This window comes from Haemorhous mexicanus, chromosome 27 (genome assembly GCF_027477595.1).
Source record: "Haemorhous mexicanus isolate bHaeMex1 chromosome 27, bHaeMex1.pri, whole genome shotgun sequence".
In the NCBI taxonomy this organism is placed as follows: Eukaryota; Metazoa; Chordata; class Aves; order Passeriformes; family Fringillidae; genus Haemorhous; species Haemorhous mexicanus.
The window spans coordinates 5,913,472-5,970,207 of record NC_082367.1 but is presented as its reverse complement, the minus strand read 5'-3'; the positions used below and the strand labels follow the sequence as shown (position 1 = coordinate 5,970,207).

Sequence of the window (56,736 nt, the reverse complement as noted above, 5' to 3'; positions counted from 1 at the left end):
AGATGATGGATGGAGGGAGCGCTCCCGTGGCCGATCCCAGCTCCGGGCTCCGCGGGCAGGGGGTCACAACGCCGGCTTTGTGCCCGGCCCCGGCGTTCCCAGAGCGGGCTGGCGCCGGCCGGGAGCGCTGGCAGGGCTGGGACAGAGCCCGGAGCTGTTGCTGGGTGGTGACCGCGGGCAGGGCGATCACAGGGATCTCAGGATCACATGCCTGCTTTCCCAAGGCTCGGGCAGCCAGGCCCGGCGCTGCGCCTGGATGTGGCTTTGTGGCCTCGTGCCTCGGGCACAGGGTCCTGCCCTGGCCAGCCCTGGGCTCAGCCCTGGCTTCTGCGTCCTTCTGAGATGGGTTTGGTGCCATGACAGCACCTTTGGGCTCCCTTTTGAGCAGGAGGTGATGGGGAGGCAGCAGAAGGAGCCGGGGATGTGATGAGAGCACAGAATCCTGGAATGGTTTGGGCTGGAAGGGATTTAAAGCCCACCCAGTGCCACCCCTCCCGTGGCAAGGACACATCCCACCACCCCAGGTAGCTCCAAGCCCTGTCCTGGGACATTCCAGGGGTGGGGAATGGAGTTGTGGGTGAGATGGGGATGGGATAAGATGGGGGTGAGGGTGAATCCAGCCTGGCCTTCCCAAACCATCCCGGAGCACCACGTCCACGTCCCTGCCCTGTGCTCGGAGCTGGTGGCACCACAGTCGTGTCCTTTGTACTCCCTGCAGTTAATTAAAGGCAGTCCCATGGCAAGGAAAGAAGAGGGGTTTATAAAAACCATTTGCAGGCTTCTTTTGAATCTCTCCTTCTCCCTCCCCGAGCCAGATGAAGAAACGTCGGGGTTGGAGCTGCTCGTTTAAAAATAAAGAGGCGGCGAGCAGCAGAGATCTCACGTCTTGTCTGCAATTTCCACACAAATAGGAACTCATAAAAGCAATAAACATCTTTGTCTCAGACATCGTTTTTTATTAAATGGGGGGGAATTAAATGATTGCACCAAGGCTGGAGCGTGGCCAAATGGTGAAACATTTGTTTGGGATTAGGACAAGAAATCCTTGTTTTCTTCAGGGAGCTCAGTGTCTTCTCCTGCCCGGCTGGGCTGGGATCAGCTGCAAAACATCCTGGGATGCTCAGCCCAGCTCCTCGTGGCTTTGGGGGACACAGCCACAGCCAGAGTTTGGCTTTTCTGGGCACACCCAGGGGCATGGAGAGGTTCTCCATGGCAGCATCCCGGGGATGCAGCTCCGTCCTGCACAGCCCTGGCAGGGGACTGTGCCTGGAAGGGGGATGGAGGGGATCCTCCTCCCGTGCAGGACATCAGCAGCCAGGGGTGCTTCCAAAACGTCAGGATGCTGGTCTCCAGGCACAGCCTTTATCCTCCTCTTCCTCAGCTCTGAAAAGGCTTTAAATTATTATTATTATCATTTTTATTATTATTATTACTACTACTGCTACTACTACTACTACTACTACTACTATTACTACTCTTACTATTACTATTATTACTGTTATTATTACTATTATTATTATTATTTTTAAGACAGTGGGACAGCCAACACCTCTGTGATCCAGGGTTATTTTCCACAATGTAAACGTATGGAAAGGAAAAGAAATTAGAAACAAAAAAAAAAGAAAAAGAGAAGAAAAAAAAAGAAAAGGGAGAATAAACCAGGAACAATGATTTTCCATTCCCACTGGAAGCAGCGAGTGCCTTTGGAACATGAGGAATGTATTACTCGGGCTATTGTAAAGTAAAATATAAAAACAACCAAAATAGGAGGAGAAGGGAGAGATTTACAAAAAAAAAAACCCAAAACACCAGGCCTCAATTGGGAAGGGAGACACAGAAAATTGGGCTTTTATCCAGCAAACTCTGCAGTGCAGGAGAGTCTGGGATTGGTGAATCCTGGCTGGAGAGAGAGGAGGCTCCAGGGTTTGAATTCCCACGTGAGGAGGTGCAGGGATCCCTGTGATGCTGGAAGGGACCTCCTGCCACCCTGGATGGTCCCAATATCCCAGCAAGGAGCATCCCAGGGGGATTCACATCCCTGGGGATTCACATCCCTGGGGATTCACATCCCAGGGGGTTCATACCCCAGGGGGATTCACACCCCAGGGGGATTCACATCCCTGGGGATTCACATCCCAGGGGATTCACACCCCAGGGGGATTCACATCCCAGGGGTGTTCACATCCCAGGGGGATTCACATCCCAGGGGATTCACATCCCTGGGGATTCACATCCCAGGGGTGTTCACATCCCTGGGGATTCACATCCCTGGGGATTCACATCCCAGTGGTGTTCACATCCCAGGGGGATTCACATCCCAGGGGGATTCACACCCCAGGGGGATTCACATCCCTGGGGATTCACATCCCTGGGGATTCACATCCCGGGGGGGGGTCACATCCCAGGGGGATTCACATCCCAGGGGGATTCACACCCCAGGGGGATTCACACCCCAGGGGGATTCACATCCCAGGGGATTCACATCCCAGGGGATTCACATCCCAGGGGGATTCATACCCCACGAAGGATTCTCGCCCCACGAGGGGTGGGTGCCCCAGGCAGGAGGAAACTCCTCCCCAGGCTCTTTTCTCTGGCATTTGGGGCTCCGGGGCTGCTTTCCCGGCTCTGTGCGCTCACGGCGGCCCCACGGGGATGCGATTAGAGGGGCTGCGTGTTTTTTGTTCAAATATCGCCTAAAAGCCCCCAGAGAGAAGGGCAGGGGTGATGCGAGCGGCTCAGCCCGGCCCGGAGCCCCACGGCCTGGCGCGGGGACAGACAGACGGACAGAGGCCGGGCAAACCCCCGAGCGCGCCATCGCGGCCGGGCTGAGCTGCTCATTAAAGGATAATTAACACGTTAATGAGCCTCGCTCAGGGCTTGGCGGGAGGATCCCTGCGTGGCTCCGGGCGCAGCATCCCCGGGCTCTGTCCGTGTGTCCGTCCGGCGCTGTCCCGCGGGAGGAGCTCGGCGACCTCCGGGGCCAGCCCGCGGCTCCTGCCGGGAGCAGCAGCGCTCCCGAGGGCACACGGCTCTGTCCCGCCTGGAGCTGGCCAAAAAGCCGCGGGGAAGCTCCAGAATATTCCCCGGTGCCATTCCTTCTGCACGCTGGGGAGTGGGGAAGGGAGCGGCGCTCCCCAGCCCGGCCTGGGCCGGGGGGCCGGAGCCGGGGTTGGGCTCTGGATCCCTGGAAAAGCCGGGAAGCAGGGGTGGAATGCCAGGCGGGGGCCGGGCTGCTTCCCTTGAAACTGGGAGTGAATGCGGGGAGGTAATTCAGCGATTTCAGGTAATTCAGGGATTTGGGTCAGGAATAAACTCCTTAGGGGGATCTGGGAGAGGTTGAGCTGTTTTCCCTCCTTAGGGCAGAGAAAGTGGCAGCCAGGGAGCCCAAGGGTTAAATCAGATGTGCTGCTCCAAACCCCAGCCCTGGTTCTGCAGCTCCCTCTCGCCACACCGCGTCTTGCTGGGCACTTTTGTGCCCAATTACCCCGAACCCTCTAATTGAGCAGCTTTATTTTATTAGCCCAGGGTCAGTTTGGAAAATGAGGGAGCCTTCCATAGTTTTTTCCATGGAATTTGGAGAGCGTGCCAGGCTGGGAGGGGCAGCCCCAGCCCTGAGCCCTGGTCCCCGGGGGAGGAGAGGGGACAGAGGGCTCAGAGCACCCCGGGGTGGTGGGAGGTGTCCCTGCCCCCGGCAGGGGTGGCACTGCCTGGGTTTGAGGTCACTCCAACCCAAACCATCCCAGGCTTCTGTGACCTCCCCAGCCCTGCCAAGGCTTCTCCAGAGCCAGAAAACCACAAGGCCACTTCCCACCCCCCAGTTCTGGAGGGTGGGCAGGTGCAGGGTGAGTCAGGGCACTCCGAATTTGTGTTTCCCAGCCCAGATCCCCTCTCTGCCCGTGGGAGCCGCTCCCGTTCTGTCTGGGCAAGTTCTCCATTTCCCATCCCCAGCCCCAAAGTGCTCCAGAGCCTCTGTGACTTCCCAGGCTGTGTCTGGGCTGGCTGAGGAGGCTCCCGTGGTGGCAGCCAGCTGACCCAGGCACCTCCTGCTTGCGTAGGAACTTTTATAAGAAACTTCTGCAAAAGCCCAGATGAGCTCACGCTGCTGAAGGCTGGGGATGAGTTCCCTTTCCAAGCTGGGGGACGAGGAGCAAACGGTGACTGCAGAGCAGCCCTAAATAACAGCGAGCTGGAGCTGTCTCAGTTCATAGCCAGGAACCAGAAAAGCACCTCCTGCCTCGTTTTTAGCCTGTGACGAATTCCCCCAAATTGGGGATTTGTCTGGGCCTAAGGGGAGGTGTAAATGTTGGGTGGATTGGCAGTCTGAGCCCTCTCAGGGGATTTTTTTGGAGCTACTCTACAACCTCCAGGCTTACTGATGGGCCCTGTTGGGCAAAGCCACATCCGTGAGAGTCTTCATGGAAAGGTGGATCTGAAAGAAATGTTTATGCAGGAAAAAACGATCTGAGGAAGGAGCAAAAGCAGCAGAACCCAGAGCCCATCCAGTCAGAGCAGAAATCATATCCCCAGGTTTTTGTAGGGGTGAAAGTGGTGAATCATAGCAAAAAGCAGATTAACCTGGCAAAAACGGTGTGACAGGCACAGGCTGAGGTGTGGGACAGGGGGAGCTCTCCACCTGCAGCAGGAAATGTCTCAGGAGAGGCTTTGGAAGCTGAGCCCAGAGGTTTCTCCACTGGCCTGTGCTCAGTCAGGGGGGACAGCACAGCCCCGTGGTCCCTCACAGCACGGGGCAGCTGGGGCTGGGGCTGGCCAGGGGCTGTCTGGGACCAGGGGGTGCCCTCAGGGGGACCAGTCTGGGTTCCTGTGGCCGTTCTGGTGTCCCACAGAGGAGTTCAGCAGAACTGGGGAGCCTGTGAAGCTGCTTCTGCTAAGACATGACCTCTGTGAGACCCGAGCCAAAAGGGAAACTGGAGTTCCCTGTCTGAGAGCAGCAGCCAGGCCCCGTCTCAGGCAGCTGCCAGACCCTCCTGGGGGGGATCACGCTGTCCTGTCCCCACAGACAGGGACAGAGAGGGACAGACAGGGACAGAGACGCAGCCCTGGAGCAGGGAGGCCTCGGGTGAGGTTTGCCCGGGGCAGGGATGGGGCTGAGCTGTGGGATTGTGTTCCCCAAGGGTCACTTTCTCTCCTCACCTTCGACTTCCCCAAAGGGAACTTTCCACAGCAGAGGCCAGCTCAGCTCCCTCAGCCCGTGGGGCTCAGCACATCCCTGGCCACTGCTGGTGTGTGGCTGCTGGCCCTGCCCAGGGGTGCTGCAGCAGCTCCACTCACAGGAGAGCTGCCACCCGCTTTGTACCTGGAATCACCCCAGCATTTGGGGCCAGGCTGTGGGAACAGCACTGGAAATGCTCCTCGGGCAGCACCACTGCCCCTCCAGCCAGTGCCGGGGTTGGAATTTGGATTTCCCACCCCACCAGGACTGCAGAGAGTGCTGGGTCCGGCTTTCCCGAAGCACCACAACTTCCCAAGGCACGAACCAGCTCGGAGCAGCGTTTTCCTGCGGCAGCAGGGCTTTGCTCAGCACGTGCAGGAGGATTTCCCTGCGCCTTGGAGCTCTGCCCGGGAGCCTTTCCGTGACAGAGCTGCTCCGAGCTCCCCTCCCTGCAGCCAGGACTCAAACCCTGCTGTGCTGTGCCCCTTGTGCTTTTCTTGCTGTCATGTGCCTTTCGGTTCCTCTTTTCACCTTCCAGACGTTTCCCCTTTTTCTTTCCTTTGGAATTTTTTTTAATTTCTCCCCCTGTCGCGTTTTGGGTTCGGAGGGTCTGGCAGCACCCGGGGCTCTGTCCCTGCCGTGGGACAGGAGCCCGGGGCTCTGTCCCTTCCCGGGTGGGTCTGCCAGTGCTGGGCTCCACGGAAAGTCTCTCCAGGAGTTCCAGGAGTCCCAGAAACGCCTTCCACGGGGAATGGACAGGCTGGAGGTGTCTCCAGCAGGGAGAGCCCTCATTCCCTGCAGGACCCGGCAGAGGAGGAGTCACCCCTCCCTAAAACTCCTCCGAAACCCCCTGAGAGGGAGAAACTCCGGTGAACTCGAGCAGCTCTGAACAAAGCCCAGTGTTTCCAGTTGTGCTCTGCACCTTTGGGCATTTTTGGAGGAGATGGGCTGTCCTTAGGTGCTCCATAACCTTTGCATGAATGGCTCCTTTTCTCTGCATAAGCACATTCTTGCAGCAGCGTTGGGCTTTCATTCTGCTCTGCCCCAACCCTCGGACTCCTCTGTTCACTTGTTTAAATCAAGCATAAAGCTCTAACTGTTCTTTGAATATTTATGACCAGTTTTTATCTCATGCCATGCATACAAAACATACTTGATTCCTTTCCTAAAAGTTTTTTCAAGTGCAAAGTTTTAAAAACATGTGGCTTTTATTGCAGGCAGGAATGAATAACAGCATTCCACCCATAACCACATTAAATGGAACAGTAATATTCATATGCGTAAGGGCAAAAGCTGCCTTGTTTCCTATTTGCAGCCGAACTCTGAAATTAATTAAGAACTAAGAGGATCTGACAGTCATTAGGATCTTTTTAGAAGGAGTGGAAGTGGCAGATGTGACCCACGCTGCAGCAGCGCGGCCGTGCTATCAATAGCACAGAGGATGTGAGCCCCGAGCGCGCTCCTGGGCCGGGGCTGGGGCCGGAGCAGAGCCCGGCCCCGAACAATGAAGAATGGCACTTTCGTGACTTCACAGCCGCAGCGCTCACGTCAATCGCACTCGTGCTCCGGAGTCACTTCGCAGCTTTGGAGAGCCCCGGCTGCTCCGCGGGCGCTGCGCACGCCCGGCCGCTCCGTGCCACGCCCGCGGCACCGCCCGCCGGCTGCCGGGGCACCGGTCCCGCTGTCCCCGGGAGGTGACACATCCCCCAAGGGCAGCGGCATCGCTCCCGGATCCCCTGGGCCAGCCCGGGCTGTGCGTGTGGCTCCCGCAGCTCCCGCCCGAGCGGCAGCGGGCGCGGGGTGCGCGGAGTGTCCCCCTGGGGTGCTGGTGGAGATGAGGGCTGGCACAAACCCTGCGGCACTCCGATGGGGACAAGTGGGAGCGCAGGCGAGCCCAGAGCTGTCAGAGTGTCACTGATGGCGACTTCTCCAGCGCAGCCTTTTGCAGTCAGATGCTGCCTTTCATCCAGGTGCTGCCGAATGACACCTGGTCCCCGGCAGCCAGGTGGGAATCTCAGGTTGATTTTCCCTGCTGACAGCAGCTGAAACCTCGCTCCTGCTGCTGCCCCAAGCGAGGGTCTCAGCGCCCGGGCTGTGCCCGCACAGCGAGGTGGAACCGGGCATCCCGGGGATGTCCTGGCTCAGGATCACTTAAGCAGCATCACTGCGACTGGGGCTGAGCAGGGCCCCCTCTGCGAGACCCCCGAGCCCGGGGCAGCCCCCGGAGCCGTCCTGGGGCCGCTCTGGCAGCTGTTCCCCGCCTAGGAGGAGATTTCCCTGATTAATGTCAGCGGCAGCCGCTGCCCTTTCCTCCGCCAGTTTCCCCTCATTCCTCCCCCTGAGCCCCGCAGTTTCCTCCCGCAGGAGCCTCTGCCCCCAGCCCGGAGCTGCCCCGTGGGAGCCCGTTCGAGCAGTGACACTCAGGGGTTAAAAACTGCCACCACCGTGCACCCCATCGGCCCCGGCATCTGCTGTTTGATTTATGAATGAATTGCACGCTCCCTCCCTGCGTGCTGCTCTCAGATCCCCTTCCCTGAGCTACAAAATAGATCCAGACACCCGCCTGGCCCTACTGAGTGCCGAGCTCCTGAGAGTTTGCGATGAATTTTTAATAGAAAGCTTCCTCTGAGCCTCTGCTCTCGCTGCTCTGCTGTGGAAACGAGCGGCTCTGCTGTTAAAGAGCAGCTCAAATGAATTAAAAACTACAGAGGAGCCTGTAAGGGAAGTAATCCCAGCGAGGAATGATTTAAAGAGCTGCTGACCTCCCCGCGATGCGAACAGTAGCTTTTGAGTGTTTGTAAAGAGGCCCATGCAAATCCTGGGTCTGATACTCTATTAACCTCCTCGGGAGCGCGGGGAGGGCGGTGTTGGGATAATCCCCACGTGTCGACATCTCCTGGTTTGCGGAGGACCAGAGCAGCTGGATCCTGCTGTGTTGGAAAAGCAGAATTCAAATGAAAACTCCTTCCTGCTCGGGCACAGCTCCGCGGGTCCCGGAGCTCTGGGGTGGCTTTGCTTGGCTGGACACCTCTCGCAGAAGCAGCCACGGGAGCTCTGCGCCTCGGGAGGTCCCCAGACAGTTTTGGGGTTGTGGGCAGCCTGGTTTGTCGCAGCTCTGCGGTTTGGGTCTCATCTTTGCACTGCTGCGAGTCAGCAGCTACGTGCAGGGCCCTGCTGTGGGTTTGGGGTGAGGCTGCGCCCCGTCACCCCGAGGGGAGAACGGGGCGGGGGAGGAGGGCACAGAGCGGGGAGAGAGGATTTTGGGAGGGCAGCAGGATGTGGTACCCAGCACACCTGGGGCTGCAGCTGGCAGTGACGCGGGAGGCGCTGGGATGGTGCTTGGAGGAATCCAGGTGATGCCTTCAGCGCCCGCGCCAACAGGTGGCTCCCGGTGCAAACAGGGATCCGAGAAAGGTGCGCGTGGCGGGGCTGTGATAGTCACGGACAAAGCGGTGCAGGCAGGGAAGCACCGGTCCTGCTGCAGGGAGCACCTCGCTCCTGCAGGGACCCAGCCCCAAACCACCCCAAAGAGCCCCAGCGGGGCTCCCCCTGCCCTCCGCGGCCCCGGGGGTGACAGGTGACACCGTCAGGGCTTGGTGGGGCGGGGGCAGAGAGGGGGTAGCCCAGGGGGTCGGGAAGGGGCAAGAGAAGCAGCGGGGTGGGCAGGGCGGGAGATGTCGGGATGGCGCGGGGGTGTCAGCATCCCGGGGGTGTCAGCAGCCCGTCCATCCCCTCCCATCCCATCCCGTCCATCCCTTCCCATCCCCTCCCGTCCCGTCCCGTCCCGTCCGGTCCAGCCCCGGCGGAGCCCCGGTGCCAACCAGCGGCCGCACGGCGGAACTGCAGCCTGGCCCCGCATGCGCCCCCGGTCACCGCTCCGGGCCCCCCCGGGGGTACCGGGGGGCACCGGGACGGGCCGTGCCCGACCCCCGGCAAACCCCGGCCCCGCCCGAATCTCTGCCCCCCCCCCCCCCCCCGGGGGTTGTGCGGGTTCCCCCCGCTGGCGAACGGGGGGCGAAAAGTAGAACTGAGCCGGCGGCCGCTTTCACCTAAAAAGGGCAGAATTTGAGCGCCGGTAGCGGCGGGGGCCGGCCCGACCCGCGGGGCTGCTCCCGGCGAGCTCGACGGTCCCGGAGCGGATCCCGGTGGCTGCCGCGGTGTAACGGGAGCCGGGACCGGGAGCCGCCGCTCCTCGGTTAAAAATAATATGTATTTATTGTTGTTGTTGCTTATTTCTGGAGGAGCACCGTGGGTTTCTGGGGCTTGCAGAGCCCGGCCCGGGCTTGCCCCTCGAGGCACGGCGGCTCGCGGAGGAAAATGGTTCCGTACTGAGTGAAAGGAGGATTTTCTGGTGTTGGGCGATATTTTGGCTTGTTTTAAGGAAATTGGCATTCCACATCGGGCAGCGCGGAGCCGGGAACGCCGCGGCCCGGCCGGCTCCTCTCGGACGGACAGTGCCGGTCTGCAAACACCGTAGGACCGAGCCGGGCACCGGGAAACAGCCGGGGAGCAGCGCGGGCACAGCAATCTCCTCCTCCTCTCCCCCGGTTCTGCCCCGCCCGCCCCGCGGTTCGGGGCACCCGCGGGGCGCGGGGAGCCGCCGCCTTCGTTGTGTTTGTTGCCGCAGAACCGGTGGCTTCGCCACGAATTTTCTTGCCAACGGATTCCGGCCGGAGCCGCCGGCCCTGCCCGCAGCCGCAGCCCCGGGGGAGCTGCCGGGAGCGCCGGGGGCTGCGGGAGCCCCAAGACCGCCGGTGATGGGGCGGATCACGATTTTGGGGGGGGAAAAAGAAGGAGGTTTGGGAGCCGCGGTTTTCAGCGCAGCCCGAGAGGCGAATCCCCCCACACCGGGGGACGCGAGTGCCAGTGGTCCCCGCGGCCGCCGCCGCCCCGCCACGGTCGCGCCACCGCCGGGAGGGCGCGGGCGGCGGCGGCCGCGGGAGCGCTGGGTGGCGGAGGCCGGGCTGTGTCCTCAGCCGCTCCGGACGGCCGCGGCTCCGGCCCCAAACCGGCCCCACCGCACCCCAAAACCTCCCCGGCGGCGGCGGCCAGAAACCACCGGAGCCCCGACGTGCGCTCGCCGGGGCGTGTCCTGAGGACCACGCCCTTTACGCCATAACCACGCCCACTCATCTACTAACCACGCCTCTTTGCTCATTATCACGCCCCCCACCCCATGGAGCGCGCTGATGGGCGGGGCCAGAGCCCACCGCGGGGCTTCTATTGGCGGAGCGGTCCGTCCGTCACAGCCGCCCCGCCCCGCCGGGGCCGGCAGTAAATACGGTACCGGGCGGCGCGGCGGGGCCGGCAGCGGGGCTCGGGCTCGGTACGGGGAGCCGGCACAGGCAGCCGTGCTCAGCACCGGGAGCGGCACCGGCACTCGGCACGGAGCGCAGCGCACCCACCGGCGGCGAGCCCCGGAGCCGCGCGGGACCCGATCCCCCGCGCCGCCGCCCCCCCCGCGCCGCCCCGCCGAGGACGGCGCTCCGCCGGCACGGAGCGAGGCAGCGCGGGGCTCGGCCGCCGCCTTCCCCGCCGCCCGCCGAGCCCCGCCGGGTGCCCGCCCGTCCCGCCCGGCTCCCTGCCGCCCGCCGTTGTGATGCGTATTCCCGTAGACCCGAGCACCAGCAGGCGCTTCACTCCCCCGTCCACGGCCTTCCCCTGCGGTAAGATGGGCGAGAACAGCGGGGCGCTGGGGGCCCCCGCGCCGGGCGCCCGCGCTCGGCCCGAGGTGCGCTCCGTCGTGGATGTCCTGGCCGACCACGCCGGCGAGCTGGTGCGCACCGACAGCCCCAACTTCTTGTGCTCCGTGCTGCCGTCGCACTGGAGGTGCAACAAGACGCTGCCCGTCGCCTTCAAGGTGAGTCCCGAGCCCCGACGGGACCGAGCTGCGACCCGCTCGCCCTTTCCCCTCCGCCCCTTTCGCTTTGAATCGCTCCTGACATCACCGCCGAGGGAGCCCGGGTTATTATTTTTAATCAAATAGCCCAGTTTATTATTTTTAATCAAGTCTCCGCATTGCCCCGCGGTCACGGCATCTTAGATATTCCGTACAGTTAGGAGCTCTCAGGCAACTTTGAAGTTTAATGAGATGGAGGTTAATTACCTTCCTGGGAGAGGGAGAGCCAGGCAGGGAAGGGAGATCTAATCTGCGAAAAGTCGAGCGAAGAGCTGCATCCCCGGTGCCGGGCTGCGCTGCCCGGGCTCCCCGGGGCACCCCCGGGCTGGGCATCCCCGCTGCCCCCGGACCGGCCGGGGAAAGCCGAAACCGAGCCGGGGAGAAGCGAGGGGAGCGGGGCAGGGCGGCAGCGCTGTCCCGGGAGCCCGGGGGGATGAGGGGGGCTCTAAACCGGGTTCCCCCGGCTCCGGGCTCTGCTCCCCGGGAGGGGTGGGGGCCCTTCCCCGGTCCCGGCGCTTCCCCGGGCCGGACGCGGAGCTCCGGGGCCTCCCTCGCGGCCGCCCCGCTCTCGGCACCGCTTTATTTTGAACCCGAATCCAACAAAATAAACCCACAGCCTCCTCCGACGGGGCCGAGGATGGCCTGACCCTCCTTCACCCCCTCCCCGCCGACCCCCCGTCTGCTTTTAACCCTTTCCGAGCTCATTTTCCCCTTTCCCCTCCGATGTTCTCAGCCTCCCTCGGGGGCTCGGGCTGCTTTTGGTTTTGCTTTGGGTTTTTTTGCGCGGGTTTGGGGGGAACCGTGGCGCAGGTTGGCTCGGGTGAAGGTCGATTCGAGCCTGAAATGCTCTGGCCCTGCCCTAGGTCGTAGCGCTCGGAGATGTCCCCGATGGGACCGTGGTCACGGTGATGGCGGGGAACGACGAGAATTACTCGGCGGAGCTGCGCAACGCCTCTGCCGTGATGAAAAACCAAGTAGCGAGATTTAACGACCTCAGATTTGTTGGGAGAAGCGGCAGGGGTAGGTACCGGCCCGGAAATGGTTGGCTTTTTAATTTGTTTTTTTAGGGAAAAAAAAAAAATAAGAGAAAGGAAAGAAAAATGTTTTCTTACTATTTTATTACTATGTTTTATATACTTTATTTTATTTTTAAAATTATTATTATTATTATTATTATTGTTACCATTATCATTATATATTATATATTATATATTATATATTATATATTATATATTATATATTATATATTATATATTATATATTATATATTATATATTATATATTATATATTATATTTTATTCCAACCGTGGTTTCGTTGCCGGGAGAAGCCCCCCAGCCCCAGAGAGGTTCCCGAGGATGAAAGGGATGCAGGAAGGATGCGGGAGGGATGCGGGATCAGCCCCGGCGCCGCCGGCTGCTCTGCCTCGCTCCTCCCAAGGCTTCTTCCCTGCCGGGAACGGGCGGTGCGGATGAAAAACAATTTAAAATACAGGCACAAATATATCTAAATATCGATAAATCTATCTAAACCCAAATGAGGCGGCCCCAGCCCGAACCTTCCCCAATTTCTCCCATCACGCAGGAGGCAGCGGCGGGCGCTCGGTGAGCAAACCGCACCTGGCAGCTCGGCTTTGAATAGCGAAAATCGAGAGTTTAAAGGGAAATAATAACGCAGAGCTCGGTCTGCAGGGCTGGCACGGGCAGGGAGCTGCTGCTTCTCGGGGGGGATTTTGCTCATTTTCCCCCCGCTCGTGGCAGGGAAAAGCAGGACCGCAATTTGGCTTCCCGGCTTTTCCAAACAAATCCGTCCGTGCCACCCGAGCAGGGGGAAATAAATCCCCTGGAAATGTTAAACACGGAGCTCTGCCTGCCCTGCCGGTACCTGCGTTTCCGAGGGTATAAATAGAATTTCAGCATTTCATCACCAATGAGTGTTGCAGATCGGAGCCCTCAGTTCTGCGTCTGAGCCCGAATGAGAACTCGATATTTTAATGGCCATATGGCAGCACTTTCTCAAAGGCTTCGAATGTATACACACAGTGTCAGATATATTTTGACTTCTCTGCATTAATTAAAAGCAGTGATGTTAGGAATTATTTGCATGTAATAACTGTTTACTTGTTCCTCTTTATGAAACTTGAATAGTTTACATTCTTTCATACATTTCCTTTTTCCTGTTGGCTCCTTCTCCATGTTGCAGTTTCTTTAAAACTCTCCACTTAACTGGTTGCAGGTTGATGGATGGAAAATGTTTTTCTTTTATGAATTAAGCTTTCATTTCTGTAATCAATTATTCTCTTAGGCTCTTTTCTTTCTGGTTGGGCTTTTTTCCTTTTTTATTTTTTTTTTCTTCATCCTCGCACAAATTTCCAAACTGAACGCAACCCAATCTCAGCATGACTCTTGAATTCATTATTAACTCGCTTCCTCTGCACTCTCAAGCTCGGAATTAGCAGGAGTTGGGTCTCATAAAGCCCTCGGAGAATAAACTCCTTCCCCAAGCAGAGCGGTGGCGGCACCTCCGCTGCCTCTAACGGGCGCGACTGGGGCGCTAATTATTTTAATTTTTTTTTTTTTTTACATATTCGTGTGGGGTGAGGCTTTGTCATATTCAGAGAGGAACAACCCCACCGGGGCTCCCTGGGGCCGGCCGAGGGCGGCTCCGTGGGGTTTTCTCGCCGTGTCAAGGGCGGATTTCACTCCCGGTCGGGCACGGGGCTCTTTCAGAGCAATTTGCTGTGAAAAATCGCCCCTATTGAATTTTTATTCCGGCTGTCACATTCGCTCTGCCTTGTTTGGCTCCATCCCCGACAGCCCGGTGCTGCTTTCATTTATTCTGGCAGAAATTTGGAGTCGCTGTGGAATTTCCCCGTGTGTGTACAAATGTTTGTGTAAATCCGAAGCGAGGACGTGTGGATCCGTAAACACGGATCCTGCTCCAGCCCTGCCGTGTGCCCGAGCTGCAGGAGCCTGGAAAAGCCCGGCAGCCAGGCTCTCCTTGGGAAAACACCACTTGAACCGGGCCAGATTTGGGTATTTTTAATAGTAAGGTGTCAGGGATTATTCCCCGGCGCTGTGAGCTGGAAAGAGCCGCTCCTAAATCCCCCCCAAAAAATAAATTCTCATCTCCATGTGCAAAATAAAGATGGAAAAAAAAATCAGACTTTTTTTACTCAGATTGAGCTGTACAAAATGAGAGTTATCCCTGCTGCATCCCCGCCTGTTCTCCCAGCTGGAATCTCCCCCGGAGCATCCCCTGGAGCCGGCAGGGCTCCCAAAGCCGCCCGGGAGCCGCGATCCAGCCCCGGCAGCGGAGCCGGGGCACGGTGGGGATGAGAAACCCCAGCCCGGCTTCCTGAGAAGGCGGGAAATGACTAAAAGTGATGCTGGGGCAGAATCATCATTTTCGGTTCAGGGCAGGGTTTCTGAGAGAGGCAGAACCGGCCCGGGCTGGGTTTGTGTCTGCAGCGAGGGCAGGGGGGTAGTTTCACGTGAAGAATAAAAAATTCAGTATAATAATAATAAATAAATCAGAATTAATGCAGTTTAAACAGGGGCACGGAGGTGTCGGGCTCAGCTCTGGTGTTCTGTGCCTCACAGCTGGGTTTTGCCACACACTGCCTGCAAACCCTTCAAATTCCCTAAATAATTGCTCCTCATCCTCCTCACCCCGTGCTCTGGCTCTGTGAAGGTTTTACCCCCAAAGCCTCGGAGCTGGTTGTTTTTTTCTGTGATCATCCGGGATCCTCCGTGGGCTCATCCCGTCCCTGGCAGCAGGAGATGTATCCTCGGGGATTCAGAATTAAATAATTCTATTTCTTTTGCCCCCCAAATGCTCCTCTCTGTGCAGAAAATGAGCTGAAGGTTTGTGCGTTGCTCAGTCCTGGTTAGAAAGCCGAGGTGAGGCGGGGATTGGTGCTTGCTGTCGGCTTTAGAACCAGCATTCCCTCCTTTCCGTGCTCCCTGGAGCAACTCTCCCACCTGGGATAATTCCAGGATGTTCTCCAGGAGAGAAAATTTCATTTTTTCCGTTTATTCCTTTTCTCCTCCGAGCTGGATAAATCCTGTTTAGTTTTGCTGTGGATATTCTCAGGTCCGACCCTGCTGAGATTCGATGGTCGGGATCTGAAATCCCCTGATTGCTTTTGGGGAAAAGGGAAAGGAGGTGGTTCCTTACTGCTTTTATCGGTGGAACAGAGGCTGGGGGAGCAGAAATCCATCCCAGCGAGGTTTATACCCGATACCCTGCCGGGGTTCAGCCCTCTGATACCTTTGGAATCCTGCAGGGATTGCTGCTGGGGCTTGGTCGGTGTGGTTTGTGCAGCCTCCTTCCTCCAGCCGAGGGTTTCCTGAATTCGGGGAGTCTGAGGCAGAGCTGAGGCCCTTCCTGAGGGGTTTCTGTTCTGCCCCAGCCTCCCCTGGGACACTGAGCCCCAGCCAGGCCAGGCCAGAGCAAGGGGCTGGGGTGAGGCTGTGGGGTCAGGGTGGGCCCAGGGCTGTTGACACCCTCTGTGATGATAAAGGCAATTTCAGGCTGCCGATGGAAACTTGTTCTGCTGGGGCAAGGGGGGCTCTCCTTGCAAAATTTGGCTCCCAAGAGCTTTTCAATGCTTCATTCTTTTTCATTTTTGGGCGGGTTTTTTTTTTTTTGCATAAAACGTGACAGGTTGGTGTTTCAAAAGCACCCCTGAAACCCTCCCCGAGGGTACCCAAACCCTTTCCCAGCAGCAGATTCCTGCTCTCTGGGCAGGGCTGGGAGAGGGGACAGTCCCTGCAGAGCTCTCTGTCTGGGAGCCAGAGCGGGCCGGGTTCAGTTCCCATTTTGCAGTTGCCACTTTTTGGCTCTCCCGTGGGTGCCCTCGTGGCCGAGGCCGAGCACGGCTCCCTCCAAGTGGGAACGAGCCCAGGGACCAGGCCCTGGATCCCTGATCCCAGCTCCGTCCCAAGGGCACCGGGCCCCGCTCCGCCGAGGGGATCCCGCACCCAGCGCCGCTCCAGGCCTGGGTTACCGCGGGAAAGGGGAAGCGTCCGAGAGGGAAACCCCCGGAGGCTGCCCTGGATGGAGGGGCCGAGCCGGGGGCAGGGCAGGGGGACGAGTGACTTCCCTGCGGGAAGGTCCCGGCTCCGCTCTGGGGCGGCTCCAGGGCCGTGTGTGCCGCAGCCCCAGCCGGGCTCTGTGGCCGGGCAATCGCGGCTCGTTAAATGCAAAGATGTGTGCGGGATTCCTGTCCCTGCCCGCTCCCGCAGCAGCTTCTCTCTCCCACAAGAGCTGAACCCATGTGGGATCCTCACTTCTGTTTGGTTTTTTTTTTTCCCCTCCCTCCCCACCCTCCTTAGGGAAAAGCTTCACCCTGACCATCACCGTGTTCACCAACCCCACCCAAGTGGCCACCTACCACCGAGCCATCAAAGTGACCGTGGACGGACCCCGGGAGCCCCGCAGTAAGTGAAGGGCTGGTGAAGAGCTGCCCTTGGGGTCTGGCAGCGCTGATCCTTGTGGGGAGGGGGTGCAGGGTCCGAGCTCTCCGTGCCTGGGGGGTGCAGAGTGCAGAGCTGGCACACGGAGCTCAGGGATGGCGCTGGGGTGGCCCCCCTGGCTGCTCGGATTTTCCCCTGTGTCCCTCCCTGCTGGCCTCCTGCTCCATATCCCATCGCGGAGGGATGGTTTGTAGCTCCCTAACCCATCTTGGAGGGATAACTTCACAGCTCCAGGTTGGGATGTTGGGAAAACTCCTTGGGCTTCGATGGCAAAAGCACAAAGGGCCCAGCCTGGCTCTGCGCAGGGGGACTGGGGGGGGTTAAGAAACCAGAGATCTGAGCTCGGTTTTGGGGATGATTGCCAGCTGATTAAACTAGAAATGGTGCAGGTTCCCTGGGTGCTGAGGCGGTGTCTGCTCTGGCACAGAGCTCCTTCCCCTCGGCTTCGCGGTGGTTTCGCTTTCGGGCTGTCAAAGGCTGGGACTGGCAGCGCCCGCGGCCGGGGGCTGAGCCTGGAGAAACCAGAGAGACTCTGCGACCGCAGAAGCGTCTCTGTTGTGCTGGGGAGGCTCTCCCGGGGGCAGGATGGTGCCTCGCGGTTGAGGGAGGCTCCGGGAGCTGCCCTGCCTGGGCTGCCTTTCGGCGGCGGGCTGCTCGGAGCTGCCCTGGGCGTCCCAGCCTGCCGGGGACCTGCTCGGGAGCTGCTGCCCGCAGGGTTTCCTCTGCCACGAGGGCGATTTGCCCTGTGGGACCCCCCTGTGCGGTGGGATGCTGTCCCTGGGGGCTCCATCTCCAGCTTTGCCTTCCTGCTCGCCCAGCAGCACCCCGGCACTATAAAGCCGAGTTTGTTCCCTTTGCGTGTCAGGCTGCGGTGCCCGCAGTGAGGGAAGCGGTTTGATCCTTCGAAAAACGCCTCCAAAAACATTTTCTGTTGATGCTGTCGCTGGGCCATCGGTGCCCCTTGATGTCAGGCCAGGTGGAGGCCGCTACCTCGGCCAGGGGGTTTTATTTGCTTCGGGCTTTGGTGGATTTTCCCCCCTCCTTGATTTTAGTTTGGGGCCTGTCGAGGATGGATTTAGAAGCTGGAATGCGGGAAATCCAATGCTGCTGTTGTGGGGTTTTTTTAAAGCCAGAAACATCAGGCAGGTCCCTGGTGTGGGGCACCTGTGGGTCGTGGTGGGTGCTGGGGCTCAGCCCCAGGGCTGGGCTGGGAATTTCACAACTCTGCCAGGAGTGTCAGGAATAGAAACCAGCCCTCCTGACTGCTGGCTCAGCCCCTTATCAGCTGCATCAGATCGCCTTTCTAATAATAATAATAATCATCATCATCATCCTCACCATCAGGAATACATAAATAATAATACAAGGTGAGATAGTTGCTACTCTTGGAGCTCGGTTTGGCCTCCCTGACAGCCAAACCCTGGTGAATCACACCTGCTCCTCCTGAATTTCTGCATTTCACCCCAGAGCTCCCCATCCCTCATTTCAGTTTTCTGATACAGAGGCCGTGGCAATCAGGGGATGGAGCAGCTTGTCCTGGCTCTGGTGTGGGCTGCCCTCCCTGGGACACTGCCCAGCTGCAGCGTTTTTCTGGGTTTTTCTTTTTATTTTTGTGACGATTTCTGGATCTCAAATTGTGCTGGAAGTGTTGGCTCCTTGAGGAGATCTGTGTGGGGTTTATTTGCTGCTTGTGCCCTTGCCTGGTGTGGGCCCCAGAGGTTGATCTCTCTCCCATCCCTGCACCCCCCAACCCATAAATCACTGATTGAAAAGATTGAGACTCAGATTGTGGCTATTTTGGAATTTTTTTTCAGGGAATCATAGATTTATTGGTCATGTTTTTGGCTCCCAGTCTGACCCTGGGGCTTGAACTCATGGCTCATGAATTTCCAATGGGAAAAAAACATTTTTAAAAGAATTCCTTTCTTGCCACACTTCTGAATGAAGACGACAATTTCAAAACATAATAAAATAACACCTTTCTCCCCTTCCTGCTCTGCAGAAACCCTGGGTGTGGAAACAGCAGCTGTAAAGTGATCCTGGAAAGCCGAGGTGCTTTTCCTGGTTCACCTGCCACTGGGTGGCTCCCGGCACAGCACCCTGGCAGTGCCAGCACTGGCACCTGGGGTGGCATCTGGGGCTGGCACAGCCCTGGTGATCCCCACCTTGGGCCAAACACCGAGGGAAGGGCTGCTCTGCCTTGTTTGGCTGTGGGAGGTGAGAGCTGCCAGCAGGAATTGCAATTTTTATTTATATATATGCATATTAGGTACACTTTTTAACATATATATGTTAATGTGTGTGTGTATGTGTGGGCATAAAAATATATGGAATTTTTTTCCCTTTTTTGGCTTCAAAAGATGGGCCATGGTGTGTGCTGGCTGTTGGTGTGAGGATCAGCACGGGGCAGGGCTGGGGGCTGGTGTGGGGCTGGTGGGGAGGACAAAACCCATCCTTAATGTGGAAAGAATTGGCCATTTGTCTTGGTACCCTGGGAAAGGCCTGGTCAGCATCTTCTCAGCTGCAGCAGAATCCCTCCAGCCAACGTCCTTGTGGGCTTTGGGGCCAGGGCTGTGGCTGGGCTCCACCTCTGGGCATCCCATTCATCTTCCACCCCTGGCCCATCGCTTCATCTGAGCCCTTGGGCGAGGCTTTCAACTCAGGCTGTGCCCAGATCCAGCTCCCGAGGAGTCTGAGAGCCACTGGGGATGGCTGGGAAGTGCAGGGAGAGGGGCAGAGCCCTGCCAGGGCAGGGGGAGCAGGAGGAGGCTCCTTGGGGATCCCCCAGGGCTGACACCAGCCGTGCCTTCCCTGGAGCATCTCCTCCTCAGGCTCCTCCAGCGCCCCGCTGGCTCTGAGCTCTCCTTCCTCCTGCTCCAGCTCTTTCTGGGTTAGATCTGGACAGCAAAAAAAGGACATTCTGTCAAGTTGGCACCTTAGCTCTAAACAAATAGCACAGGGGGTGCCAAGTGTTGACATACTTTGTACAAACAGGAAGTAATAAAATATTTGAACTTCCTGTGGAATTTCCTTCTTAGCCCCCCTTTCTGCAGGCCTGTGTTCAGCAGGAGCCCTGCTCAGAGCCCTCTCACATCCACAGCTGCTGCAAAATGACCCCCAGCAGGCAGAAGGTGGGGAGCTGAAAGGCTGGGGGCTGCACAGGGGTGTTCAGCCTGTTCCTGGGGAAAGGGAGCATCCCCAGGGCCTCCCCTCACCTCACCTGCTGCCTGCCTCCCCTTCCCCTTCCCCTCCCTTTTCCTTCCTTTCCTTCCCAAGTTCTCACCTTCTCTGCTCTCACTTTTCCTTTCTCCCTCCCATGTCCCTCTCCCAGCTCCAGCCCCTTTCTGCCCAGAACTCTTGTGCAAAGTCTTTTTTCCCCTTTTAAATTCCTTTTCTCCCCTCTTGGACTATTTTTTTTCCCCTACCATTCACTTTTTAAGCTCTCTCCCCACTTTCTAAATCCCTTTTGGATTTAATCCTTTCTTTCTGACTCTGACCCTGTTGCTGCTGTCCTTGTTGGGAGGAAAGGGAGACCAGGAGGATTTGTGTCCCCCCTGTTCCCTGCTCAGCCCTGTGGACGTGTTGGTTGTTGGGGCCTCCTGCCCTGCTCATTTTTGGGGTGTACATCAGAGATTTGGTGCTCTTGGTCGTGTCCCTGCTTGGTGTGACCACAACAAGTGACAGAAACGTGTCCCCAGCGTGGCTTGGACGGGGAGGAGGGGGTTTGTGGCCACAGCACTTCACATCCCCTCTCCCACCTTGTCCCTGCAGTATTTTCAAGCTGGACCCATCCTGCCCAGCCCCAAATTCCCTCCGTGGCTTTTCCCTCCCCAAAAGAGGCTCCTTGCCCCCCAGGGCTGTGGCTGTCCCCGCTATCCCTGTCACGTAGCCAGCGGGTGGGAAGGTTTCTCACCTCCCCCGAGCGAGGCGTTTCCAGGAACTGCTGCTGCTCTTTGGCTCTCAGACTTCTGAGAGCTCAGCTGAGAGAGGGTTTCCCTCCCACGAGGGCTCTGCGCTCTGGGCTGGGAAATGGGGAGGCTGGGGTGTGCAGGAATGGGGGATTTGGGGCATGCAGAAATTAAATGGAGGGTTTGGGATGTGCTGAAATTAAATGGAGAGTTTGGGGTGTGCAGAAATTAAATGGAGAGTTTGGGGTGTGCAGAAATTAAATGGAGAGTTTGGGGTGTGCAGAAATGGGGGATTTGGGGCATGCAGAAATTAAATGGAGGGTTTGGGATGTGCAGAAATTAAATGGAGAGTTTGGGATATGCAGAAAGGAGCATTTTGGGGTGTGCAGAAATTAAATGGAGAGTTTGGGGTGTGCAGAAATTAAATTGAGAGTTTGGGGTGTGCAGAAATGGGGAGTTTGGGGTGTGCTGAAATGGGGGATTTGGGGCATGCAGGAATTAAATGGAGGGTTTGGGATATGCAGACAGGAGCAGTTTGGGGTGTGCAGAAATTAAATTGAGAGTTTGGGGTGTGCTGAAATTAAATTGAGAGTTTGGGGTGTGCAGAAATGGGGGATTTGGGGTGTGCAGAAATTAAACTGAGAGTTTGGGGTGTGCAGAAATGGGGGATTTGGGGCATGCAGGAATTAAATGGAGGGTTTGGGATGTGCAGACAGGAGCAGTTTGGAGTGTGCAGAAATTAAACTGAGAGTTTGGGGTGTGCAGACGTGAGGAATTTGGGGTGTGCAGGGGGTGGTACCCCCTTGTCCCTCCTGTGGAGGTGTTTGTGGCATCGCTGTCCCCACGGTGCTGGTTGCCCTCACCCCCTGCATTGTGAACTCTTGGCTTGAGTATGAGGTAAAAAAAGCAAAAAACTGTGAGAAAGATGGACTGGAAAGGGGAAATCTTGTTTTGGGAGCACTGTGGGAAGGCTGGGATGATGTTCTCTGGGATGGCAGCTCCAGGAACCTGGAGATGGTGAAATAAAATATTCCCAGTCCAGGGACACAGGGAAATTGGGATTTACTGAGTGGCAGACGAGTGTGGGTCAGCCTAAAATAGCTGAGGATGAGGAAGATGGAGTGGGGTTATGGGATGGGAGCCAAAGAGGAGCAGGAGCAAAATGATCCCCTGTTCCCATAGTCCTGTGGGCAAATTTTGGACCTTGAGGCAGAGATCCAGAGATCCTGTGCTTTCTGCACTTTTACCCTTGGGGATTTGGGAAGTGCTTGGAGAATAAATTATTGGAGAGTCTTGTGCCTCTCAGAAGCTTGAGTGGAGACCCAGGACAGGGGAGGGCTGTGCCAGTATTGTCCAATTCCAGATCTTTATCTTGGCCAAAAGGCTCCCTCGTGGGGCTGCGTAAAACTTGAGCTGGAGATGTTTTCTGTAATTAAAAGCAGACTCGGTGCTGAAGTGCTCCCGTGGGGTGATAGTTTTGGGTATTATTGAGGTCTTTGTTTTATTCCCCTGCTTGTCCTTAGCTAGAAATAAATACACAGACAGTTCCCAGATTGTCTGGGAATAAGGAAAAAAAAAAAAAAAAGGGAAATGGCAAAAAGAAGGAATAAATAGGAGAAAAAAACCCCAACAAAATCAATCCAAGATAATTTCAATAAATAAATGACCTCAGCTCTTCCTGGACAGTGATTTGTCCATGTCATATTGCTGTAACATGTTCTAATTTAATACTCAGTACTTAAAACAAGCTGATTTCCCACTTCTGGAGCCCTGTCCTCTTCCCTGGTGAGGAAGAGGAGGAAATCCTGAGTGGCCTTTATGGCTTCCTATTGCCTGAGCTCTGGCAGGGCTGAGGCTGTTGGAGGAAACTCTGTGTGCCCATCCTGGAGCTGTGGCATTGCTGCTGCTGGGTGCTTCCCCTGGGATATCCTCACACATCCCCTGGGTGTTCCTGGGGTGTGCTGCTCAGAGATTGGGGGGATCCCAGCCACGCTCCAGCCTCTGCTTTTGTGGGATGGAACCTGTGCAGCTCCTGGCTCTCTGCTTCTCCCTGCACTGATCCAGCCCTGCTGGAGAAGTGGGAGGGCTTTGGTTCATTTGGGAGCCTTTGGGGGAGCCTTGGGGCTCCTCAATTCCTGTGGGAACCTTGGGGCTCCCCAGTTCCTGCAGGAGCCTTTGAGGGATCCTTGGGGCTCCCCAGTTCCTGCAGGAGCCTTTGGGGGATCCTTGGGGCTCCCCAGTTCCTGCAGGAGCCTTTGGGGGATCCTTGGGGCTCCCCAGTTCCTGCAGGAGCCTTTGGGGGATCCTTGGGGCTCCCCAGTTCCTGCAGGAGCCTTTGGGGGATCCTTGGGGCTCCCCAGTTCCTGCAGGAGCCTTTGGGGGATCCTTGGGGGCTCCCCAGTTCCTGCAGGAGCCTTTGGGGGATCCTTGGGGCTCCCCAGTTCTTGCAGGAGCCTTTGGGGGATCTTTGGGGCTCCCCAGTTCCTGCAGGAGCCTCTGCAGATCTGTGCTGCCTCACAGGAGGTTTCCCTGCCTGTTTTCCCATCTCTAACACCTTTTGATCCCAGGGGAAATTTTCCCCCTCTGGGATGCCCCATGTTGGCAGCGGGGTGGATAAAAACCTCTCAGGGACAAACCCAGCCTGGCCCTGGGTTCTGTGGTGGGGCTGTGCAGGACCCCAGCCCCAGTGGGATGGGGGACATGGGGGTGTCCCAGGGGACACCAGGGAGAGGAGAATTCCCTGGGCATAGCAGAGCAGGGATGAAAGCTGCCTGACAGTGCTCCAAGCACTGGGTCTGCATCACCAGGGCCTTTGGTGCTGCAGCTCGAGGCTGTATTCCAGCCTCAAAAGGAATCACAGAGCAGCTGAAATTATCTGGGCTCCAGGAAATGCACTCCTCTAATTATTTTATTTGCCACATGCAGTAAGTTCCACCTCTCTTTTCCAATTGCCTGCTGCATAACAGCTCCAAAATCATTTCGCTTGAAAACCTCCAATATTTTCTAAGTGCAGCAATATTGGGAGTCAGAACAGGGAAATTATTTTTGCTTGTGTCCTACAAAGGAATCTTTGTTGGGATTGGTTGCAACACCTCCTGCTTTTGAAAGCTTTGGGAAAACCCCAGGGCACGGTTCTCAGCTGGGGTGGAAGAGGCAAACCTGGCCCTGGGGTGCCTTTGGAAATAACTCAGAACGGAGAAATGGGCATTGGTCCTGTATTTGGGAGAGATTAAACTGATCAAAAGGGATTTCTGGTGGGATCTGGTGGTCACTGAGGGATGTTTGGGGGGTTAAGTTGCATTGAAGGCTTTTTCCAGGAGGATGTTGGTGGTGCTCTCTGTTGGGGTGTGTCAGGGGCTGTTCAAAGACTCAGCAAAAGAAATTCAAATACAAGCAAGAAACTAAACACAGCAAAGGAAATTCCTGCTGGATCCAGCAGCATGATCCAAAGGGAGCTGTGCAGGAGGATGGGTGGGCTGGGATGGGATGCAGGTGGCACCAAAAAGGAATTTTTCTGAGCAGTGCAGCAAGGCCATAGGTGAGCTCTGCTCCTCCCAAAGGAGCAGCATTTTGCCCCGTGCCTCAGTTTACCTGTCTGTGATTCCTGGGGGCAGCAGGGGATGTGCAGGAGGCTGGGAGGGAGGATTTGCAGGGTTATTCATGCAGCGTGGCCCCTGCTCCCTCGGGCAGGATCCAGGAGCTCGGGAGGACAGAGCCAAGAGTCACAGATTGGAAAGGAGAGAGGGGAAAATACTGCCAGTGCTAAAAGGCAAGTTTCATTTCAGCGAAGACAACAGCTAAAGGACCAGAGCTATCAACCAAAACCACAAGATCACATCAGATGTCAGGCAGGACACATCTTGTTTCTCCCTCCCGAAAGGGCTTATCAGTGCAACCAATCACTGTAATGATGTGGCGGAGGGAGGAAGAGGATTTGACTCAGAGTGAAATGAAATTGAGTTCCTAAGACCCTTCTCTTCCGCTGCCGGAGCGCAGTCACCTGTCCTGCAGGCAGAGATAAATCACCTCCTGCAGCGGAAGGGGCTCAGACATGAGTTTGCATTATTTTCTCTTACTCTTTCCAGTGTCTCTGCTGGAGTGGGAGCGGGGCAGAGAGGGGAGGAAGAAGAGGGACATGGCGAGCAGGGAGTGCCCCTGGTGCCCTCCCAGCCTCCAGGGATGGTGGCAGTGGGATGGGAGCCTCTGTGCTGGGAGGTTCCCCTTTCCAAATCAGATGTGGGAGCAGGGAATCCCTTTCCCCATGGTCAGCTCTGCTTCCTTGGCTTTGGGGAGCAGCATTGCAGGGAGGATGAGGATGAGGGTGCAGTGCAAGTGCCATCACTCTGGGGCTCCTCCTGCCAGGGCAAAGCTCAGTAATTATCCAGCAGGGTAACACCAGCCAGGTTCTGGGGATGAAGCTTGGAGCTCAGTCCTGGGATCGAGGGGATCAGTATTCAAATGCAGGGCTCAGCTCCAGCTGTCTGAGGGGAAAAGCAGGGCTCAGCATCCTCAAACCTTGGGAGAATTTGGGTCTGTTCCTGCAGGCACAGGCTGGCCTGGCAAATTGCTGCTCCCTCCCCACAGTGCAGGGACATCTCAGCCCCATCAGCTGAACCACGGCACATTCCTCGCACAGGGCTGAGCCCAGCAGCTGGTCCTCCCCATCCCGGGCACAGTGTCCTTAACCAGTGTCACCCCAAGGAATTTGATGTGCTTGCCCTAATGGAACAGGTTGTGAACTGGGAGAAACCAGCTCTACTGGTAGGTCCCAGTCCAGGTTGTTAGATAGCAGCAGGAGCTCGCTGGGACTGGCATCTCTCCATGGATCTATGGAATCTGAAAATCTGATCTCAGCCGGGGCTGAGGCAATACCAGCTGGATGTCCTTGTCTGCTTCCTCCCAGCACCCAGCTCAGAAATCTTGGAATCAGGGAGTTTGCCCGATTCCATGAGAACCAGATCACGGCCCATAAGTGAATTTTGCCTTCCTGGAATGGGGGTGACTGCAGAGAGGCCGTCGGGGCTGGTGGTTTTTGCACCCTCTTCTGAAAGCTGCCCGATTTCCCGCAGATGTGCACCCACCTGCTGCGCTGTGACACCCGGGCTGCAGCTTTCATATCTGTAAATCACAACTTTTAACCCCCACCCTGTTCACTCTGCAGTCTCAGGGGCAGATTTTCAGAGTTCTTACTCTGGATGGAAAAAGGCCGGAAAGCACTGGTGGGGATTTTCAGCGAGGAACAAGTGGTCTGAATGCTGAAACTGATGAATTTTACCCGCTGCTGAGAATACCCTCAGCTTTCCCTGTCTTCTGAAGGGCTTCAAATATTTTTTGCAAATCCAGAAAGTCTCTTGAAACCCCTGGAATAGGGATCTTGTGTCCTTCAGGCATCTGAGTTGCAGTTGTGTGGAAATTCGGGCATGATGTTCCCTTTTATTTGGGAATGGGCCACAGATCCCAGGTCCCTGGAGCTTTTGGAGGCATTACCCTGGATTTCTTTTTAAATTAATGCCTTGCCTTGTTTTCCTTCCAGAGTGCTGTTTTGGGGTCTCCCAGCACAATCAAAGGCCCTGACAGGGTTTATCAGAGACATGCCAGGGCGGGCACAGGGTGGGCAGGGAGAGAGGCAGAGGCGAGGTCTCAGCACCAGCCCAGGAGTGAGAGGAGATCAGGGGCTCCCAAAGCCTCCTAATCAATCCCAGCCTGCCTAGAACGAACATCTCTCCCGCTGCTGGAGCTTCAGACACTAAAAAACCTACTGTAAATGCAACATATCTCTGTGCTTCCTGCCAGCTGGCCTGGAGCCAGCCTATTTCCTTCAAAAAGAGGGATATTTATTTTCATCCTTTTAGAGGCAGCCAATTCATCTCAGACCACCACCAGCTAAAAAAGCTTTATAAATTAGCAGCCTTTTTTTTCTCTCTTTCTTTCTTTCTTTTTTTTTCTTTTTCCTTCCTAATTCTCTCCCCCACCCCTTTAAATATTATTTTCCTTTGGTTGTTGGTGTGAAGGCTGTGCCAGGACAAGCGAGCCGGGGCGCATTGCGCCACACTCCCCTTTCTCCCCGAGCTGCAGAAAGACAGTAGCAGCAGTGTCTCACGAAAGCCAGAGGAAACCAAAGCAAAGCCCGGCCGTGACTGATTCTCCTTCCAAATGGCGTAAGCAGGCCCACTTCAAACATGTGAATAATGAGTTATCTGTGCCTGACTTTGTTCGGCGGCACAAGGGACGCTGCCTCCCAACATTTCCCTCCTGCTCCCTCCTGTGAACTCCTGGGCTCTGATTGTAGCGGTGGGGTTGGCGCTCGCTGGGGCTCGGAGGGCACCTCCGTCATCCTGCGTCACGTTTGAGTCCCTTCCAGCTCCCTTCAGCTCCCAGCTCTGCACTGTCCTCCCTCCCTCCTTCCCTGGCAGTGGGGCTCCTCTGAATTCTTGGCTGGGCATTTCCTGTGGCAGGTCTAGAGCTGGAGGTGGGATTCCAGGGAGAGCCTGAGCCGTGTTCTTGCCTTGTGTTAGAGGTGTGCAAAGATGAAACCAGCCCAGCACTGGCTGCAAGGGACAGGCCTGCTGTTCCCATAGCACAGGAGTTTCACATGTGGCTTCTTTCTGGAGCACATGCTGGGACTTGATAGTCTAGCCGAGACTCAGACTGGGAAAAAATTCCAGCCTCTGCAGAGGACTGGTGTGTCTCTCTGAAGTACCTATTTCGAGTGCCACGGGAGGGATTTGAAAGGTGTTTTGCACACTGAGACATAGTTTTATCCACTGCTGATTCCTTTCTTGTGGTCCCTTCTCACGGACGTGTAGAGACTAAGCCATGGCTTTATGTGCAGGGACTGCTCCTGGTGAGCTTGGCTCAGCCCTGGAGTTAGGCTGGGAATATTTGAGCAGAGCTTTTGGTGGGAGGATGGTGGAATGCCAGGGGGATGCTTGGATGCTTTGAAGGAGGCTGAGTGTGGCTCAAGCTGCTGTGCCAGCCCATGCCACCCTCTCCTGGCTCTGTCTCCTGCTGTCTGGAGCTGAGGCAATGATCTGCAGTGTGTGTGTGTGTGCTCGTGAACGTCCCTCAGCGTTTCCTCTGCTCCAGCTTGCCGCCAGCATTCCGCAGCCAGGCTCCCAGGGAGGGCCAAGCCACTTCCCAACATCTGCTCTCCCTGCAGCACGGGGCTGAGCCGGGGGCTGGGGATGAGCGTGACACCCAGCTCTGAGCCCAGCAGGGCTGTGCAGCTCCTTGGCTCTCATCTAACTCCATCTACAGAGAAATCAGGGAACTGGGGCTCCCACTCACCCCACAGAGAGTTCTTTCTAATCAAATCTCTCAGCTCTGAGATTTTGGTGTCACTTAAGCCATGAAGTTCCTGAAGCCCCTTTCTACCTTTGCTCAACTTAATATTCTGCATCTCAGTAATCTGAGGAAATCAGCTGCTTTTGGAACTCCCCCTCCACAGCCTGGAAACCCCATCCTGGTCCCAGCTTGGGAAGCCACATCAGGTTGCACACTCCTAGAAGGAAGAGCAGACTCTGTTTGGTCTTTGAAATATTTTAATGCAGAAAGCATGTCTTTAAATCATAGCTCTGAGGGCCTGAGCTCGTGTGGCACACACTGCTTCGCTGTCTGCATTCCAAGGAAACACCCAAAACTTCCAGTATGCTTCTTATTACTGGCCTAAAGTGTCAAATTCACGTCGGCTCTTCCAGCTGGGAAGTGTTCAATGGGATAGTTTGTTTGATATGCTGATACAGATCTTGTTATTACATCAGGATCGTAGGTGATCTGTCAATGTTTACATCATGTCACGTTCAATACTGGAGTTAACCGATTCTGAAACCCGATCCAGCGTTAAAACCCTGGCGCTGCTGACAAGGAGTGCCCAAGGTCAGGAGCTGCCACCGTTTGACCATGCTGGGCTCTGCTGTTTCCATAAATATTGACCTGCAAGCCAGTGGTAGCCCAGCTGGAAATGCAGCTCAGAATCTCCAACCCCAGCAGTGCCTTTTGTACCCCAAAACTCACAGGTCGGGGTGATTAAGGCTTCTCAGATAGATTTCTTGGGATGAGGGCTGGGGCTGTTTGAAGTCGAGTGAAAATCCACCCACTGGCTTCGGGAGGCTTTGAGTCAGTGCTTGGGTGAAGGTAGAAACCACCTTCCTGTTCTCTAAGGTATGAGCTATTGTTCACTGGTTTCCTCTCCGTGACAGCTGTGGGCAGATGGGGAAGGGCTTTTAATGAAGCCAACCGCTGCAGAAATTAAAAAGCTCAGGTTGTTCTGATGAAAGAAACCCATTAACAGCGATTCTCTCTTGCGTGACAAAGTCTGACGTCCCCAGCCCTAAGTGACAAGCGGCAGGAAGTCCTGGGGAGACAGCCTGAGCTAAAGAGGGCTGGCAGGCCAAGCTGGTGGTTTTTAACTCATTCTCTGCCTTGTTTCACAGGGTTTGGGGCTGCCAGGTCCCACACGTGGGGACGAGGTGGGACACAGACTGGAGAGGGTTTGGGAGAGCTGGGAAGAGCCCTGATCCCACCAACCTGTGTTTGCCTTGACTTACATTAACATGACATTTTCCACTTTCTTTGCAGCAGGATAGTTTCAGGGGGTTGGAGGGTTTTACTGGTAGTTGCTGGGTCTCCCCACAAACCAGTCCCTTCTCTGGAGGGTGTTTGCTCCAGGCTGGCAGAGCCCATGGGGCTGTACCCACGTTCAGACAGCGTGGACACTGGAGCAACCACAGTGCAGCATGACACAGGCACATGAAGCCCTTGGTGGGGCTGCACGGCTGAATAATCTTTAAAAACATTATCAGCATAGAGATCACTTGATATATTTTTTCAGGATTTTCCCTGTCACATGCCAGATACCACCGCAGGATAGGGTTTGTGCTGAGATAGAGGAAGGGAATTTAATTTTCATTAGATTTCTGGGGAACTTGGTCTTTGAAGTCCCTTTTGGCTTTCCTGCGAAGCTCTGCCCAAAAAAACTGGGTAAAGGTGAAATATAACACTATTTTTCTTCTTCTGTGCTCAAATGTATAGTGAAATAATAACGTGTGGGCTAAAGCAAGACATCTCAGTGCACACACTTTTCCTCTGGAGAAAGCACCATGTGACAGATGCTGCTCACAGCTCCAAAGGCCCTGGATAAAGCAGAGGTGCCTGAGGTCTGGGGACACACAGAGATGAGAATAGATCGTTTATGGTCTTGCTTTGAGGTTTCCTTGGTTTACTTCACACAGCAGGGAAAATACATTTTCAAAATACCGCTGGGTTTTTGCTTTCTGCTGGGTTTGTCCTCCCCACGTTTTCCCTCAGTTTGGACTCTCACATCCCTGGAAATCTGGGGATTATAGAGCTTGGAGGGGATGGTGGGGCTCACCTGGATGTGGTGAGAGCAGAGAGGGGTCAAAGCCCCTCAGAATCTGTGGCTGGGATGGGTTTGCTGCTGGGACACCCGTGGAGCTCAGCTGGGAGTGTGAGCTCCCCTTGGAGCTTCCCTCCCATCCCAGTGTCTTCACAGACAGCCTGGCAAGCACAGCCAGAGCCAGGCAAGTGGGAGATCAGGAGATAGCAGACGCTGGATTTAAGGAGGGGGAAGTGTGGGGACTTTCTGTAACTTTGCTATAAACTGACAGAGCTCTCAGAGCTGTGCAGATGCGAGGGGGGAGGGCAGGGGGGTGCCTGCGTTCATTGCCTTTTAAACACGCTGCTTTGCTTTCCTTTTCTTCTTTAGAAGCCACCAAGAACTGAGCTTGGCTTGGTGGATGCCGGGCTGTCGGATCTGATAAGGGCCAGCTCTCTGAAGTGCTGCAGAAGGGTTTCTTCCCAGCGTGCCTGCACACCTCCAGTGCCCCTGAGCGCTGGGATGGTGCCGGGATGAGGCGGTGCCACCTGGGCAAGGTCCCTCCGTGGCAGGTGCAGAGAGCTGGGGGTGTTGCGGGGCAGTCTGGCTGCGGCAGGGGAAGAACGAGGAGAAGCCAAGGTCTGAACCCCGCACTGATGTGAAGCTGAGGCTCCTCTGGAGCCCCTCCAGCTTTGTGCGGGTGTAACTGAGGCTGGAATCCGGTCCAGAGAGAGCGAAGCTGTTTGGAGATGATTAATACAGTAAAATGTGAAAGTTATGTATCAAGTGCGTTTCATGCGCCTCTCGCCTCGGGACAATTAGCATAAATTTAATAATTATTACCCTGTGCCAGCAGCTGCTACCTAAGGAGCTGGGAGTGCTTTTATGAACGCTCATTAGCTGCTGCCCTGCCTGGGGGAGGTGGGTGATTAGTCTGCCTGTTTTATGGGGAGGAAAGAGGAACAGAGAGAAGCAAAGTGAGGTGGCCAAGGTGTGGTACCAGCGAGGGCTGATCCCATCCCTCCTGTGCCTCCTCCAGCCCCACTTGGCTCTGACTGATCTGGGCGGCACAGCTGGGAGAGGGTTGGAGTGAGATGGGAGCTTGTTCTTTAATCAATGAGCAAACGCTGTAGAAAATATTAAAAACTCAATTTTTGCCCGTTCCCCAGTCCCCACTTTGTCAGGACATGGTTCCTCCTGCCTTGCACATATCTCCCCTCCGTGTTCAGAGTCAGTGATGGCTGGTGGAGGTTGGTCACTCAGGCAGGGACATCCTGATCCAGCTCCTTGACTGGAGACCTTCTGGATGATCTGGAGCCTCCCTTGTGGGTCACTCTGTGTCCACCTGCCCCGGGAGCTGCTCTCTGCCGGGGCTGGCACCCACTATCCTGTGTGAGTAACTGCAAACCACAGAGACAGAGGCTGTGCTGGCTCCCTGTGTAACCAGGCTGCTGCAGCCAAAGGGGAGCTGATCAGATACCAGACTCTTTTATCATGTTCCAGGGCACAGACAAAAGCTGGAAGACCAAGCCAAACCCTTCACCGACCGCTACGGAGAGCTGGAACGGCTGCGCCAGTCCATGAGAGTCACCCCAACTACACCCAACCCCCGTGGATCCCTCAGCACCCCGAGCCACTTCGGCTCCCAGGCTCAAACTCCAATCCAAGGTAACCACCTGGGTGTCCCAGTGTCACCCCCAAACCCTCGTGTTCCTGGCATGGCCGAGTGGGAACAACCCTCCGGATGGGATTTTAGAGTTGGATTCCAGCTCTCCTCTGGTTAAGGAGCCAGGGAGGGGTTGTGTAGATTTCTTGACCTTGGAAGCCTTTTTGCACCCATTAAGTCACTTTTTGCACCATTAGATCTGGGTTTTGAGGAACAAATGAGCAGCAGGAGCGTGAGGGAGGTGAGAGCAGCACGCTTTGAACCCAGCAGCTCCTCTGACATGAAGGCAGCCGCGCTATGGTTATGCATCAGGCAGAGAGGGTGTTCCGTGCTTTAGATGCTAATCCCAACGGTTTCTTATCATTGTGTGGGTGCCAAGTGTGGTGATCCCTCGCCCAGCTCCAGCATAATTCCCCACACGTATGCACACCTGCAAGGGCACACACACACACACACACACACACACACACGCAGAGAGAGCTTTGCTCTTCCCAGATCTGCCAGCGGCAAAGAGCGCCCGAGTCCCTGGGCGTTCCCCAGGAATCTGCAGCTTGCTGCCAGGACAGGGGCAGGAATTGCCACTGGAGCTACCTGACAGAGATCAGGCTGCTAATCCCAGAATTTCAGTCCCAAACTAAGCAAGGCATTAAAATATCTCAGCTGCTGTGCTGCTCCTGTCACAGGCAGATGCCACCAGCATGAATTAAGAAGTCAATTCTCCTGTCCTTTTCTGTGCTGCTTTTCCATGCACTTTTAGTCTCACTGGTTCTTTTCCTTCAGAAATCTGCAGAGATACTAACAGGGCTTCAAGGAACAGTATTTAAGCTGCCTGTATTTGAAATTTTGGTGAGAATAGGCCCTTCTGGGAAAGTTTCATAGAAAAAGCTCCCAAAACCCTCGTGCTGTGTTTTCAGAAGGGATATGGTTGTTTGAAAGCCTCGGTGTCATTAGCAAAGAAGGGGTTTGGGGTGTAAAAACATGTTTGAAAATGTTACCCGAACAGTAAAAGCTACGCCGCTCCTCCCAACACAAAATTACAGAGAAAATTTAATTTCTTTCTCATTGAAATGCAAATTTCCACACTTGGAATTTTCATTGATATTAGCAAGGTTTATGAGAAGAACACGGGCATTTTGTGTAGGACTATCATTTGGGTTTTTTAAAAAAAGCAGGAGAGAGAGAAAGAGTTTTCTAGGCTTGTCCTGTTGGCCGCATCATAAAGAAAGATTCTTGGGGGAAGAAAAAAAGATTTGTATTTTAAATTAGCACAGCCCCCTGCAGTGCCAGAAACCCAAAGAGTGCTGTTTGGAGCAAAGAATCAGGTGATGACACAAATTCAACGAGAAAAAAAATGGAGTTGGCCACAAGCTACCGCCCCTGCCAAATTCCCAAATGTCAAGTGACAGCAGGAGTGGAGACACACAAAATTAGCCTCTGAAATCATTCCTGCGGAGTGAATCCGAAGTCCCAGGAATGCTGCAAAAGGCGGTTTGTGCACGCTCTGCTCTTGGCTCCCTTGTTCCCAAGTCGGAGGAACCGTCTTAAAATGACTGTGGGCTCCTACCAGAGTAACTCGGAGCAGGAGCAGCTCAGTAATTTTCATCTCAGCCCTGTCCTTTTGACACAGCCCTGGCTATGACCAATCATAATCATCATTTTAAAAACCCCTCTTTCTCTCGCACACACACACACACGGCTTATTCACAAAGATCATAATTTTTACCCGAGCAAGTGGAGCCCGGCCCGTGCCAAGAACAACACGGGAGTTAACAGGCCTGTAATTCTCACGACTTGGCACGTTCTAGGGTAACACACAGGAGAGGCCGATTAGTGGGAAGCAGAACGAGATACCAGCGGGGAGGGGCCATGGGGCAGGCTGGGGTTCATCCGGCCCCCGCTATCTTCCATGGGGTGCTTCCCAAAGTTAATGGTTTTAGCATCCCTGTGCAGGGATTAAGAGGGGGACAGGGAGGTTTTTCCCTGCAGCAGTGCCCGGCTCCCTCTGCTTGTGTGCCAGGGGTGCTTGGCTTCCCTGTTCTGCTGACCAAGCCGTTTGCACAAACTTCCTGATCTGCTCCTGGCAAAAACAGGCTGGAGCTGGGATGCTCAGGAACAGCCTTGGCCACTGTGGGGGGATCCCAGCACCTCAAATCCCTGCACATGACACATGGAGTTTGGGTTTTTAGGCAGGCAGGAGACAGAGTTTATCTGGGAGAATTGGGGTTCTTGGGGTTCTGGCCCAGTCCAATCTCTCTTCCTGAGGAGGGAAAGCCGTGGCTGTGGTGGAGATCACGGCAAGGGCACCGCGGGGAGTGGGAGAAGGGTCTGGCCCTCAGCCACTCGCAGAGGCTTTCAGTAAAGCAGCCCCTGGAGGTTATAAATAGCCCCTATGTAAAATGATCATCCTGAGGTTAGATGGTCTCAAACCAAAACCCTCCCGGTAGGAGAAAGCCGATGGTTTCTGAAGGGCATGCCAGGAAATACGGGAGGGGAGAGCACGGCTCCGATAGTGAGCGGGTCGGATCCTGCTCTCTCCAGTGTCAGGGTATGTCAGTGGCTCTGGCCTTGCCTTGCCCCACTCAGATGGGCAGAGGCTTGATCCCTTCCCATCTCCCCAAATGGGATGGACACTGGAACCCTGCACACGCCAGATCTCATTCCCACTTGTGTAGCTCTAGGGTAACTCTGGGTTCACCCCCTGTAGCTGTGATGAGAATCTAGCCCAGTGCTGGGCAGGTCAGACAGGCAGACCCCCATCACCATCCAGCTCTGCTTCCCAGGCTTCAACCAAGCAGAGCCTCTGTTGAGGATTTGGCCCAATGCTTCTCCAGAGAGGTCTGGAAAATCTGAGTGTTTGCAATCCCAGCTCTGCCATCCCCACAGCGAGACACCAAGCTGTCATTAGGATGGCTTGAAATGGTTCCTTATTACGGGGCACGCGAAGCCAGAGCCTTGCGTGCCTGCTTCAGTCCAGTTTTGCCTTTTAGCTTAAAAAAAATCAAGTAGCTCTCAGAAGTGAAGCAAGATGTTAAAGGGACTTCTGCTGTCTGCCTTCAGCTGCTTCTCGGGGCCCCCTGGCTCAGGGGAGGTGGGCTGGTGACAGACACACGTCCTCCCCAGGAGCAGCCCCCAGTTCTCTGTGTCCTCCCTTGCCTGTGTTTCAGCAGTGGCTCAGGCTGAACCATTTTGTTCCCAGCACAGCAGAGCAGGACCGCCCACGCCCGAGTTCTGTGGTAGAAACATCTTCAACCACTCAAAAGCAATTGTGTGCCTTGTCCAGCAGCATGGAGGGGCCTTGTGCTCACCAGGACAATTGCAAAGGGATTTTAGATTGGATCTCCTCGGTACCAGAGCGAGCTGTTTTGATTGATGCACTTCACATCCCCCTGCACACTCTTGTTTTTGCTCCAGAGAAGCCAAACTCCCTTGATTTCACAGGGAGGACAGTAAATGTCAGATCCTTTTGCAAGCCTCTCTTAGCCCTAGTGCCTGCAGAATGGATTTTAGGAGACTCTGTGTTCACTGGTGAACAGCTTCAGATCTCCTGATCTGGAATTTGCTCAGCTTCACTCCCAATCCATTACTTCAGGCCAGCACAACATTTTTATCATCAGCAGAATGCTCCATCATACGCCTTTAAAGTAAAGTCTTTCTCTCTCTTTTTCTTTTTAAATATACATTTTTAAAGTATTACATTACTTTTAAGAAGCCTCTTGGCATAGGCAGCAAGTGCCCCTATTGTTTCTGAAATGCAACGTGGCTGCTCTGAGGTTAAGTCCTGAATTATGAGCCCAGCAAATACACTGAATTGCTGCTTCCTAATCCCTGTCCAGATTGACTTATGGTTTCTTTAAAATATCCGTTTCTTAATGGATAAAAACATTCTACCATGGGCAGAGGCTAAATTGTTTCCAAAGGAAGCTAGGCAAGCATTAGTGGGAAGAAAACATATTGTGGGATTCAGCTTCAGCCTCAAAGGAAGGAACACGCTCGAGATGGGTTTCCTGCCTGCTTTCAGGCTTCTGTGTCTATCTTTAAACTGCTTTTCTGCTCCTCTCCTTTACATTTGTGATGTCCCTTCAGTGAATTTGGCATGGAACTGTCAGAGATGAACCACAGAGCAGTGCTGGGCAGGAGATTCCCCCAGGACAGAGTCCAGGCACCCGCGACCGCTGCGTTGGTGCCATGGACACGTGGCCAACCCCAGCCACAGTTCAGGGTGCTGCATCCCCAGAGAACAGCAAGGAGTCCCTCGGAATTTGCCTCAGGGGTGCCATCCTGCCTTTAACACGGGATTTTCCAGTGTGCTGGGATCCACAGTGCCATTCTCAGAGCGGGGTGGGGAGCCCCCAGCCCGGGTGCTGCTGCCTTGCCGGAGCCCCCTGTGCCATCACCCCTCCCCAGTGGGATTCCCATGGCAGACGTGGCCTGGCCCAAACCTGCTCAGCAGGCAAGGTGGTCTAGCTGCAGGCTGGGTTGTAAATCCAGCAGCTTCCTTTTATGTAGTCAGGGCTTGTTAATTTGTTTTAATACCCTTTGAATACAGGTAAAGAGCAAAGCGCAGGCAGGGCGGAGGGGAGTGCCCGCGGTCCCCGCTCAGCCCACCCACCGCTCCAATTAGCACCGTTATTCATTAGCTCGGCGGGATGGAGCGGCGGGGACTGCGGGATGTGCCGGGCAGGGGGATGCGGGCAGAGGGCTCTGGGATGAGCGAGGCTGTGCCGGAAGCTGGGAGAGCTGGGCTTGTTTAGTCTAGCAAAGGGCAGGCGGGGAGCGGAGCCGATGGCTCCGTGTAAATACATCGAGGGGGTAAACACGGCGAGGCAGAGCAGCTAATGTAAGCTCTGGAGGACACTGCAGGCACAGGACGTGGGGCTGAACTGGTCCTGCACGCTGGATTTAGGAGCAGGGTCCTCCCCAGGAGGATGGGTCCAGAGAATTGGAGCATCCCGATGGATCTGGAAGGCTTTGCAGAGGAGGTTGAGATGCAGTGTATGATTCACGGAGCTGGGAACACCTGGGATTTTCCCTGTTCTGCTGCTGCCCAGCATATTTGGGGTGGGAGAGGACCCAGGATCTGGCTTTGTGCTGCTCAGCACGGTGGGTTTGGGCCCGCGTGTGTGTGCACACGGCAACACACGGTGTTCGGGGAGAATCACAAAACTGAGCAGCAAACGTGCTTGGCAGTGTTGAGGTGGTGCCTGGCGATGCTGTGATAAGGACCTGTGTGTTGTTGTGTTTTGGTTTGGGGTTTGCGTTTTTTTTTCAGACTCTGCAGAGGAAGTCCATGCACCCAGTTTGTGAGCTGGTTCTATCAGATACAGAGCACTGCTCCATGGGCGTGTAACAACGGATGCTGTTCACACCCTCCTTTTTTTTCAACACCTCCCCTCCTCCCCCAAAATATATTTTGCTCTGTTTTACGTGGGCTGAGAGGAAGGGGCCGTTTTCTTTTTTAGTTGGCTCTGACTTGGAAACAAATGAACTTGTTAACATACGTGACAGAGGCGTGAGAGCATGCCTGCATGCGTAGGTGGGGAGGAGAGCGGCGCCTTCTCTAGAGATGAGCTGGGCCTTCACAGATCAGATGCATCTCGTGCACCTTCCCATGGAGATTCTCTCCTTCTCTTGGCCACCTGCCTCTCCGTGCTCCCACGTGGAGTTATTGCCATCAGGGGAAGGAAGCGGAGAGGGACAAAGATCAGAAAAACGCTCAAAGATGGCTTGGGAGTCCAAGCGTGACAGAAGTGAGCAGAGAAAAAACAGCCAAAGGTATATCCAGAGTGGGAATGCCTGTCCCCACTGTCCCACACATGCTGGTGTGTTATATACAGAAGCATAAAGTATCATTAGTGTTTACATTGTCGTCAATCATTGTGCAGTGAGACAGGAAAGCAGGGCTTTTTCCCCTGGGGTAGATTTTTCATGACAATTTTGCAAGGCACACATATGCATAGAATTAGAACAGTGATCTATAGCCAGGCTGATGATATTTTATACTCTATACACTTGGAGAGTGCCAGGCTATCAAGTTCCCTTTAAATTCCCTTTATTCTCTGTGTGTCTCACACACTGTGAGTATTTGTTGTGTAACACATCCACACAAGCTCAGGTTTATTGCTGACTGGCTTCATCAGCCACCGCGTGCTCCCCACATCTCTAAGGTGGGGACTGGGTGGTATCTGGGGTGCTGAGGAGCTGCTCAGGTTCCACACGTCCCTGCCTGGCCCCAGATAATCTGATAGCGACAATCCTGCTGTACATCAGTGCTGCTCTGCCATGTGCCCGGGGTGAGCTGGTTGTCTGGGTACCATTGCAGCCCTGAAGAGGTCCTGATGTTGCTTTTGCCACCCTTTCTTCCCTCCAGGCAGAGCAGATGTGCTCCTGGGTTAGGAGGTAGTGGCAGCACCCACTGCTCCTCCAGGATGGATGCACATCAATCCCTAAAACCATCTGCAGGGCCCATTGCCTCATCTCCTCAAGGGCTTCCAGGGACCTCAGAGCAGATCCACCAGCCCTGACCCCGCCAGGGTGCAGGGACCAGTTCCACTCCATCCAAGGCAGCTCCCAAACCCAACGTGGTCTGAAGGGAGGAGGCTGAACACACCCAGAGAAACCTCTGTGGTTGGCAGCCTCACGAACCAGCCCTTCCCGCCTCATGGCCAGCCCTCGCCACCACGACCCAGCTGAGGTTTGGCTCCCGTCAGGGGCATCTCTTTGCATTTATGTCCCGGCCACCCACCCAAGGAAAGACCTGTATTGTCTCTGAGGCAGAGAGAGCTGCTGTGTCACTGCAGCGCTGTTGTTTTATCTGGAAAGGGGCTGAGCAGCTTTCAAAGCATGTTTCTATCTGGCCCCTCGTGCAGGGGGGACTTGGGGGTCCTCAAAAGGTGCAAATTGCAGCTGCACAATTAAATCATGGGGTGTGTCCCGGCCTCTGTGGTCCCCGGGGCAGCTCAGCCCTAAGGAGGAGACAGTGGCATTACTAATCAGGGCTTTGACCTTTACATGGCTTTTATTTAATACACATTCCACACTTCCCCAAACTCCCATCCAAAACATTGACATTTCCGCTGATAGATTGGGTCAGATTTTGGAGTAGTTGGGGGACTCAATTCACTCTTACAATGGTTAAATTCTTACAGCTAAATGGGCTTATTCAGTTAGTGCAGCAGCTGGTGTGATTTCGAGAAGAAAATAAACATTTCCTTCAAATATTTTGATTGGCAACTGGACAACTGAAGTACTCAAGCTCGGATTGCCAGGGTCCAAAAAAGCAAATGGGGGCTGGACGGCGAGTAAGCGAGGGAAAACCGTAGTAAATCCTCGGAGGCAGCACTATGGAGCAGATGTGTGTGATGTGTGCTGGGGAAGGGGACAGCAAGAAAGGGCTTTTAAGAGCTGTGATTCCAAAGGGGATGTGGGGTCCGAGGGTGCAGCTTCACCCACTCCTTGTTCCCTGGCTTTGCTCAGCAGCTGCTTGCTCCAGGCTGCTGTTTGATCCTGGCTGTGGCAGAGGGTCCTTGCTGCTGAGTTAGGTGGTTATGGAGGGTGTTAATGGCCGTGTTTTAATTGGATTCGCTGGGGTTGTTTCAGTGGAGATTTCCTCGCGTGCAAGGCAGGCGCTGGGGCTGTGTGGCTCCGATCTGCTGCAGCCAGGATGGAGGGGCAGCCCTGAAGTGGAGGAGATGGAATGGAGAGGGAACCTTGAAGCGAGGACCAAGACGGAAGGGGCAGTGCTGAGGTGGAGGGACAGTTGTGAGGTGAAGGAGATGGGATGGAGGGGCAGCCCTGAGACAAGGACCAAGATGGAGGGGAAACCCTGAGGTGAAGGAGACGGGACAGAAGGGCAGCCCTGAGGCGAGGACCAAGATGGAGGGGAAACCCTGAGGTGAAGGAGACGGGACAGAGGGGCAGCCCTGAGGCGAGGACCAAGATGGAGGGGAAATCCTGAGGTGAAGGAGACGGGACAGAAGGGCAGCCCTGAGGCGAGGACCAAGATGGAGGGGAAACCCTGAGGTGAAGGACAGAGGACAGATGGGCAGCCCTGAGGTGGAGGAGACAGTACAGACGGACAGCCCCGAGGTGAAGGACACAGGACACAGCAGCTTCCCTGAGGCGCCGGCCCTAAGGCGACGGCGAGGCCCCGGCCCCCTCTGGCGGCCGCCTCCTTCCCGCCTCTTTCCCGCCTCCTTCCCGCGGCCCGGCGGGCGCCCCCTGCTGGCGGCGGGGCCGCGGCCCCCTCAGGCGGGCCCTGCGCCGGCCGGGGCCGCCGCGGTTTTATTTTTAGAGTGGTTTGGGGGTTTATTTGTAGCCTCAGAGTAAAGCTGAGAGCTTTTCCGGTCAGGGAAAGCTGGAGTTTTATTCTGGGCTAGACTTAGAGCCCAAGGCCGGCAGGGGTGAAAGCGAGCTGGTCATGCCACTCAGACGCCTCATGGCTCTGCTGGGTGTGGATTCTGTTTGAGAGATTTGCTTTTTGAAGGAATCAAAATTCACAGATCCCAGCCCTGCAGGATGCTCTGGCCAAGGGTTCAGAGCCTGGCAGAGCTCCCCACAGCCTCGCTGTGCCTTGCCTGTCACACACAGAGCCCGTAATTAACACTCTTAAATGTTCCTGTCTAAATTAGTAGCAGGGACCCACTGCCAAACGGTGCACGTTCAGGCCAATAAAATGTAGCCTCTAAAAAAACCCCTCTTTGAGTGAGTTGTAGAGGAAAAAGGAAATGTGCCCTGAGCGCTCAGGTTTGATTTCGATTTGCATTTTATGGAATATTATTTATGGAGCTGTGAAAAGTAATGAAGGAGCGCGGTCTGAGCGATTGTCATCTGGGAAGGCAGCGAGCGGCAGTCTGGGTGTTTTGGGGGCTGAGGGGGGTTTGGAGGCTGCTTTTTCTTAGTACAGGGCTGCCAAGTTTAAGGGGAGGCTTTCAGAAGACAGCCTTTTTTCTTTCCAGCCCAGGTGCAGGCAGGATTTGTGCCTCATGGTCCCGTCTCAAGCCGTGATGCTGCTGGATTGCCACCGCCACGGGGCTGTGGTCAGGCTGCTTCTCGCAGAGCTGGTCTCCAAACCTCAGCTCCCTCAAACCTCAGTGCCTGGCAGCAGCTGTGGCTGCAGCACGGCTTTGGGATGGGTCCCTGCTGGGCTGTGAAATCAGGCTGGGAGTGCTTTTCCCACCGCTGTGCTTTTCCAGCCAGCCCAGCACGGAGCAGGGTCGGCCCTGTGGCCGGGCTGCCGCTTCCACGGGCGCTTTCCAGCGCCGGGTGTGTGCAGAGCAGTGTGGTTCGGGACAGCTTTGAGCTCTGCTCCTCTCTTATCTCGCCCCAAAGCCACAGCCACGTTCACAAACCAGGTGCTCCCCCGCCTTTCCCCTCCGTGGAGCCTGCGTGGGAAGGCAGGCGCTGCTGGGTGCCCGCAAAAGGGCTGCAGGGGAGGGAGGGAGGATCCTCCCCTTCTCCTTCCACGGCTGAAGGACTCACCTGGGATCAGAAGGGAGGTTCACATCAAATCCCCTCCATACCTGCTCCTCCAGAGCGTGCCCGTGTCACTAGGTAGCTGGAAGGGATTAAATCAAGAGTTTTCTCCTGGGGAAATGCTTTGGGGCCTGGAAGGCCAGCCCTGAGAAGTTTAAAATGCTTCATTGTAATAAATAGATCTAAAACACACGTCCTTGTGCATGCAGAGCAGCCACACAATCCTCTGGATGTGTGTTTGCATGTATATGTATTTCCAAAACCAACAGGCCTGTTTAGCATACTCACCTCACATTCTCTTGCTCTGAGGGTTACAAAATCCAGCTGATGCACCAAAAAAAGTCACTTTTGAGGCTGGATGGTGTCCCACTAGCAAAGGAGAAAAGCCCTGCTTTTAACAAGAGGAAAATAGAGGAGGTCTGAAGGGCACTTTCCTTGGAGAGCAAACCTCATTTCTCTCTGCTTTAATGCACCAAGGCCAGAAATTCCTGGGCTCGGTCTCAGCCTTGGGACAGCTGAGAGAGCCACAGGAATGGCTCCAGCTCCTCAAAGGACCTTCTGCTGTGGATTCCCACCTCTAACCTGGGCTTCCTGCAGGAGGATGGGATCCCAAGCCAAGGTCCCTTTCCAGTTCCAAGCTGGCTGCCACCCCCTTTGGGTTTAGACTCTCCAGGAAATGCGTGGGGGGCTCCATCATCCAATGGAGCTGGGGAGCATTCCCACCACGCTGCCCCGAGCCTCCCTTCCCCCAGCAGAGAGCCTGAATTTCTCACTCTCTTTATCCTCTTGGAAGGAGAAAAATACACAGAGAACTCAAGCAGAGGGATATAGTGGCTCCTGGCTTGGGAGTTTTCAGCTGTGTGTTTATCAGCTCCATCCCCTGATGGTATCAGCACAAACAGGCCACCCACAAGAAGGCTTAGCAGGCTGGTCTGGGCTCCAGCTTTTCCTGCCTGTCTCCGTGTGTGTGTGTGTGTGTGTGTGTGTGTGTGAGTGTATACAGCAGGGATGGATGATCCCAGGGCCCGGCCGTCTGGGGCCTGCCTCCATTTATTTACTACACAGCTGATGTCATGGCTAAACATCTTTTTTCTGTGTTTATGGGGCGTGCTGCTTTAATCTGCCCGAGATGAATAGACCCCTAAGAGAAGTCAGCTTAGCCGTGTCCCTTCTTGGATAGGAAACAACAAATTTTAGGACAGGAAATGGGAGCAACTTAAACAAATGGGTTTCGGGTTTTTATTTAAGTCCCTCAGCTCTTTTCCCTGGCAGACCCAAGAGGTGCTTTCCCTTCTGGTTCCTTGGGAATGCTCTAACCACCCCCTCTCCCGTGCACCCGGCAGGCACGTCAGAGCTGAGCCCCTTCTCGGACCCGCGGCAGTTCGAGCGCTCCTTCCCCACGCTGCCGGCGCTGACGGAGACGCGTTTCTCCGACCCGCGGATGCATTACCCCGGCGCCATGTCCGCCGCCTTCCCCTACACGGCCGCGCCCTCGGCCACGGGCATCGGGGGCATCAGCATGACCAGCATGCCCACCACCACCCGCTTCCACCACACCTACCTGCCGCCCCCGTACCCCAGCTCCACGCAGAACCAGAGCGGGCCCTTCCAGGCCAACCCCTCTCCCTACCACTTGTACTACGGGACGTCCTCGGGCTCCTACCAGTTCTCCATGGTGGCGGGAGGCGAGCGCTCGCCCACCCGCATGCTCTCGTCCTGCACCAGCGCCTCGGCGGGGAACAACCTGATGAACGCCAGCCTGGGCGCGCAGAGCGACGGCGTGGACGCCGACGGCAGCCACAGCAATTCCCCCACCGCCATGAGCACCACGGGCAGGATGGATGAGTCCGTCTGGAGACCCTACTGAGGAGCAGCTCAGCTGGGCACCCGTGTCTTTAACTTCATCAGCCACCGTGGCTCCTTTCGGGAGCGACCAAAGTGATGCCAAGGGAAAAGTTAAACCAAAGTCTTCCAAACCCAAAGTTAAGGATCCTCTGCATGCAAACATCAAGCGAAGATCAACCAAGACCTTCGTTGCATTTCAAGGTGAACACCCACGAGGCTTGAATGTGCCGCTTGATGTGGTTCCTTCCGTATGTTTTAGGTATGTGGATTGTACATAGGGAAAAAACCCCAAGGACGTGTGGAATCAGATGTTTGGTACTTGCAGAACACTTCTCGTTCATCTCACTTGCACCTCTTCCCCACACAAAGCATTCAGAAGTGAGGAGAATCTCACCCTTCCTCTGCAAAATAGTTCAGAGAAGAGGAGACACCAATCCGAGCCATCTCTCTGCCAGTGCAGGAGGACCGAACTTACCTTTAAAAAAAAAGGAGAAAAAAAGAAAAAAACCCCATTGTCTCCTGTCCTTCCCTCCCCGCTGGTGAAGGGTCCCTGAGCACCAAAGAGCAGTGGGGTTTGCAGCACAGCCAGGGGCACTGGGGCTCCGTCAGCCACGTGAACAAGAGCTGTGATGTGATTATTGTTATTATTTGTTGGTGACACAAGTTGTATTGTTCATTTTGGTGTCACTGTCGTCGTTTGTCAATCAGTAACGTGGCTGACCCTGGCCTGGCTGACCCCTCCTCCATGTTTACACACGAGATGTACTTTTTATGGAGATGTTTTGTTTTGTTTGTTTGCTCTCTTGTCCTGACCTCCCCATTCAGCTCTTTGCTCCCCTTAGCAAACCTCAGTGATGGTGGCTGAAGTGAAGGCGGCGTTCAGGACAATCTGAGACATTTGAGATGCACTTCCAAGGGGCTCAGGAGCCTTTGGCACAGCCTTGCCACCATTTTCCAGATGTTCCTTCCGTCCCCTCTGAGTGGCAACGCTCACAGCTGGTGGCAAAGCATCATAATTCTGTTCTAGTCCTTTCCCATGTTCTCACCCAGAAAGGATTAACACAATTTTTTATTTTGACTCACATGTGTCAGTTCATCCTGAAAGCTCTGAGATCTGGAAGGAGCAGTTTCTACTCCTGGTGGTGGGAATGTTGTGAATTGATGCTGTGCAGTCTTTTCCATCCCCTCACCCTCCTGTCCTTCCCCAGGTGACCCCGAGCATGGGGATCTTGCTGTAGAGGAATAAGCTGAAGAGGGGGCACTCAAGGTGCCACTGGTGGCGGTGGCATCAGGTGGCATTTGCAGGAACCAGGTGTGCCAAGCTCCACACACCCTCACAGCTGACACCACAGAGATTGCAACCAAACAGGGCCATGGTGGGAGGCAGCTGTGGGCCCCTCCAAAGCTAGCTCGGGGGCTTGGCTCTGATGCACAACACAGGGTTTGTCACCTCCTGCAGGCCACCTGTGCCCTCTGCTGGCATGAGAATTGGGGCTGGATTCAGGATTTTTCGTGCTGGCAGGGCTGGGAGGGCACAGGCAGATTCCTGGGGATCCATAACTGCAGTACCCAGTGCCCTGCAGAGCCCTCCCCACAGCCAGAGGACAGTCCCAGTGCCACCAGTAACCACGCCTTTCTTTTTCCACTTCTCCCATAAACACAAGAAAATTGAAGGCCCAGAGCTGCCCTCCTGGCCCCTGTGCCTCAGTCACACTGTCCCAGACTTGTCACCTGTCCCCAGCTCCCAGCTGGCAGCCGGTCACCCTCAGCACAGAGCGCTGGAATTGCACTACCACGGCGAGGCTGGAGCAGCACATCCTGGCTGCCCTGGAGAGCTGCCATGACCACTCAGACTTCCAGAAGCAACGAAGAACAACTCTTTTCAATATTAATAATGATAATAATAATAATAATAATTTTTTTTTAAAGCCTTACCCCAGCATAACTGCAACCTTCACTTGCCTTAGCGCCGGCGCTCGCCGACTCTGGAGCTGGACAGGGCAGCCTGTGTTTTGATGCCTTTTTACATTTGTCATCCTGTCCCACTGGTTGAAAGCACAAAGGAAACAAGGCATTCGTAGTTGTAGGTTAATTTAAGACTGTTTGTAGTGAGTTTTAAAAGAGAAAATAATAAAAAGAATGGCAACGATGTTGTTTTTATGACATATTGTCATGTGAAGGTGTAAATAGATGCACCTCTGTTGTATGCAAATGGTCACGAGACAGGCCAATGTTTTTTGCTTTGCACTATAATTTGCTTTTTTTAAAAAAAAAGAATGCACAATCGCTTGTACAGTAAAGCCCCTTTGTCTGGCTCACAGAATATTTAACTATAAAATCTAATTTTTGGTCTTATTTGTTATAATAATATAATTCTTAAATGTGTTGAAGGATACGATTCTTAATAATGCTTCTAATACTTGTATGTGCAGGGTAAAAGATCACCAGACTAAGGAGATGAGATCAGAGATATTTGTAGATAAAGAAGGCTAAAGTTGTTGGGTTTTTTAATGGTGTCTTATGATGGACATTAAAAAAAATGCTAGTGATACCAAAAAAATGTGGTTATTTGTGTAATACCCCAGCCCTACTTGAAGGTAATGCCCTATATTTAATATGTAGCCCAATTTTTAACCTGTAGCACTTGTCACTGGGGAGGGGGGAGGTGGGGAGGGCAGAGGAAGAGGAAGAGGAGGGTCTGCTCCTGGAGAAGTCATCGGGAAAGCTGCGGCTGGAGGAGTCTCCCGGCTCTGGCTTCCCTGAGAGCAGCCGGGCTCGGCGGGGCTGGCGTGGGGACAGAGCCCCGGCTCGGGGACAGTTCTGCTTTTCTGGTATGGGGTCATTTCTGCTCCGCGGGCCGTGGCCGTGTAATCCTGTCAATGCCATGTGGATCAATAAACGATGGTTACAATGGCCCCGCCGCCTCCCGTTGTCACTTCTCGCCGGGGCAGGGGCGGCTCCTCTTGCCGCTCCTTCTCCAGGCTCCGATTTTCGGCTCTTTCAGAGCACCCCGGTACCAGCTCCGGTGCTCGGGGGCTGCTCTTGGCCACCACAAGGTTTGGCACCACAAGGGTGTCCAGGGGAGGGCAGGCAGGGATGGGGTGGGATGGGGTGGGAGGACCTGAGCTCGCTGAAAACCCATTTAAAGCTCTCCGGATAGGTCTGGAGCGCTGTCCGTGCCCGCGGGCAGCCCCTGGGGTGGGCGCTGCGTGCCAGCCCAGCTGTGTGCCAGCCCAGCTGTGTGCCAGCCCAGCTGTGTGCCAGCCCAGCTGTGTGCCAGCCCAGCATCGCCCCCTGCCCTCCTCCTGTCAGCGCCGTCCCGAGCCGCAAAAGCCCCGCAAAAATGCAGCAGGACCCAAACTCCCGGGCGGTGCGAGCCCAGACCCCTCAGCACTCAGCGCTCGCCTGCAGAACCCAAATGACAGCTGAAAGGCAAAAATGAAAAAATCCCAGCCCACAATAGGATCCGATGCCAAGGCGCTGCGGGCCGGGGCTCCCGAGGAGCCGGGGAACTCAGCGCCAGAATTATTCATGAGCCCGGGGCGGGAGCGCCGGGGCCATTCCCAAAGCTCTGCCTCCCCTCTGCAGCATCTCCGTGAGCGGAGCCCACAGCGGAGTTCGCCTGGAAACAGGGGGGGAAAAAAAAGAAAAAAGAAATTAGGAAAAGCCCAAACCAAACCACAATTAATGCTCGTACCCAGCTCCACAGCCCTGGCCAGCGCGAAAATGTTCCAAGGAAAACCCGAGAGTTAGCTGCCTTTTCTTCACAGCTACTGGGAGAGGAAACACCCCGAGGTGCAGCTGTTATTTACAGGAACTTTCTGTTCCAAACGGATCCGTGCTTTTCTCGCAGCCTCGGTCAGAGCTGCAGCGGGAAGAGAGAAGGAGAAAGAAAGGAGGGAGGGAGAAAGGACAAATAAAAAAGGGTCTTTTTGTACTGACATGAAATCATCCGTGAAATCCATGGGGTTCAAGTGGGTTTGGTGCAGGTGCCCGTGGAGAGGATGAGGATGTGTTGGGGACAGCAGCACCTAAAACCCTGATGGGAGGCCCAGAGAGCTGATGGTGTTAAATGTGCCCAGCACCTGAGGGCCAGAGGGCTGTGATTTTTATATGGGCATTGTTTTTATCTGGGTATTATAATTATTTGTGCTCTTCTATGGGTGATATTTTTATAAAGCTGATATTTTTATATTGGGGATATTTTTACCCTACACAGCATCCAACGTGCTGCTGCTACATCATGCTTCCACACAGGTTTTGCCCCATTTTTTAATGAATTTAAATGGGAGAGCTGGACTCCAGCATTTAGTGTGGGGTTGTGGGGTACATCAGCCTCTCCCAAAGGCTCCCCAATACCTGAGGGCTCCCTGTATTCCAGGGGGAAGCTGAAAAACAGGGCTGGAAGCAACAGCATGGGGCAGCCAGAGCAGGAATGTTTGGATTTTCTTTTGCAACAGAAAACAGAAAGGGAGAAAAAAATAGCTGCAGCTTGAACAGCTATTTTTTGAGCATTCAGATATTAAATTGCGTGGAGTTTGGGCTAAAAAATCTCCTAGAAAAAATGAAGACTATTTCCTTTGAGATCAGAACTAACAAAAGTTTCAGCAAAAAGCTTGTTTTATTCTCATTCCAGCCCAAACTCCAAAGCTCAGCCCCTGTTTTAATGACTCTGTTGTGTCCAAACTGCCTTGGTAAATAATCTTTTAACTTGCACAAATTCTGAGACTACCCAGGATATAGGGGAAGGATCCTGGCTCTTGCCTTGCCCACATCAAGCCCTTAACGAACCGTGCCTAAACGAGCAATCAGCATCATTAAGGCCCAATTCTGTTCCTCTGAAACAGGAATGAAATCCTTTCCTCTGAAATAGAACCAGATGGCCCTGAGAGGTGCCGAGCACCCATCCAGCACCCCCAGGGACCCCCTGCACCTGCAAAAAATCACCCTGTGGGCACCCAGCTGGAGCAGAGCGAGGTTCCCACTCTGGCATCATCTCCGTGGGCATCCACGGGGGGTTAATGCTCCTGCAGGGCCCTCCTGCTGGAAAGGACAGGGGGCTTGTGGGGCTGGGGTGGGTGTTTTTGTGAATGCTGCCTATTTAGAAGCTAAATGATGGAAAACATGGAAAATTCATTAGGGTGTCTGGGCAAGTGTTGGGTTACACGTCATTCACATCCACTTACTCAGCGGGACCTCGCGCCTTGGGGGAGAGATGTATTTATATACTTTTATATACATGGATTTTATATAGAGGAGCGGTTGGGGAGTTTTTTTCCCCTCCATTTAATTTCCAGACTGGCACAAAAATGAGACTTTTTGCCTCTCTTTAAAACTTGCTGCCCCCTCAGCCTGGGCTCGCTGGGCTCTGTCCCCTTCCCACTCCTGGGAGGTGAGCGGTGCCATTCCCAGGGCTTGGAAAAGGCAGGAGCTGCTGGTCCAGGATCCACAAAGGGCAAATCCATGGCCAGGGCTGGATCTGCAGGCTGAGATCCCCAGCTGGCTGTTCCTTCAGTGCTGGCTGGGGGACAATGACAGCTGGGAGAGGAGCAGGGGCACAGGGCCGGTCCTGTGCCCAAAGGATAAATCCCAAAAATAAACCCCAATTCTTCATTGCTGATAACTCAGAATTTCTCCAGTTTGCTGCAATACAAAACCAACCCAATGAAAACACTGTTCCAAGGTCATAGCAGCTGTTTTGTTCAGGATGTTTCAGTTTTCAGGGAGCTCTTTCTCCCCAGCTTCAACCTGTCCTGACACCACCTCCCAGCCCTGAACCACATCAGAGATGCCACCAAGCAGGGCCATGTCACCTCCTGATGGCACCTGCACCTGCATCCCAGTGCTGGCAGCCCCAAAAACCACATCTTGAAAGCCTCAGCAGGCACCTCGTGTGCCGTTCTGTGATTTAATCACACATTTTATTTTTATTTAGTCCATGCAAAGCAAGGCCCCCGTGTAACTGTTAATTCCTGCCAGCAGCAGCCTGGGATGCAGGGAAGCTGTTTTCTTGTGCAGAGGCTGGGCTGGGCCGGGAGATCAGAGGAGTTTAAATTAAAATAGGCTCATGTGAGTCTTTATTCTTGGCTCAGCCCACAGAGGCTGAAAACGCTGTTAAGGGACGCAGCGCCGGGATCCCGCCGCTGTCAGACACCCGGCCCTGAGCGCAGCTCCACTTCAAAGCGCCGGGGCAGGGCACGGTGCACGGCGAGGCCTCATTAACCCGGGGATTGCGTTAGATGGGCCGATAGCGGGCTCTAATTAGGGCGGGAGGGGCGGGCAGGGGAGCCGGGGCCGCGTCCCGTGTGTGAGTGCGCGGGGCCGTCCCGGAGCATCCCCCAGGTGAGCGCCCCGGGCGGGCACCTGCTGCGTGGGCCGGGCTCACGCGTGACGGGGCAGGCCCGCGTGGCGGGGGACGCGCTCCCGACGGCTCCCGGAGCCTCCCGGAGGCACCCGCAGCACCCACAGCTCCCTGCAGCTCCCGCCGGCCCCACCCGGGCACCCCCGGCCGGCGGCTCCCCCCGGGATGCGCCGCTCCCCCGGGATGCGCGGCGCTGGCGGGGTCGGGAGCGTCCCCCCCGCAGCCCCCGAGGGTCGGGCAGGGCTGCTGGGGTTGTTGGTGATGTTCCCGTGTGCCTTGAGCCCTGGGGCTGGAATAACCACAGGTGTCTCGGCTGGGCAACCAAACCCTCCCTGGGATGGCAGCGGGGCATCGGGAGAGCCCTGGGAGCAGCGGGCGCTGCCCAGAGCTCCTGCCCAAAGCACCACCGTGCAGCAGAGCGGGAGAGAAAGGAAACCCCGGGCACGTTATGGGGCTGGATCACCCAAATTCAGGCTCTGTGAGCACCCAAATCCCGGTCCTACGAGCACCCAAGTCCTGGCCTTGTGAGCGCCCAAATCCCGGCCCTGTGGGCACCCACCCCGCGATGCCGATGGGGTGGGTGGCCAAGGATCAGCTTGGGGTCTCCACCACCGCTCGGACTCTCAGCGTTCCCCCTGCGGAGGTGCCGGGAGCCCCTTCCCCAGCCCCGGCCGGGCTCTGGCGGTGCTCCAGGAGGGATATTTCACACCAGCGCTACCAGGCGCAGTATTTCCTTTCCCTCCGAGCGATTTGCAAAGCCCCCGGGTCCCTGCAAACATACACAGGGAGGGTTTTAATTCGGGCAGGAAAATAACCACGGTAGAGCTGGGTTTGGCTGCGGAGGGCGGTCCCGGAGGTGCCGCTCCCGGTGCCGCTCCCGGTGCTGTTCCCGGTGTGTCCCCGGGGTGGCTGCAGCCCAGACCCCCCCAAAACCCCAAACAGGTTTTGCTGTTTGTCTTTGCAGCCGTTGGGTTCGTTACGGCAGGGAACACCCAGGGTTTTTTTGCTGTCTGCCATGAAATCGATACAGTAATTTCATTTCTCAGTCATAAATGAAATGAGCTGTAAAGCAAAGTTGGGTGTTTAAGTCGGAGTGAAAGAATGAATTGTTCTAATGGGGGATGTTAATGAGGGGATTAAATGTTCCTGCCAATCTTGGGGGGTCCCCAGGCCACCCCGACTGTCACTGGGCATTTTTGGGGCTCCCTGCCTCTGACCTGTGTGGTCCAGCACCCTGGACCACATCCTCCTCATCCTCCTCATCCTCCTCATCCTCCTCATCCTCATGGCGACACTTCCACACAGGGATAGACTAAAAGGAATGGGACAAACGAACCCAAACCAAGGAGATGTTTGTTCCCAGCAGCCTTTCAGCTGACCCAAAGCAGCTGGGGTTTTTATGCCGGGTGTTTTCACGGGGACACAACCCCTGCTGCTTTCCGAGGAGGGTGGGCAGAGGTTTCCGCTCCAGGGCCGGGCAGTTCACAGCTCAGGGGATGTTTTTCCCTGCCACGGAAGGCAAGAGGTTTGCCCAGCTCCACACCATTAAAGATTAAGCCCAGGTCTTTGCTTTCCTGCCCACAGCCTGGCAGCCCGACCTCGGGAGCCCTCCTCTCATGGCAATCACCCAAGACCCCCAACTCCCTCCTGCCCTTGCTCCATCATTTATTTTCCAGTGGAAAATAACCCAGCGCTGATCCGGAGCACTTTGACAAGTCCAAAAATACGAGGCCATATTATCTTTAAACCATTTTTTAAAAGCCCCACAGTGAAAGCCCTATTGGGGCAGGAGAAACTCCAGCCAAGTTCCCCACGTCCGCCCCCTGCTCCACTTGTATTCCCCTGGAAATCCTCGCAAAGAAAAACACAGGGCCCGAAAAAAAATTTGGTTTTCATTAAAACCCTCGAATGTGAGGGGTTCTGTAGCTTTCAATGGGGCTTTGATTCCTATAGATGATGGAATGTTTTCAGAACATTGAAAAAATGTTCTCCACCTTTCTATCTTCTATCGGCGGGAACTGCGCCGGCGTTTTTCTCCCTGACAGAAGTGGCGAGGGCTGGAGGCAGATCCAAACCCTTTCCTTTATTTACCTTGAGGTTTTGGTTTAAAAATGTGATGATATTTTCTTGTGGCTTTGGAACCAGAGGAGATAATCCACATGGGGGGGGGGGGGGGGGGGGGGGGAAGAAATGGGCGGAAAACGCTGCAGGAATTTTTTTTCAAGGGGGTTTTTAATTATTAATTTTTTTTTTTTTTCCATGGAGAGGAAGCGGGGTCACTCAGCACATGCAGGCACCCACGTACCTCTCTGAGCCCTTTTTGGGGAAGCTGAGAGGCATTTCCAACCCTCTCAATCATCTCCAGTTTTGTGGAGATTTCCTAAAGAGATGATTTTATTGCCGTGTTCCATCCCTGCTCCTGGGTGTGCCAGCTGGTGGCTTTTCTAAATCCCCTTTTATAGGAGATCAGCCTTTTAATGTAATTTAATTCCATTTTTTTTTAGTGAGTGTAAAGTAGGTTCCTGGCCTTGGCAGTTTTGTGGGTGAGGTTTAAAGGGCTGGAGAGGGCTGAGGTGCCCCTTCCCATCACCCCCAACCTCACCTGGTGCCAGCCATGCCCGAGGAGCCCCAGGGTGCTGCACGGGCTCAAATGCCAGGCTGGGGGAGCCCCGTGTCCCCTCCGGAGCCCCGGCTCCTTCCCACCCCAGGGAATGTCCCCAGGGCCCGGCCATGCCCAGGGCTCTCTGTCCTGAGCTTTATTCCAGCTTTGTTCTGCCACTGTGCCCAAGTCAGCACCCAGTGCCACCCCCAGCCCTCGCCAGGGGCCAGCGCTCCCCTCCTCACACAAACCCCACCCGAGCTGGCATTCTGGGGTGGCTTTGTGCTTTCTCCTGCAGGAAGCCCCAAACCAAAGCCCTTTCCTGGGGCCTGGTGGGGCTCTGGGCATGCAGGGGAGGAGGAGGTGCCCAGAGGAGCCCAGCCCTGGGCGCTGTGCTGGAATTGGGCACCGTGCCCGGCTGGTCGGACCGGTCGGGCCGGCTGGGCCGTGCCCCTGGCACCCAGACACGCCGGGCTCGCCCCGATCGCTGTCCCTGCCCCAGCCCAGGTGGCAGCTCAGCCTCAGCCCCACCGCCCCGAAAGGGCCACCCAGGCTGGGGTGGCCCGGTGCCACCGCGGGTGCCCAGCCCTGCTGCCCCGTGCCCGGGGAGCACCTGCAGCCTCCCAGCCTGGCTTCATCCCAGTTCCTTCAGGGGGGATTAGAGGGATTTGAATAAACCCGAGGGAGCTGAGCACGGAGTGCCAAACCCTGGCTCCAGCCCTGCCCTGCTGACCCAGCGCCTTGGGAAGAGGGTTTGGGCTGAGTCTGGAGCTGGGTTTGAGCTGGGCTTAGAGCTGGGCTTGCAGCTGGGCTGGGAGCTGGGTGTGGAGGGGCTGGGATGCTCCAGGGGATGTGGTTCCAGGGGATGTGGTTCCATGGGAGCCTGGCCATGGGGCTGCACTTCCCCAGGCAGGGATGAGCCATCCAAGGTGGGAACAATGCGGGGTCCCACGTTCTCCTTGTCCCCTCCAGAGCTCCTGGGCTGCCAGGGCAGGGGGTGACGGCTCTGCTCATCCCAGCTCCTGCCCCAGGGCTCTGGGAGCTGAGGAGAGCAGGAGTGTGCCAGAGCTCACGTAGGCAGGAGGAGCTGCTGCCTCTCCAGGGCGGGATAAGGACGGGATGAGGATGGGACACGCTCCCCTCTCACTCTGGGCAGGCAGCAGCAGCAGACGAGGCTGGTTCTGAGCTGGGAATGCCCAGAGCCCCCGAGCAAGGAGCCAAACCCAGCCCCTGGCTCTCTCCTGCCACAAGAAATGCAAACATTATTAATTTTTTAATATCTAATTAAGAAGTTTTAATGTGCTCCCCTGGCACGAGGGGCATGGCAGCTGCCACTGGAGTAGAGAGGCTGTAAAACACTCCCATGGAGCCTCTATGGATTTGAGGAGCTTTGTTAATTGTTAATTAACACGTGGAGGCAGGCTGCATTGATGGCCAAGGACCTCGTGGTCCTTGTGTGGCCGTGGACCAGCACAGCATCCCCAAAACAGCATCCCAGACCAGCATCCCCAAAAGAGCATCCCAAAAGAGCATCCCAAAAGAGCATCCCACACAGCATCCCACGGGCTGGGGGCTGCTGGAGCTGGGCAGCCACAGCAGGGCCGTGGCTGAGCCCCCCCAGGTCCCTCCCAAGGCTCCAAACACTCTGAAATTATCCCAATCAAAGGCCCCTCTGTAACCCAGCCCGGGCTTGATCTGTGCCTTGAAGAGCTCCAGCATTTGCCTACGGGGGGAAAAAAAACCCTTATTAGATTAAACCCAAGCCCCTCTGCATGAATCCTCTCCCTCTTCCCCAGCCTGGTCACTTTAAAAGGCAGAAATGGAAAAAAAAACCTGGGATAGGTTTAAAGAACTCAGCCCTTCACAGGAGATGCTTCAGCCTGCTGTAACTTCACAAATAAACTTTGCTTTCTACCTCTGAATCGTGGCACAGTTTTGGCAAATCCAGAGCCCTTCGATGCAGTTTCCTGCATTCCCGATTGCTGTTGGAAGGTTGGGAAAATATACAGGTGGAGTGGAAGGAGCAAATTTAACTCTTTGCTGCCCAGGCTCACCCCCCGAGTCAGGAGGAGCTCAGGGCTGCTCCAGAAGAGGGACCAGCGTTCTCAGATGGGGAACAAATCCCTGCCTCAGCTGCACAGGGAGAGGCTCAGGATGGCTCAGGAAAAACAGGAATTGGGACGAAAGGAAAAGGCTGCAAGCCAGGCTCCAACCCAGCTTCCCACTCTGTGCTGGAGAAAACCTGGGGACAAGAGAGTTTCCACATCCATGGAAGGCTTCACAGCTGCAAAGGGATTTTGTTCTGGTTTTTAGAACAAAACCAGGGTAATAATGATATTTTTTGCGTGAGGAACCACAGCCCCGAGCCTCAGGTGAGGTTCAGGGAGGTCTGGACTGGCTGAGGTTCATGGAGGAAAACCCAAGCACAGCAAGTCCAGTTCAATTCCCTACAAATGCCAGTGGCCCTGCCGGCCACAGCTTGGCTGGAAAGCCAAATAAATGCAAATCAAGTAATAATAATTAAATAAAATAACAAATTAAAGGTGCCAGCCAGGCCTTTTGGGCCTGGACCAAGCAGAAGGAGGAAATTCCAGCCCGTCTGTGCCAGCTGCCACCACAGGGAAGTGCCCAGAAAGTGGCTGGTGAGGAATGCAGGGGCTGGGCTGAGCAGGAGGGACACATCCTCACCAGGATGGAGACCCTGGATCTGACCCTTTTGTTCCTCCCCAATCCCAGATTTCAGCCTTGGCCTCGCTGGAGCACAGGGACATGTGTCAGCCAGGACATTGCTGGGGGACAGACGTGTCCTGGAGCTCCCCAGAGCCTCCCAGGAGCAGCAGGAGCTCCAGACCTCCCAGAGGAGTGTGGATGAGCTGGCAGGGACACAGGGTCAGGGCAGGGATCCCGTCTGGACCACGGTGGCCCTGCTGGTCCCCTTGGCTCCAGGGCCACCAGCGTGCAGAAAATCCCTTTCCCAGCCCGCAGGGACCCGGGACAGCTGGGGAGGGAGGGGATTACTCATCTCCACAGGGACTGCGGCTCCCGGGGGAGGAAGGGATGTTTCCCATCCTCCCCTCGCACCAGGAATGGATTTTTTCCTCCCTGGGGCCAGCTGGGACCTCGCTGAAGCACCGGGGCCGGAGAAAGCCCCGTCCCTGCCCAGCTCAGCAAAGGGACCTCGGCGGCCTCCTCACATCTCCAAGGGATGGAGCAGCAGCAGCAGCAGCCGAGCCCCTCTGGCCAAAGCAGGAGCTGGGGCAGGGGCAGGAGCAGGAGCCGGGGGCAGGAGCAGGAGCCGGGGGCAGGAGCAGGAGCTGGGGAAGGAGCAGGAGCTGGGACAGGAGCAGGAGCCGGGGGCAGGAGCAGGAGCTGGGGCAGGAGCAGGAGCAGGAGCTGGGGTAGGAGCAGGAGCCGGGGGCAGGAGCTGGGGCAGGAGCAGGAGCTGGGGCAGGAGCAGGAGCTGGGGCAGGAGCAGGAGCCGGGGCAGGAGCAGGAGCCGGGGGCAGGAGCAGGAGCTGGGGCAGGAGCAGGAGCTGGGGCAGGAGCAGGAGCCGGGGGCAGGAGCAGGAGCTGGGGCAGGAGCAGGAGCTGGGGCAGGAGCAGGAGCTGGGGCAGGAGCAGGAGCTGGGGCAGGAGCAGGAGCTGGGGCAGGAGCAGGAGCCGGGGGCAGGAGCAGCTCCCTCTGGTCCCCAGAGCCCCGGGATTGACAGCCTGCCCTGCTCTGCCCATTCCCATCTCCCAGACCCGGCTGTCCCCGACCCCCGCCGGGGTTTGCCGGGACGGGAGGAAGGCACAGCCCGGGGAGGTGAGCCGGGGCTTCGGCACGGGCACTGCAGGGGAGAGAGCAGGGAAAGGGGAGCCTGAACCCGGACCCACACTCCGCTGGTTTCTGGGAAGGGTTTGCGGTGACCACAGGGAGAGCACACAGGTCTGGGCAGGGCTGGGCAGCACCTGCGGGGCCACAGCCTGGCCTGGGGACGTGGCACAGCGGGCACTGCCAAGGAAATGCGCGGCGGGAAGGCAGGAGGGATGTGCTGACCCCAACGCCAGCATTTCCCACCTACACCCGGCCGTGGAGCATCCCCTCCATCCTCTCTGCATCCTCCCAGGTCCACCAGGACTTTTCCCTCTGGGACAAGCCCTTCCCACTGCCAGCGCCGCTGTTCCACAGCGAGCCCGGCTGTTTGGCTCAGCTCCCAGCTCAGACCCCGATTCCCTCGGCCGGGAATCCTCTCGGAGCAGGGAGCTGATCCCCCACCGGCGGCTGCAGCGTCCCCAGCTCGCAGGGAAGGTGGGAGAGGAGGCCGGGCGCGAGTCCCGGTTGTGAAATCAGCGCCGGTACCTGCCCGGCTTTGAAATGCAAAGCGCTCGGCTCCGCTCCGGCAGCGCCGCTGCGGTCTGGGGCCAGCAAAGCTCTCAACACAAACGGGCTGCAGCCGCTGATCAACGAGCAGCTTCAGACCGAGAGGCATCTCGCATGCAAATGGGGTTTACCGCTAATTAAATGCACAAAGGAGATTTTTCCAGGCATCCAAGGTTGCTCCTGCGGAGTCTGAACTCCCACACGCGCACACACCCAGCGCCTCTGCAGAGCGAGGCTTTTTCTGCGCACAAAGCGCTTCATTTCCATGCGCGTGGATTGGGCAACGCCGCCATTCCCGGCTCCCTTCCCTGCTCCCGCCGAGGACATCCTGACCCAGCACCAGCTCTTGGGGCTCCCAGTTCCACCCCCGTGCCCAGCTCGGTGGGACTCACAGCACTGGGACGATTTCAGCCCATTCCCAGGCTCGCTGGAGCTGGGTGAGGTCTCGCAGGTACTGGGCTCCTGCAGGTTTGGGGAAAAGGTTTTGGCTTGAGGGACAAGACCCACGAGGTGCGATCGCCCAGAGGGATCCATGAGGCCATTTGCTCTCCTGTCCCTTGAGGACAAAGTCCCCTGTCCATGTGGACATGATGCCCATGAGCAAGGCCAGGGATTGCTCTGCCCCAGGAAGAGCCCCCAGA

At 55.8% G+C, this 56,736-nt stretch overlaps 1 protein-coding gene across 1 annotated transcript; it reads left to right on the top strand.

Annotated features, from left to right (window-relative positions):
• Window positions 1-10,720: 10,720 nt before the first annotated feature.
• On the top strand, window positions 10,721-45,687 carry RUNX3 (RUNX family transcription factor 3). Its single transcript, XM_059868590.1, has 5 exons — window positions 10,721-11,030; window positions 11,933-12,089; window positions 16,408-16,512; window positions 31,294-31,458; window positions 42,271-45,687. The coding sequence occupies exons 1-5, from the start codon at window positions 10,770-10,772 to the stop codon at window positions 42,792-42,794; spliced, it is 1,212 nt and encodes a 403-aa protein (XP_059724573.1). The 5' UTR covers window positions 10,721-10,769; the 3' UTR covers window positions 42,795-45,687.
• The last annotated feature ends 11,049 nt before the right edge of the window (window positions 45,688-56,736 follow it).

Coding starts and splice junctions, on each gene's coding strand:
- RUNX3 (XM_059868590.1), top strand. CDS start 10,770: ATGCGTATTCCCGTAGACCCGAGCACCAGCAGGCGCTTCACTCCCCCG. Junction 11,031..11,932: donor CGCTGCCCGTCGCCTTCAAG/GTGAGTCCCGAG, acceptor GCCCTGCCCTAG/GTCGTAGCGCTCGGAGATGT. Junction 12,090..16,407: donor TGTTGGGAGAAGCGGCAGGG/GTAGGTACCGGC, acceptor CACCCTCCTTAG/GGAAAAGCTTCACCCTGACC.